The sequence below is a fragment of the Cherax quadricarinatus genome, chromosome 4, assembly GCF_038502225.1.
Source record: "Cherax quadricarinatus isolate ZL_2023a chromosome 4, ASM3850222v1, whole genome shotgun sequence".
Lineage (NCBI taxonomy): Eukaryota > Metazoa > Arthropoda > Malacostraca > Decapoda > Parastacidae > Cherax > Cherax quadricarinatus.
The window spans coordinates 41,816,077-41,888,165 of NC_091295.1; the positions used below are offsets into that span (position 1 = coordinate 41,816,077).

Genomic DNA, 72,089 nt, shown 5'->3' on the forward strand with positions numbered 1-72,089 from the left:
AGCTCCCGTCGAGCTAAACGTAGCGTGTTTGTATCACTTTTAGCGGATGGAGGATCGAACCTCCACCACTTCTTGCGCTAAATAACCCACTCAAATTTAGCTCCTCTCGTAAGGTGTAACATACAGTCTGTATGCAGTATGCAGTATGTATGTGGTGGGGACACATCTGTGCACTTGGGTGGCCTGGTGGCTACAGCTCTCGCTTCACACACTGAGACCCAGGTTCGATTCTCGGCGGGGTGGAAACATTACGGCGTGTTTCCTGTTTCCTTACACCTGTTGTCCTGTTCACCTAGCAGCAAATAGGTACCTGGGTGTTAGTCGATTGGTGTGGGTCGCATCGGGGGGGGGACAAGATTGAGGACCACAATGGAAATAAATTAGACAGTTCTCGATGACGCACTGACTTTCTTGGGTTATCCTGGGTGGCTAACCCTCCGGGGTTAAAAATCCGAACGAAATCTTATCTTATCTTGTCAAAGCTCACTCCTGTTCAATCCGCAGAGTATTATTTTTTTTAACACATCAGCTTTACAAGCTAAGAGTTATCCTACCTCAGCTCATAAAGAAAAGACACATGAGAAGCAAACTTTTATTGTGACATCGTTTCGCTCTGTGCCTGTCCCTTTCTTCACTGGTGTTGGTAGTACTCTGTCGTACACAGTAATGTGTATGTTGTTACTCAGACACCTTCACTGGGTAATCTGTTTCAAATGTTTATTACTTTCGGGGAGGAGACCAGTAATATTTCTTGTCTACAGAGTCAATGAACTTCCTTGTGACGGCTTAGGTATTATATCGATCACGGTATTCTCACACGGTGTTCTCACATGTTCTGCACTATATGTAGTATAGGCAGGCTTCCTGTTGTGTACTTATGTGTTTCTTAGGTATATGGGATTGCTTGCATGTTGCCTCTCTTTGCAAGTTTCACTGCAGATCCTACACTTGACTTTCCTTACTACTAGTTAATTCCTAGTTGATTTCTTTGAAGTCTACCCAAGTAATGGTACCAAGCAGAGTATTTCATCTATCTCTTTCTCCCTCTGAGTGCTTTGTACATTGTAACCATGTCTCTGGTTTTTCTCTCCTCTAAAGTGGTCAGTTTTAACTCCAAGAATCTCTCCTTTAGCCTGTATTTACTAACCTATATGTACTGACCTATATGTGGTTGCAGGGGTCGATTCACAGCTCCTGGCCCTGCCTCTTTGCTAGTCGCTACTAAGTCCACTCTCTCCCTGCTATAAGAATCTCATCGTACCTCTTAAAGCTATGTATGGATCCTGCCTCCACTACTTCACTCTCCAGATGATTCCACTTTCTGAAAATTCTAAGGCTGAAGAAATACTTCCTAACATCTATAGTTACTAGTTGTTAAAGGCACTTGTCGATAGACACTAGACTTGTTTTTTTTTTTTTTTTTTTTTTTTTTTTTTTTTTTTTTTTTTTTTGTGTGTGTGTGTGTGTGTGTGTGTGTGTGGTGTGGATATGTGTAGTGCGGTTTTGTATACTCACCTAATTGTACTCACCTGTTTGTGGTTGTAGGGGTCGATTCATAGCTCCTGGCCCCGCCTCTTCACTAATCGCTATGTATGAGTGTATGTATGTATGTGTGTGTACTCACCTAGTGTGTGTGTGTGTGTGTGTGTGTGTGTGTGTGTGTGTGTGTGTGTGATATTAGGGTAACATATAAACACTCGCCTGGCATTATACATATTAATGAGTCATGCGGGCCACGCTCTTCACTTACCTTTCCACTCTGAGGAACAACATTATCATTTCTTTCACTGATAAAGTGGATAATCTTCAACTAAAGGGTGACACAGCGATGTCTATGACGACCCATGTTCCAAGCCTCATAAAAAAGACAACCAAGAATCTCACAGCTGTAAGATCCATCTCGTACTTGTAAGACAGCAGAGGCTGTACAAGTTCACTCACACTATATATATGCTCTACACCGCTGTCTTGGATAACCTGCTAGCTATTCTGTCTCCATTATATTAATAATGCACAATACCGACAAGATGATGAATAAGACACACGTTAGTAAAGATACCCAGGTTCTCCACATGTGTCTTATTTATCCTACCTCTTTGTGGGTTCCGTACATGCCTCATCTTGATTGATCCTGGTGAACACTGTCGAGATGTACGTGGTCTTCCTGTCTTGTACATGGTCCCGCACCCAACATCGTGGACAGCCAGTAGACAGGTGTGATCCCAAAAGACTGGCAGCCAAACACACTTTCATTTGTGGTTGTAACTTTCTCAAGAACGTCACCCAAGATAACTTATTAGATGAAACTATTAGCTCACAGATGGCTTCACCTTTACCTTGTAGCAAATATGAATATTTAATATTAGTGTGAATATACTGTACACACACATACGCACACACACATACGCACACACACACATACAATTAGGTGAGTACACACACACACTCACACAGCTCCTGGCGGGGCCAGGAGCTATGAATCGTCCCCGCAACCACAAGTAGGTGAGTAAGGTGATTACACACACACACACACAAAGGAGAGATAGGGGGGATATGATAACGACATATAAAATACTGAGAGGAATTGACAAGGTGGACAGAGACAGGATGTTCCAGAGACTGGACACAGCAACATGGGGTCACAGTTGGAAGTTGAAGAGTCAGATGAATCAGAAGGATGTTAGGAAGTATTTCTTCAGAGTTGTTAAGAAGTGGAATAGTCTGGGAAGTGATGTAGTGGAGGCAGGATCCATACATAGCTTTAAGAAGAGGTATGATAAAGCTCATGGAGCATGAAGAGTGACCCAGTAGCGACCAGTGAAGAGGCGGGGCCAGGAGCTATGAATCAACTATTGCAACCACAACTAGGTGAGTACAACTAGGTGAGTACAGATCCTGTGAGTTCTGTGGAAAAAGAAAATGAGTGTGCCTCGTTTTATTCTCAGGCCGTTGAGTGAATAATGTTGTGCAAGGTCATAATTCGTTTGTGGGTTTGCGGTAATAATAATAATTATAATAATAATAATAATAATAATAATAATATCTTTATTTACTAGAAGTACATGTATAAGGCATACAGGCCTAGTCGACATCAATGACATACTACTGTATGGAAAGCAGCTTGTTATGCAGAGCATTTCGGGCAAATTAGGTCAATTTTGTCCCAGGATGCGACCCACACCAGTCGACTAACACCCAGGTACCCATTTTACTGATGGGTGAACATAGACAACCGGTGTAAGGAAACACGTCCGATGTTTCCACCTCTTCACCGGGAGTAGAACCCGGAAACCTATCATGTGAAGCGAGAGCTTCTGTCACTAGGCCACAGGGCCATTCTCGAATTTGTTTAATTAGGAGGTGGAAGGAAGATTATCGTCTTTCTTCAAGAGTGAAGGTTTGACTGATCATTGAACCCATTAGCATTCCACCTTCTGTCTATAGAAGGAATCGCTAAAGGAGAAGCAATTGAATTTATATAAAGCTTCGCAAGTTCTACAAAGTCCTGTCAGGGCTGTGGGAGGTTCATTTCAGGTCTCATCTTTTGGTGTAGTATTTTAAAGTCTTAAGACTGTGAGGAACTCTTGTGAATAGCGTAATGATTTCCAGGTTTCCCAGTTTGTTTTTAATGTTCAGGTCTTGCTGAGTAGCCTACATGGGAGTCACTGATGGGACTTGTTAATGTGGCTGTGGTTTGCTAGAACACCTGCTAGTGCATGCGGTGCGCTACAGTAACAGATGTGATGGGTCTCACGGGTACTTGTGGCTTGTGTATCATAGATAATCTATACATTTTGGCTGGTTTTGGGTTAGTAGGAAGGCGGTACAATTTCTTGTCCTTTTAGACAATTAGTGTTCTATAGGTTCTGGCGAGAAATAGTTTTGTACGTTTTTTATGAACAACTTGGGTAATCTGGTCATAGGTGATATTGTCTCCTTAAGATTTCAGTCATCTTAGTTTTGTATATAATGAAGTCTATGGCGACCACTTCACCTCCGTCGTCTTGTGCAATGAGTTCGTAAAGGCGGTATGTAGTGTTTAGAAAGTGTGGGTTTGATGTGTTCCATGAGACTGTCAGCATGCCCACCTAATATTATGCTGAATAAATATGCTTGTTGTCTATCATTTTGTATTGACTTTAAAAATCCTTGTACAGGCCAGACGTTCTTTCATTAAAGTTTTGCTTTGCATCTGTGTTTATTTCAGCCACTCTTAAGCTGTCGTGAAAACTAGTAAGTATCTGACTGATCATCTAAGGTTATTTTAATAAAGTTGAAATGTTTGTATGCATTGAGTGTTTGCAGGTACCAAATTCTGAGTGAATTGTGTATATGTATGCACGCATGTATATTATGTGATTACCTATCTGTATGTACCCATGAAATCGTAATAACATGACTGTGAACAAACCACGGGTTCAAACCCCACCTGTTCTGTGGTTTATCAGTATGCAAAGATGCACATGTATGTGCACTTAAATAACATAACCGTACATACACACACAAAAGACAAATGTTTCCATGTACGTATAAGCCCATAATACGAAAGCTCACAAGCAAAATGAGCAGTGACCAGTTACAATGATGCTTCTTCAAGACTCGCAGCAACCACCGGTTCGTTGATAAGGTTTGTTAAGAAACAGGACAAGTGTTTCCTGACGCGGGTCTTATTCATATGATGACCCACAATTGGAGCTTTTGGTTATCTGACGAAGGCCTTCCGCTGGCTTACCCGTCCACCCCTTTAAAACTGTGGTTATGATTATAACTATTTTTGATAATTCAGCCAACAACCACCTGTGACACAGCAGCTTAATTCCATTGACAACAATGTGAGGATGGGTATGTCACAATTTTTTCGCGCGCTCAAGAAAAAATCGGAAAATTATGGAAATTGAGTTATTCATACAGAAAAATAGCTTAACTCTTTGGCGATACAATGGTGCAAGAATCAATGTTCTACGACGTTTCTACAAGAAATTATAGTCATTCATCTATATCAGGTATGGTGACGGCAATGTGGGTAGCGCGTCTGCTCACAGCCCATATATTTTTTGGAATTTTTTCCTTGTTCTTTATCGCTTTTTTCTTGCATTATTCTTTCTAATATAATAATTGACTATTTGACATCATATAAGAGTAGGTGGAGCTTATCAATAGACTTCCAGCTAATCAGGAAGCACTTGGGAACACTCCACAGTATTTCCGCTCCAGAGAGTGCCAGGTGAAATCACGAATTATTACGCTTATATCAGCTTATATATCAACTCTACGGCTTATTTATCTGTCAGAATTGATCTAATATGATATAATAAACAGTATAAATAACATACAAACATGTTATATACTCTAGACTGAATAAAATAGGCCGTAATATGGCGAGTCCATCAGGAATATTTTGATATAAATGAGTTACTCCTCGTCTCCATGTTGTATTGTTTGGTCTGAGTGATAGAAAACAGTATTTTGAAGAGGATAACTGCACTAGAACATCAGTTTACTTTGAAAACCACTGAAACAAACGCGATTTTCGCGAATTTTTTTTTTTTTTTGAGACGGCGGGCCGGCCGGCGTTCCAGGCCTACATCTCGGAAGTAACATTTTCACTTATTTTGCTGTACTACACCATTATCAATGATTGTATTGAAATGATTTTCACAGACAATATAAAACAAATGTGTTTGACTAGTTGGTGCTTCTTTTTTTGGAATAGTATATCAAATATTTTTGATTTTGTGGGAGGTAAAAGGCAGATATTTTGGTGAATGCCAAAAAGTCTATCAAATGTATTTTTTTTTTACCATGAATAAGATATATTAGATGAAAGATGTGCATCCAAAAGCCGTGTTAGACGTATTCTAACGGTTGGGATTGTCGGAAGTGCCACTCGTAGTGCCAGTTTCTTATGTCATGCTGCCATATATGAAAAGTCATTAAATATTTTTTTTCCCTGTTGTTTGTTGGCCAATCATACTGAAACTTTGTCACATTCTTTTACATATGCACCTCTAAACGTACACCAAAAATAAAAAAAAAATCGGTTGAAAAATAAAAAAGTTGGCCGAAATTGCCAATTGGCTCCTTCAAGGTTGCTGTGAAGGGTGTAAATAATATCATTCCTTCCTTCCATCTTTCATTCCTTAATGGTTTTCTTCCACACACTCTTTTATCCTTCCGACTTGCCTTTTCTACTTATTTCATCTTTTTCATTTTTCAGTCGGTACTTCCTTACAATAGATTAGTTGACATATCCATCACGCAAGACAGCTTTCCTGTCATACTCCATCATGTAGAATGATTTTCCTATCATACTCCAAACACGATGGGTTTCAGGTCATACTCTATATACTGGCACAGGAATGACATGTGTAAACTACTTTACATAAAACCACTTGTTATGGAAAGCATTTCGGGAAGTCGTAAAATAAACTAATAATAATTGTACAGTAAGGATAGTTTACTAGAATGCTATGATTTACAATATGTGACAGTGTATATACTAACAATTTATTATCACCGACTCCTGATAACAAGTTGTTACAACATACCTGGAGTTTACCTGGAGAGAGTTCCGGGGGTCAACGCCCCCGCGGCCCGGTCTGTGACCAGGCCTCCTGGTGGATCAGAGCCTGATCAACCAGGCTGTTGCTGCTGGCTGCACGCAAACCAACGTACGAGCCACAGCCCGGCTGGTCAGGAACCGACTTTAGGTGCTTGTCCAGTGCCAGCTTGAAGACTGCCAGGGGTCTGTTGGTAATCCCCCTTATGTATGCTGGGAGGCAGTTGAACAGTCTCGGGCCCCTGACACTTACTGTATGGTCTCTTAACGTGCTAGTGACACCCCTGCTTTTCATTGGGGGGATGTTGCAACGTCTGCCAAGTCTTTTGCTCTCGTAGTGAGTGATTTTCGTGTGCAAGTTCGGTACTAGTCCCTCTAGGATTTTCCAGGTGTATATAATCATGTATCTCTCCCGCCTGCGTTCCAGGGAATACAGGTTTAGGAACCTCAAGCGCTCCCAGTAATTGAGGTGTTTTATCTCCGTTATGCGCGCCGTGAAGGTTCTCTGTACATTTTCTAGGTCAGCAATTTCACCTGCCTTGAAAGGTGCTGTTAGTGTGCAGCAATATTCCAGCCTAGATAGAACAAGTGACCTGAAGAGTGTCATCATGGGCTCGGCCTCCCTAGTTATGAAGGTTCTCATTATCCATCCTGTCATTTTTCTAGCAGATGCGATTGATACAATGTTATGGTCCTTGAAGGTGAGATCCTCTGACATGATCACTCCCAGGTCTTTGACGTTGGTGCTTCGTTCTATTTTGTGGCCAGAATTTGTTTTTGTACTCTGATGAAGATTTAATTTCCTCGTGTTTACCATATCTGAATAATTGAAATTTCTCATCGTTGAACTTCATATTGTTTTTTGCAGCCCACTGAAAGATTTGGTTGATGTCCGCCTGGAGCCTTGCAGTGTCTGCAATGGAAGACACTGTCATGCAGATTCGGGTGTCATCTGCAAAGGAAGACACGGTGCTGTGGCTGACATCCTTGTCTATGTCGGATATGAGGATGAGGAACAAGATGGGAGCGAGTACTGTGCCTTGTGGAACAGAGATTTCCACCGTAGCTGCCTCGGACTTTACTCTGTTGACGACTACTCTCTGTGTTCTGTTAGTGAGGAAATTATAGATCCATCGACCAACTTTTCCTGTTATTCCTTTAGCACGCATTTTGTGCGCTATTACGCCATGGTCACACTTGTCGAAGGCTTTTGCAAAGTCTGTATATATTACATCTGCATTCTTTTTGTCTTCTAGTGCATCTAGGACCTTGTCGTGTGATCCAATAGTTGAGACAGACAGGAGCGACCTGTTCTAAACCCATGTTGCCCTGGGTTGTGTAATTGATGGGTTTCTAGATGGGTGGTGATCTTGTTTCTTAGGACCCTTTCAAAGATTTTTATGATATGGGATGTTAGTGCTATCGGTCTGTAGTTCTTTGCTATTGCTTTACTGCCCCCTTTGTGGAGTGGGGCTATGTCTGTTGTTTTTAGTAGCTGTGGGACGACCCCCGTGTCCATGCTCCCTCTCCATAAGATGGTAAAAGCTCGTGATAGGGGCTTCTTGCAGTTCTTGATGAACACGGAGTTCCATGAGTCTGGCCCTGGGGCAGAGTGCATGGGCATGTCATTTATCGCCTGTTCGAAGTCATTTGGCGTCAGGATAACATCAGATAGGCTTGTGTTAACCAAATTCTGTGGCTCTCTCATAAAAAATTAATTTTGATCTTCGACTCTCAGTCTGGTTAGCGGCTTGCCAAAAACTGAGTCATATTGGAACTTGAGTAGCTCACTCATTTCCTTGCTGTCATCTGTGTAGGACCCATCTTGTTTAAGTAGGGGCCCAATACTGGACGGGAGAGATACATGATTATATACACCTGGAAAATCCTAGAGGGACTAGTACCGAACTTGCACACGAAAATCACTCACTACGAAAGCAAAAGACTTGGCAGACGATGCACCATCCCCCCAATGAAAAGCAGGGGTGTCACTAGCACGTTAAGAGATCATACAATAAGTGTCAGGGGCTCGAGACTGTTCAACTGCCTCCCAGCACACATAAGGGGGATTACCAACAGACCCCTGGCAGTCTTCAAGCTGGCACTGGACAAGCACCTAAAGTCAGTTCCTGATCAGCCGGGCTGTGGCTCGTACGTTGGTTTGCGTGCAGCCAGCAGCAACAGCCTGGTTGATCAGGCTCTGATCCACCAGGAGGCCTGGTCACAGACCGGGCCGCGGGGGCGTTGACCCCCGGAACTCTCTCCAGGTAAACTCCAGGTATAGGAGAAGAAGTACTTTGGGTTTCTTTCGATTTCATTTATGGCTTTTAGTTCTTCCCGCGATTCCTGACTCCTATAAGATTCCTTTAGCTTAAGTTCGATGCTTGCTATTTCTCTGACCAGTGACTCCCTACGCATTTCAGATATATTGACCTCTTTTAGCCGCTCTGTTATTTTTTTCCGTCGCCTGTAAAGGGAGCGCCTGGGACCCCACACTCTTCCTTACACCCACCCTGGGACCCCACACTCTCCCTTACACCCACCCTGGGACCCCACACTCTCCCTTACACCCACCCTGGGACCCCACACTCTCCCTTACACCCACCCTGGGACCCCACATTCTCCCTTACACCCACCCTGGGACCCCACACTCTCCCTTACACCCACCCTGGAATCCCACACTCTCCCTTACACCCACCCTGGGACCCCACACTCTCCCTTACACCCACCCTGGAACCCCACACTCTCCATTACACCCACCCTGGAACCCCACACTCTCCCTTACACCCACCCTGGGACCCCACACTCTCCATTACACCCACCCTGGAACCCCACACTCTCCCTTACACCCACCCTGGAACCCCACACTCTTCCTTACACCCACCCTGGGACCCCATACTCTCCCTTACACCCACCCTGGGACCCCACACTCTCCCTTACACCCACCCTGGAATCCCACACTCTCCCTTACACCCACCCTGGGACCCCACACTCTCCCTTACACCCACCCTGGAACCCCACACTCTCCCTTACACCCACCCTGGAATAAGTAAGTAAGTAAGTAAGTAAGTTTATTCAGGTATACACAAATACAGTTACATAAAATTATCATACATAGCAGCATATGTGTAGAGAACCTAGGATAACCCAAAAAATTCAGTCAGAGTGACTTACTTACTTACTTACTTACTTACTTATTTCCATTGGGGTCCTTTTACCTTATTATTATAATATAAAGGTTATAATATTTTCTTATTATTCTACAATGAAGATAACATCTTATTATCATACTAAAAAGACTATCTACTACACCAAGGTCATTAAGACTATCTACAATACGAGGGTCATTACTAGGAATAGGGTAAAATTTACACGTATGTTAGCTAAAAAATAGAAAATCATTCCCCTCCCTTTCTGTAGCTACATTCATCAGACACCTTTTGGCACTCTTCTTGAACTGGTTCATGCTATGACTGGCTTTGACATGTGCGGGCAGTCTGTTTCATTCCTTTATTGCTGTACAATAAAAGGTGTTTGAAGCCTGGCCACTGACTGTGGGTACTACAAAGTTGTGCTCTCTCCCCCTAGTACTATGATTGCTTTGGTTCCCAACATTGATAAAATTGACAGGAAGATATTCTGGACATTGTTTGTGAGCAATTTTATAAACATGATTTAGCTTCAGTTGTTTTACTCTGTCTTCAACATTCAGCATATCCCACACTCTCCCTTACACCCACCCTGGGACCCCACACTCTCCCTTACACCCACCCTGGGACCCCATACTCTCCCTTACACCCACCCTGGGACCCCATACTCTCCCTTACACCCACCCTGGGACCCCACACTCTCCCTTACACCCACCCTGGGACCCCATACTCTTCCTTACACCCACCCTGGGACCCCACATTTTCCCTTACACCCACCCTGGAACCCCACACTCTCCCTTACACCCACCCTGGGACCCCATACTCTCCCTTACACCCACCCTGGGACCCCATACTCTCCCTTACACCCACCCTGGGACCCCACACTCTCCCTTACACCCACCCTGGGCCCCCATAATCTCCCTTACACCCACCCTGGGACCCCACACTCTCCCTTACACCCACCCTGGAACCCCATACTCTCCCTTACACCCACCCTGGGACCCCATACTCTCCCTTACACCCACCCTGGGACCCCAAACTCTCCCTTACACCCACCCTGGAACCCCATACTCTCCCTTACACCCACCCTGGGACCCCATACTCTCCCTTACACCCACCCTGGGACCCCACACTCTCCCTTACACCCACCCTGGGACCCCACACTCTCTCTTACACCCACCCTGGAACCCCATACTCTCCCTTACACCCACCCTGGGACCCCATACTCTCCCTTACACCCACCCTGGAACCCCACACTCTCCCTTACACCCACCCTGGAACCCCACACTCTCCCTTACACCCACCCTGGAACCCCACACTCTCCCTTACACCCACCCTGGAACTCCACACTCTCCCTTACACCCACCCTGGAACTCCACACTCTCCCTTACACCCACCCTGGAACTCCACACTCTCCCTTACACCCACCCTGGAACTCCACACTCTCCCTTACACCCACCCTGGAACCCCACACTCTCCCTTACACCCACCCTGGAACTCCACACTCTCCCTTACACCCAACACAAACAACGGGAACGACTGTCCTCTAGGGGTGTGGTGGAGTATTTTGCTTTATTTCGCAAACCTGCGGAATAATTATGCCTATCACAAGTGACGATAGGTGAAGTGAGTATACTTTTGCAATTATCTGTTGCTGTTTTTCTGTGAATAAAATGTAATCCATGGTGTTCACGTGACTGTGGGCGAGGCTTAAAGGAAGATAACTCAAGGTGGACCATTAAATTTGTTTGCAGTTTATTTACGCGAGCCAAAGATATTACAGTAAATGGAAGTATTTTGTGTTCAGAATTGAATCCTATTTGCATATAGACATAACAATTGGAAAGTTACATATGTTACGGTGAAAGTAAGCATTATCAACAATTTTGAGGGAGTATGACCTAAATTTCATGCATGATAGTGTTATAAATAAGAAATAATATTTTATTTTCCAATAAGATATATTTGTGTCAAAGAGATTGATTTACATTAGTTATCTCTTATGTGAGAAAGCCCTTAGTTAGACAAGGCAGTTTTTATATATTGCATTCATAAATTTTTTTATAGTGGCCTTGAAGGCATAAATGGGCACTAAATAGTACATTCTGAGTAAGTTTATTTAGGTACGTGTACATATAAGTACAGTTGCAAAAAATTATTGACTATAGTTATCATACATAGTGACATATGTGTAAATTACTTATAATAATCCCCCCAAAAAAAAGTCAGATGAAATAAGAGAAATAATTTGGCTTGGGTTATCCTAACTTCAGTTTTATATGATTTAGTATTTTAAACCATTGTAAAAGTATAAATAAATATTAAGCCATTGTTGCACATTTTCAAAGGGGTTCTAGGAATTTTTGTCATAGCACTGCTAAATGTCATACTATAAATGAATGGTTATTATTGAATGTTGCTCCTTGATGTATTCAGTGATAAATAACAGCTTAAAATGTCCAGTATTAAGTGAGTTGTGCTTTGGAGATACAGTTTTGTGCAAATGGGGAAAATTTGATGTAACCTAACATAACAGAGCCTTGTATAACCGAATATAACATATCTTAACCTAATAAGAAATTATTCTATTGTTGGCACTCTATTACTACTTAGAGGAGTGATGAATGCACTGAAAGAGAGCTCAATAAGTGTTAAGTAACCATGACTCTTCAACACCTTCCTTTCATGCATAAAGGGGATTACCAGCAAACTCTTAATTGCCTTCAAGAGGGAAAGTGACAGATTCCTCAAAACAGTACCTGATTAACCAGCTTGTGGTGCATATGTTGGCAGCAGGCACCAACAGCTTCATCGATCAGGCCAGTAGCCAGGATGCCTGGTCTGGAACCAGGCCAAGGGGGCAGTGACCTCTGGGAGTGATTCCAGGTAAACTCCAGGAAAATTCATGGCCCAGACTTGAATTTGGTCTCAACAGTACTCTTGGTCACTAGGACAAGTCCAAACATATTTACTTAAAATTAACAGTTTAAAAATTAAAAAAAAAAAGTTCAGCTGAAGGTACTGGAGAGCTATAAAAAATGAAGGACCTAGAAACACTATGGGAAGTGGGCTAGTCTAGAAAAGTATCTGAGATATAAACAAGCCAGAAATGAATATGCAAAGGAAAGGATTGACGGAGAAAAAATACTGAAAAGTAAATATAGTAGACAAGATGGAACTAAATTTTTGTAACGTTTTTAAAAAATGTAAACTAAATGTTAAAGGTAAGATGCAAAGAATTAAGAATAATGGCAAAATCACTGAAAGAAGAAAGAAATGAAAGAGATAACAAAAAGTTTCAGAATGTTTACGAAAGAACACATTTTATGCAGCTGATGTAAAACCCAAACAATAATTGAGTTAGAAGATATTTAGATACATAACTAAAGAAATTTTTACCAGACATTGAGGGAAAAAAACAAGAGGGCCAGATAAGATAGCACATGGGCTTCAAAAGAATGTGCAGAGCTGATCTGTCCACTTGGGAAAATTTTTAAGGTTTCACTTCAGGCAGGAAAATTGGCAAAGAAATGGAAGATGGCACAGTGTCAATATTTAAAAAAGAAAAAGGTGACAAGGAAGACCCTTAAAACTGTTGGCCAGTTTTGTTGGCAAGTGTTGTAAAAATATTCTAAAAGGCCATTTGAGTAAAGTAGATAAAACACTTAGAGGAAAACAGTCTACTGACCAGTAAACAATTTGGAAATTCCTCTACATTAAATCTGTTAATCTGTTACAAGCCGCAGAAATTGTTCAAGGACAAAATGGATGGGAAGATTGTATTTATCTTAATTTTATGATAGCTGCTGATAAAAGTTCCACATGAGACTGATGTGGAAACCTCAAAACATCGGAGGAATAAAAGGTAAATTATTAAAATGAATGAAATATTTTGTATTTGACAAAAAATGTAAACATACATAAGAGGAAAAATGTCCTCATAGGGAGATTTCACAAGTTAGGTGCTACAAGGATCTGTAACTGTTCCAATCATGTTTTCACTTTATATAAATGATTTGCCAGAAGGAATAAACCATATGTTTTCAGAAATACTAGGTACAATTAATAAATGGCTAAATCTGTATGGGGTGACTCTGAAAAATTGGGCAAATGGAGTGATAAATGGATGATAGAATGAGAAACACCATCTAATAAAAATGGGAGAGCATGAAATTAGGCAACACAAAGAATACAGACTGAGTGATAACATATTGACAGTCAGACATAGGCGCCTTTGAATTAAAAAAGTGTCGCCAGAAGATCACACAAAAAAAGCAAGAAATTCGTAAGCTTCTCTGGTGAATTATAAAATACGCAGCTTTTAAATTCTGAGTCAGCTAGGCTGTGGCAGATATGTGGGCCAGCAAGCTACCAGCAGCAATAGCCTAGTTGGCTAAGCAAGTGCTAGACTAGACTGGCCCAGGGCCAGGCTAAGTAGGAATACTCTTGAAACCCATCATAGGTTTATCAAGGTAAAGGTCTATGGATAGAGAAGTGTTGAAAAAGCTGTTTCAGCATACAATATACAGTATTAGGCTGAAATTGCAGTATGCAACAGTGGTGTGATGTCCTTGCTTAAAAAACACATGGATAGTTATTAAAGGTTCAAAGAAGAGCTATAAATTGGTTGCTGTATGACCCTAATAGGTTTAGCACTTCTTTTTGATTATAAGAATAATAATAATATAAATTGGTTATCAGAGTTAAGAAAAATATGAGTTATGATGATTGGCTGAAAGCACTGAAGGTGGCCACCCTTGTTGATTGGAGGGAGAGAGGAGAGAAACACACACGGTTATAAAGGACTTGAAAAAATAGATAAAGAGGATTTTTTTTATTACCTGCAACAGGGATAACAAAAGCCCACAGTTGTAAATTGAGAAATAAGTGCAATCGAATGGATACTAGAAAATTTTTCTTCATAAATGGAGTGGAAGACTAATCAAAAGAATTATAGAGATGTAGTAAGTGCTATAACCATTGTTCATGATGAACAAGTTATTGAATTCTGAACACCAAAAATATAAAATAATGCTCGCGTTCCTTTGAGGAACAGCATCCGATATCCTTATCTACAATTTTTCCTCATATGTTCAGTTTTAATATATATTCTGTCTTTCTGAAGTGATCACATGAAGCACTATATTATTTTAGATATGTTAGCAACAGGTAGTAAGGATGTAATCTAGGATAACCAACAATACCTAATGGGATGGTTTATTTTCACAGGAATCCTTGTGTTTTATACAGTTTTATATTAAGGCACATAGTGTTCTCTATTCATGTCAGATAAGTTTGATTTTCCTCCTTTTTTTTATACTTGTCCTAAAGAAAATATGATCATGATTTTCATTACACAGGAGGAAATGGCAGGCCACGGACGACCTATTTTAGATGCAGAAGAAATGAATAGGACAGAAAGATCAGTGCTTCCAGTTGCCCTTACGAGCCGTCTGCAGACCAACACATGGCGCCAAGTGTTTACATCTCTGCGTCCTCTTGTAGCACAGACACGTCAGAGAACACTCAGTACTTACGCTCGCAGGTATATGTAACTGCTTTTTCCACATACTGTGCAGGTCAAAGATTAACACATGTCTCCATCCTCTTTAATTCATCTCATTTTCCATGTGCCCAACTGTACAAGCAGCATGTAGCACTCAATCCATCTGACAGCTGTCACTCCCTACCAACCAGTACCTATGATCAGCTGACAGTTGTTAGCTACAGTTGGGTGATGTCACCAACTGACAGCTGTTATCCCAAGCTGGTTCAAGGAGGGTAACAGTTGGTCACATAAACCAGCTGTCACCTGTGGCTGGTTCACTTAACCAGATGACAGCTCTGACTTTATGCAATAGATGTGTTTCAGGCCTATGATGGCTGTACCAAGCTCAATCAGACCATCATTTAATTCCATACAATAAGAATCTGTGGTACATTTTGTGAACCGCATCCATCGTATATAGCAAAGTGTATCACCCATGTGAAATTACTGAAAAAAGTGGGATGTATTGTAATAATAAATTCACATAAATTGCAATACTGTATGTGTAGGTCAGCTTGGTATGGTGTTTCACTTTCTGAATGATTTACATGTATTATTTTTCCAAATACTAGTTCATTTTTTGCATCTAATTATGTATTCCAGCAGGATGCATGTACTGCATTTCAAGCAGCTCTACAGCTACTACAGAGTTTGTATAATAATTATTTACAATAATAAAAATAAAAATATTGATTATAATTGTGCGGTATTTCAAGCACAGTTATAGTTAAGACTAACACAGGGGTCTGTATTAAAAAGCTTGGAATAATAGTGATTATTAAAATGGGAAGTAAACAAAATGGCAAAATAGTTATTTTTTTTTTCAAAACACAACAAAGTCTGAATTTGAGCATGTTTTAAGTCAAGATAATGTAATGTATGACATCAGATTGAGATGTAACTTGATACAAGCTAATGTGTAACATCCATTTGTAGAATTGTTGCTTGGCTTGAATTTTTATACAGATATGAAAATAACATGTACAAGTATTGTATATTTTGTTGTACAGTATGTCAAGATTCAATGGATAGCTTGGATTTTTCATAATACAGTGGAACCTCGGTTTTTGTTTGCCTTGGTTTTCGTCGAATTCGGTTTTTAACGACTTTTTTCATCAAAATTTTGTCTCAGTTTTCGTTCATTGCCTTGGTTTTCGTTGGACTGCCGTACCAAATGTGTCTGCCTGCCCGTGCCCACACAAAGCATCCCACTCATTCTGAGTCAGTCTGGCTTTGTTTCTCGTCGAGTGAGCATTACCCTGCACGTTCATCTGAAACATTTCATAATAATCCATTGTTTTTTGTGCTTGTTTATTGAGTGCGACTGCTAAATAAGCCACCATGGGGCTTTGGGGAAGTCCATGGAGTTGGATGTGAGTGACCAGGATGTAGAAGAGTTGGTGGACGACCATAGGGAAGAACTTACCACTGAAGAGCTGCAACACCTTCAACTGGAACAGCAACAGATCGTGGCTGAGGAAATTGCTTCAGAGGAGGAGGAAGAAAGAGGAGAGAATGTGCCTTCTTCAGTGATTAAGGACATGTGTGCAAAGAGGAGTGAATTGCAAAGTTTTGTGGAGAAATATCACCCTAATAAAGCTGTTGCAAGCCGTGTCTGCAACATGTTCAATGACAATGCCTCGTCTTATTTTAGGCAAATCTTAAAGAGATGCCAGAAACAGACCTCTCTGGACAGATTTTTTGTGTGACAGGGGTCCACTGCCAGTAAAAGACAAAGAAGGGAAGTAACGCCAGATAGGGACTTGATACCTGAATTCCTTATGGAGGGGGATTTCCCTTCCAACCAATAACCTCTCCTCCTCCCTCTTCCCTCCTCGCATCTTCCATATGCCAACAATAGTCTTCAATGAAGGTAAAAGTGATATTAACCCTTTCAGGCTCCGTGCCGTAGATCTACGGCTTTACGTTCAGGGTCCAAACCGTAGATCTACGCCATGAGCTCAGCTCACTCTGATAAGCTGTGAGCAGTAAATTTGGGCCTAGATATGAGAGAATACATCTATGTGGTATGTGTGCACCACATAAAACAAATCCTGCAGAACACAGTGCATAATGAGAAAAAAAACTGAGACCATAATTTTCGATTAAAACAGCAACTTTGCAGTGTTTTTTCGTATGTTTTTTATAGTTGTATTTGCAATTTCTTGGTCTCATTTGATAGGATGGAAGATATTTTACAGAAATAGAGATGATTTTGATTGGTTTTAGTACTGGAAATGGCTTGAAACTGAGCTCAAAGTAGCATAAGAACATAAGAAAGGAGGAACACTGCAGCAGGCCTGTTGGCCCATACTAGGCAGGTCCTTTACAATTCATCCCACTAACAAGCATTTGACCAACCCAATTTTCAATGCTACCCAAGAAATAAGCTCTGATGTGCAAGTCCCACTCAAATCCAACCCCTCCCACTCATGTACTTATCCAACCTAAATTTGAAGCTACCCAAAGTCCTTGCCTCAATAACCCAACTAGGTAGACTGTTCCACTCATCAACTACCCTATTTCCAAACCAAGCAGAAATGTTAAATTTTTGCTGATGTTCAAGAGTAAACAAATGACCTCATAAGTCTAATACATGACAGTTGGTGGGCCTAATATACAGTCACAAGTGTGGGGATATTATTTATACAATTATTACAGTATAGCATGACAAAAAATCTTTTATTTTGTGGTTTGAATAAAAATTCATTGCGATTAAAAAATCAAAATGGAATTCATTTGTAAAGCCTGAAAACGTAACTAATGAGCAGAGGAAATGTTAGTTTAGTGCCAGGAATTCCTGCATTGTTTATTCTGGACCCTATTTTGAAATTGGAATATTTTGAACTTTGAATTAAATTGGACAAATTACCAATTTCCAGTCACTTTATTTTGTTGTTGAAACAGTTGACTTGGAGATTTCTTGTGCTCAATCGATAGAATAGAAGTAATACTAGTGAAAGATAAGAATTTGGTTGACTGTAATACTGTAATTGGCCTAAAATGGGAGTCAAAGTCAGCAAAATCGCCGATGCGTAAATATCGCCGACACATCAAAATTTATGAGAGCATAATTTCTTCAATTTTCCATCAAATTTCGCACTTTTTGTTTTATTACCTTCATAAAAAGATTCTCTACCATTTCATAAGAAAAAATAACAAAATTATTTTTTTGAAAATTCTTGGACCATGGTGCACTTTGAAATTTGCCGTCTGGACCCTAAAAGGGTTAAATGTTCATTTATCCATTTCATTAGTCCTTTATATTTGTTTCTCACTTTTTTCTGTATGTAAAACTGTAGGTATTCTCTATAAAATGTATATTTTGTTAATACTTTTGGGTGTCTGGAACTGATTAATTAGATTTACATTATTTCTTATGGGAAATATTGCTTCAGTTTTCATCAGACTTTCTGGAATGAATTAATGATGAAAACCGAGGTTCCACTGTATTTTATGATTTTGTAATACTTACATTTTGTTCAGACAGTGTTCTTCGATATTTCTTTCATAGTTGATTATTGTTCTTCAGTATTTGTCTATTCAGATAGGCTGCTCCATATTTTTTAAGACTGTATTGAGTTTCTGCTCAGATTCATACATGTGGGATATCAAAGGTGTTTAGTTGTTGTGTTTTGCCAGTGTGTTCTGTTTCACTTCTTCAAGAAATGTTAACATAATGAAACTAATGTTTTTAGTTTGATGGGGAAATATCTATTTTTTAATGCTTTCAAAATTAATGGAGAATTAATATCTAGTTACATGTTCGTTTATTTCCAAAGGCTCCACCAGCGACAGCATAATGTTCAGCCAAGAAGATCTCGGCAGGAAGGAGGTGTACAGCAGTCACTTCTCCACACTCGTCCACCAGACTTGCATGCTGAAACTAATAGGGAAGGAAGATCAGCTGATAGCCAACACAATGTCATCATTGACATAGAATCTGGTGACACTCCAGTTAGACATTCCTCAAACATCCCAGGCATTCCAGTTCCTCCACAGTTGTCATTTGCTGAACATGTTTCTGACCATTCTGCTGAGACTGTGACTGCTTCTTCAGTTGCCTCCAGCACAGGTGAAGGTCCTGATTCTTTTGCCGTTTCTGCAGAAACAGATCTGTTGTTATCAAATGGAAATTCTGGTGTTGCAGCTCCTGCCAGTGAAATTGGGAGTGCTGCACATACTGCTGGTAGTGATGGCACTGGTGCCACTGCTAACAGGTAATGTAATACAGTTTTACCTTTTTTATGTATTTTAATACCAGAACAAAGACAATCCACATCTCAGTGGGGAGAATACAGATTTTGAAGCCATATGACACATAAACATTCAGTAAAACTGTAATAATAATTTAGGAAACTGCAGTAAGGGTATATTTTTGGGGGCAAAGTCCATATTATACAGTATTTTGGATAAGTCTAATGTTTATAGGAAATAAAGAATATATACAGTAGGGCCCCACTTATACGGCAGGTTAGGTTCCAGGCTGTCGCCGGAAAGCAGACATCGCCGGAAGGCAGTGGTAAACGAAGGGAGAAGTAATGAACAATTCATGCCGAAAATTGTAAACACAAGCGGAGTGGGGAAGTGGCTGGCCCAAATGCAGATTCATACATGTTTTCTCTTATGGCTGAGCAGAGAAAACATAATGTTGTCCCTCTGGCCGGCTACCACACAGGACCACAAGTATTATTATCAGAGCACATATATAATATGCAATAAATGCCAGACAACAAGTTTACACTAACTTATATTAAGTTAGCAATAGAAACAGACATTAAAAACACAATAAAAGGTAAGATGCACAGTACGTACACTTTTTTTTTTTTTTTTTTTTTTTTTTTTTAACAAGTCGGCTGTCTCCCACTGAGGCAGGGTGACCCAAAAAGAAAGAAAATCCCCAAAAAGAAAATACTTTCATAATCATTCAACTCTTTCACCTCACACACAATCACTGCTTTTGCAGAGGTGCCCAGAACACAACAGCTTAGAAGCATATACATATAAAGATACACAACATATCCCTCCAAACCGTCAATATCCCCAACCCCTCCTTTAGAGTGCAGGCATTGTACTTCCCATTTCCAGGACTCAAGTCCAGCTGATAAATTAGACACATGTGCAACTCTTGGGTATCTTTACTGAGGAAACGTTTCGCCACACAGTGGCTTCATCAGTCCATACGTAGGAGAATCTTGAAGAACAGGAGGAGAATGAGGTGAAGCCACTGTGTGGCGAAACGTTTCCTCAGTAAAGATACCCAAGAGTTGCACATGTGTCTAATTTATCAACATGTCGGTTCTCTGAACCATTCATCTACAAGTCCAGCTATATAAAAATAACCGGTTTCCCTGAATCCCTTTACTAAATATTACCCTGCTCACACTCCAACAGATCGTCAGGTCCCAAATACCATTCATCTCCATTCACTCCTATCGAACACGCTCTCACACGCCTGCTGGAAGTCCAAGCCCCTCGCCCACAAAACCTCCCTTACCCCTTCCTTCCAACCTTTTCGAGGATGACCCCTACCCTGCCTTCCTTCCCCTACAGATTCAAATGCTCTCCATGTCATTCTACTTTGATCCATTCTCTCTAAATGACCAAACCACCTCAACAACCCCTCTTCAGCCCTCTGACTGATACTTTTATTAACTCCACACCTTCTCCTAATTTCCACACTCCAAATTTTCTGCATAATATTTACACCACACATTGCCCTTAGACAGGACATCTCCACTGCCTCCAACCGCCTCCTCGCTGCTGCATTTACCACCCAAGCTTCACACCCATATAAGAGTGTTGCTACTACTATACTTTCATACATTCCCTTCTTTGCCTCCATAGATAATGTTTTTTGTCTCCACATATACCTCAACACACCACTCACCTTTTTTCCCTCATCAATTCTATGATTAACCTCATCTTTCATAAATCCATCCGCCAACACGTCAACTCCCAAGTATCTGAAAACATTCACTTCTTTCATACTCCTCCTCCCCAATTTGATATCCAATTTTTCTCTATCTAAATCATTTGATACCCACATCACCTTACTCTTTTCTATGTTTACTTTCAACTTTCTACCTTTACACACACTCCCAAACTCATCTACTAACCTTTGCAATTTTTCTTTAGAATCTCCCATAAGCACAGTATCATCAGCAAAAAGCAACTGTGTCAATTCCCATTTTGTATTTGATTCCCCACAATTTAATCCCACCCCTCTCCCGAACACCCAAGCATTTACTTCTTTTACAACCCCATCTATAAATATATTAAACAACCATGGTGACATTACACATCCCTGTCTAAGACCTACTTTTACTGGGAAGTAGTCTCCCTCTCCTCTACACACCCTAACCTGAGCCTCACTATCCTCATAAAAACTCTTTACAGCATTTAGTAACTTACCACCTATTCCATATACTTGCAACATCTGTAACATTGCTCCCCTATCCACTCTTATCATATGCCTTTTCTAAATCCATAAATGCAATAAAAACTTCCCTACCTTTATCTAAATACTGTTCACATATATGCTTCAATGTAAACACTTGATCTACACATCCCCTACCTACTCTAAAACCTCCTTGCTCATCTGCAATCCTACATTCTGTCTTACCTCTAATTCTTTCAATTATAACCCTACCGTACACTTTTCCTGGTATACTCAGTAAACTTATTCCTTTATAATTTTTACAATCTCTCTTGTCCCCCTTCCCTTAATATAAAGGGACTATACATGCTCTCCGCCAATCTCTAGGTACCTTCCCCTCTTTCAAACATTTATTAAACAAAAATACCAACCACTCCAACACTATATCCCCCCTGCTTTTAACATTTTTCTCATGATCCCATCAGTTCCAGCTGCTTTACCCCCTTTCATTCTACGTAATGCCTCACGCACCTCCCCCACATCGTGTTCTTCACTCCTAAACGATAGTATACTTCCCTGTCCAGTGCATGAAATTACCGCCTCCGTTTCTTCGTCAACATTTAAAAGTTCCTCAAAATATTCTCGCCATCTATCCAAAACCTCCCTCTCCCCATCTACTAACTCCCCTAATCTGTTTTTAACTGACAAATCCATTTATTCCCTAGGCTTTCTTAACTTTGTTTAACTCACTCCAAATTTTTTTCTTATTACTTGCCTTAAAATTTAATATTAATATGTGAGAGTTGAGTGGCAGGGTGTTTATTGAATAAAATCAGAATGGCACACCATCATCCTCTAACTTGGCACTTAAAGCAAGAGGCTTACGACTCCTCTTTTTATCACAGCTAAGCTTAGATGCCATCTTCAATGAGTGCCAACTAGTTAACGAAAGAGTAAACGAGAGAGAGAACGAGATACAGAGTTCAGACAATGTAAGAATATAAACTGAACAGGTAGTGGGTGATAACTTCGTCAGGCGAAATAAATGCGTATTAATATGTGTCTACTTTTAGTTCATTCACGTACATTTGTGAGAGTTTGTAAAACATTTACCTCAATATCTTTTTTATTATAATAATAATTACCTCACAATACAAATACAGTGGACCCTCGACTAACGCTATTAATCCGTTCCTGAGAGCTCATCGTTAGTCAAAATAATCGTTAGTCAAGTTAATTTTCCCGATAAGAAATAATGGAAATCAAATTAATCCGTGCAAGACACCCAAAAGTATTGAAAAAGAAAATTTTTAACACATGAAATATTAATTTTAATACACACAAACTGAAGAAGACATGCACAGTTACATGACACTTACCTTTATTGAAGATCTGGTGATGATTGATGGGATGGGAAGAGGGAGTGTGTTGATGGTCTTAGTGTTTAGAAGGGAAATCCCCTTCCATTAGGACTTGAGGTGGCAAGTCCTTTTTCGGGGTTACTTCCCTTCTTCTTTTAATGCCACTAGGACCAGCTTGAGAGTCACTGGACCTCTGTCGCACAACATATTTGCCCATAGAGGCCTGTACCTCCCGTTCCTTTATGACATTCCTAAAGTGTTTCACAACATTGTCAGTGTCACCATTAAACACTTGTTCAGGTTTCAGTCCTTCACTGTCTATGTACTCCTTGAATTCCTGCACATATTTTTCAGCTGCTTTTTGGTCCAAACTGGCAGCCTCACCATGCCTTATCACACTATGTATGCCACTACGATTCTTAAACCTCTCAAACCAACCTTTGCTGGCCTTAAATTCACTCACATCACCACTAGTTGCTGGCATTTTTCTAATTAAATCGTCATGCAACTTCCTAGCCTTTTCACATATGATCGCTTGAGAGATGCTATCTCCTGCTATCTGTTTTTCGTTTATCCATACCAATAACAGTCTCTCAACATCTTCTATCACTTGCGATCTCAGTTTCGAAAACATAGTTGCACCTTTGGCAAGAACAGCTTCCTTGATTGCCGTTTTCTTGGCCACAATAGTAGCGATGGTTGATTGGGGTTTTGTGTACAGCCTGGCCAGCTCGGAAACATGCACTCCACTTTCATACTTAGCAATGATCTCTTTCTTCATATCCATAGTAATTCTCACCCTTTTTGCTGTAGGGTTGGCACTAGAAGCTTTCTTGGGGCCCATGGTGACTTATTTTGCAGGTGCAATCACTAAAAAGGGTGTGATAATATGAAATGTTCCGATTGTATGCTTGGAAGCGACCGCGGTGGCTGGCTGGCTTGTAAACACTGGCCAGAAGTGGCCGCGTCTCAGACGGAAGGAATAGTGTTGGTCGAGTTTTTTAGCGCTAATCGAGGCAAAATTTTTGCGATAAAATGTATCGCTAGTCAGATTTATCGTTAATCGATGCCATCACTGGTCGAGGGTCCACTGTACTCTTACATTGTCTACAAGTTGTACAAGTTAGTACAGAATAAACAAACAGCAGCACACCATTTTTAGAGTGAATGAAGATATTATTATTATTATTATTATTATCATAATAAAAAGCACTAAACCCACATGGGTCGTGAATTGCTATATAGTATTATGTTTTTACCACTTAAGAATACAAACGCAACAGAAATAATAGTATTTCTTACCTTAAATTGTGGGTGCTGGTGTTTGTGGATGATTGTGGAGAGTGGAGAGTTATGCTGGGGTCCTACTGGGCTGAGGTGGATGATAGAGGTTCTGGTACTGAACTTGATGGTTGTACTGGAGTGTGCATAAATCAGTCAGGTCAGTAAGTCAAGTCAATCAGTAAATCAGTCAAGTCATTAAGTCAGTCAAGTCATTAAGTCAGTCAAGTCAATCAGTCAGTCAGTAAGTCTCACACACTCATATTTACTCAAACTGAATCGTGTTAAGTTAATTTTATGAAGTGTTATACAAAATTATGCCGCAATTCTTCAGTAGTGCTATAACCAAAACGTGCCAAACAAAACCGTGTTAAACAACGGTCTAGAAGAGAATATTTCATTTCTTTTTCAGGTCACCCTGGCTCTATGGGAGACAACTGATGGGTTAAAAAGAAAAAAATGACATTCATTGAATTTTAGATTTGATACTGTAGTGTAAAAATGTTTGCTGGGAAATATGAGAGAAACTTTTACACCTACCATCCGACTTACGACCTGCTCGACTTACGACCACTCGACTTACGACCGTGTTTTTTATGCCAAATTTCTGGGAAATAAACAACTATTTGTGTTGTACACAGTGTTTATCCTAAACCTTACAGTATAAAATACAGTACTAACAGCATAAAAAGTAAAGTAAAACATGAAATACCAAAATAAAACAATAAAATAAAGTCATTACAAAAATATTTTGTTGATATTCAGTAGTAAAATTCGACTTACGACCGGTTTCTCGGAACCGAACTCGGTCTTAAGTCGGATGGTAGGTGTACTACGTTCATCAAGATTAAATTTTTTTTATTACAGTAGCCAGCCACCTTTTGCGGCAGTTAAGCTCCATAAAAATGTACATGATATGTATACAAAAATGTGGTAGGTAGAGCAAACAATGTATGGGAACATTAGGTTTCATGCAATGAAATCTTTCTCAAGGTGTCATGGCACAAATAAATATCACTAATTTTTTTAACAGTTTGTTTCTTGTTGATCTAGAAATGTGTGGAGAGGGTTCATGTTGCACTGCTAGGTCTAGTTGCATGTAATGAAGTTTATACTTTGTTATGTGCAATATTTGATTAATGGATTGTTCAAGGTGAAATTTACATGCAGCCTCTCCTCACTTAGTGACGTACTCGTTTACCAGTGACTTGGGCTTACGACAGGCTCTCTGACTAGAATGCATACCTAAATACGTATAGAGTGAAGGCATACGAAAAGAATATTTTTCTACAGTTATCCCCCAGTTTGACTAGAGAAAACGTATTTCTTCTGACACTATACATAGCCGCTTTGTAAACAAATCTCATATTTACATAAATTTTTGTTCTGTGAGTGTATGTATCATGTTTATATGCTATGTAACGGGTTTCATATGTAATTTTGAGGAAAATATCATAGATGGATTAATGAAAATGCCTATATTAATGTAAAATAAGACATTTAGTGTGCCCAAGAGTGATTATTATTACATAGTATTGGCGTCATGAGTAGAGAGACTTAGCGATTTTAATGTGTACCTGCACACCAGCACAGTGTGTAAGTATATTTAGGTACAGGTACACATAAGTATAATTATCAGAGTACATATAAAATACGCAGTAACTTTAAAGCACTTGAAATTTTGGAAAGTTTCCTGACATAATAGATGTGGTCACGGAGAATGTAAACAAACCGGGTGGGGCGCACCGTATTTGAAAGACCGCTTGCATATAGCAAATTTTGGTCATAATTTGACATCGCCGTATTAACGGAACGCCGTAAGGCGAAATGCCGTAAAGCGGGGCCCTACTGTATTTTGAAATGATAAACAAAAGTAATAATAATAATTACAGGGAAAATGGGAGGTGGTGTGTTGAGGCAACTGTGGAAAGAGGGAAGTTTCTCTATAGAGACAAAAAAGGGAAATATACCAGAGTATAGTGATACCAGCACTTTTATATGGATGTGAGGCAATATTTAAACACTGCAGTGAGGAGGAGGCTGGAGGTAGTGGAGAAGTCATATTTGAGAGCAGTGTGTGGGATGAATATTATGCAGAGAATTTGGAGCATGGGAATTAGAAAATGGTGTAGTGTTACCAAAAGCATGATTGAGAGGGCTGAAGAGAAGTTCTTGAGGTGGTTTGGGCATATAGAGAAGATGGAATAGAATAGGATAGTAAATCTGGGGTGAGAGGAAGGAAGGGAAGGGGTCATCATGGAGATGGTGTGAGGGAGGAGGGTAAAAGTGTTGAGTGCTAAGGGCTTGAACATCAATCATCCTTGCATGAGCATGATAGTTTGATGTGCTGTTGGAGTGTGAACACAGTAACATTAATGAAGGAATTCAGGGAAAACTGGTAAGCCAACCTTAATCTTGGTTAAAAATTTGAGAGAAAAAAATTGAATATGATATAGTATTAGTGTATTACTTGACCATGATTTGCCATTTTCTTTGATAGGAGTGAGGGTGAATCCCTGACAGAGCTGCTTAATCAGTTCCCAGAGGTTCGTAGTGGACTCCTGGTTGCTTGGCAGTATTGCACCTTTTTCTTCATAATTCTTGCCAAAGCTGTCTTTGATCATGTAACAGGTAAACAATTTGCATGTTATTCTTGAACTTTATATTATTTTTTCTGTCTTTTTAATTTATATTCTATATTATAGCATTCTTGTGTCTTGTTGTTTATTGCAGCTTTACTCTACTTCTCTCTTTCCAAACAGAACTTAATCAGTAAATATGGAGGATGAAATCCCATTAGAACTAAATCAGATTTGTATGACACTTATTAATTTAGTGCTTAATCAAGTTCTTCAAGAGTAAATTATCAATAAAAATAATTGCGTATTTGAGGAAAAATTTAGCATTTATAAATATGAATGTATTCTTGTTCAGTATACATATTTATAGATGGAGTTGTAAGAGAAGTGAATGCTCAGGTGTTGGCAAGAGGTGTGGGGTTAAAAGATAAAGAATCTAACACAAAGTGGGAGTTGTCACAGTTGTCCTTTGCTGATGACATTGTGCTTTTGGGAGATTCTGAAGAGAAGTTGCAGAGGTTGGTTGATGAGTTTGATAAGGTATGTAAAAGAAGGAAATTAAAAGTGAATACATATATAGGAAAGATTAAGGTGATGAAGATAAAAAAAAATTAGGAAATGGAAGATTGGATATCAGATTGGAGGGAGAGAGTATGGAGGAGGTGAAAGTATTCAGATATTTAGGAGTGGATGTGTCAGCAGATGGGTCTGTGAAAGATGAGGTGAATCATAGAATTAATATGGGGAAAAAAGTGAGTGGTGCACTGAGGAGTCTGTGGAGACAAAGAACTTTATCCATGAAAGCAAAGAGGGGAATGTATGAGAGTATTTATTTATTTATTTATTTATTTATTTATTTATTTATTTACAATTTGAGCACACATACAGAGGTACAAAAAAATACAGATAAGAGCAGCATGCCAAAGCCACTTATACTATGCATAGCATTACAGGCTGGCTTAAAATTAACTTAAGATTAACTAAGCAATGATGAAATCAGTGATAAAACATTACTGTAAACAGATTACTATAAAGCACAAGTGAGTATTACAAAGACAGGTCATATGGTTGCATGCATTGTTGTACATTCAGTCGTATGGAGTATTCTGTTAGGTAGTGTATTTAAAAAATAATGAAGTTTGATTGGGTTTTAGGTTTAACATTTATGTGATATAATTGTGAGAAACATTTAAGATATACAATTTATAAGGTTCAGTTATTCAGTATTTATTTGGTTTTGGGTGAGTAAGTGATCTTTGAGAAGAGACTTGAATTTATGAACAGGTAGTGTTTCTTTTATATTATATATAAGTAATACATATTTTATGAAAAAGAGGATAAATAAATATACAAGGTATGATGTAGCACGTAATGAAAGTAGTTTGTTAGATTATGTATTGGTGGATAAAAGGTTGATGGGTAGGCTCCAGGATGTACATGTTTATAGAGGGGCAACTGATATATCGGATCATTATTTAGTTGTAGCTACAGTTAGAGTAAGAGGTAGATGGGAAAAGAGGAAGGTGGCAACAACAAGTAAGAGGGAGGTGAAAGTGTATAAACTAAGGGAGGAGGAAGTTCGGGCGAGATATAAGCGACTATTGGCAGAAAGGTGGGCTAGTGCAAAGATGAGTAGTGGGGGGGTTGAAGAGGGTTGGAATAGTTTTAAAAATGCAGTATTAGAATGTGGGGCAGAAGTTTGTGGTTATAGGAGGGTGGGGGCAGGAGGAAAGAGGAGTGATTGGTGGAATGATGAAGTAAAGGGTGTGATAAAAGAAAAAGGTAGCTTACGAGAGGTTTTTACAAAGCAGAAGTGTTATAAGAAGAGCAGAGTATATGGAGAGTAAAAGAAAGGTGAAGAGAGTGGTGAGAGAGTGCAAAAGGAGAGCAGATGAAAGAGTGGGAGAGGCACTGTCAAGAAATTTTAATGAAAATAAGAAAAAATTTTGGAGTGAGTTAAACAAGTTAAGAAAGCCTAGGGAAAGTATGGATTTTTCAGTTAAAAACAGAGTAAGGGAGTTAGTAGATGGGGAGAGGGAGGTATTAGGTAGATGGCGAGAATATTTTGAGGAACTTTTAAATGTTAAGGAAGAAAGGGAGGCGGTAATTTCATGCACTGGCCAGGGAAGTATACCATCTTTTAGGAGTGAAGAAGAGCAGAATGTAAGTGTGGTGGAGGTACGTGAGGCATTACGTAGAATGAAAGGGGGTAAAGCAGCTGGAACTGATGGGATCATGACAGAAATGTTAAAAGCAGGGGGGGATATAGTGTTGGAGTGGTTGGTACTTTTGTTTAATAAATGTATGAAAGAGGGGAAGGTACCTAGGGATTGGCGGAGAGCATGTATAGTCCCTTTATATAAAGGGAAAGGGGACAAAAGATATTGTAAAAATTATAGAGGAATAAGTTTACTGAGTATACCAGGAAAAGTATACGGTAGGGTTATAATTGAAAGAATTAGAGGTAAGACAGAATGTAGAATTGCGGACAAGCAAGGAGGCTTCAGAGTGGGTAGGGGATGTGTAGATCAAGTATTTACATTGAAGCATATATGTGAACAGTATTTAGATAAAGGTAGGGAAGTTTTTATTGCATTTATGGATTTAGAAAAGGCATATGATAGAGTGGATAGAGGAGCAATGTGGCAGATGTTGCAAGTGTATGGAATAGGTGGTAAGTTACTAAATGCTGTAAAGAGCTTTTATGAGGATAGTGAGGCTCAGGTTAGGGTGTGTAGAAGAGAGGGAGAATACTTCCCGGTAAAAGTAGGTCTTAGACAGGGATGTGTAATGTCACCATGGTTGTTTAATATATTTATAGATGGGGTTGTAAAAGAAGTAAATGCTAGGGTGTTCGGGAGAGGGGTGGGATTAAATTATGGGGAATCAAATTCAAAATGGGAATTGACACAGTTACATTTTGCTGATGATACTGTGCTTATGGGAGATTCTAAAGAAAAATTGCAAAGGTTAGTGGATGAGTTTGAGAATGTGTGTAAAGGTAGAAAGTTGAAAGTGAACATAGAAAAGAGTAAGGTGATGAGGGTATCAAATGATTTAGATAAAGAAAAATTGGATATCAAATTGGGGAGGAGGAGTATGGAAGAAGTGAATGTTTTCAGATACTTGGGAGTTGACGTGTCGGCGGATGGATTTATGAAGGATGAGGTTAATCATAGAATTGATGAGGGAAAAAAGGTGAGTGGTGCGTTGAGGTATATGTGGAGTCAAAAAACGTTATCTATGGAGACAAAGAAGGGAATGTATGAAAGTATAGTAGTACCAACACTCTTATATGGATGTGAAGCTTGGGTGGTAAATGCAGCAGCGAGGAGACGGTTGGAGGCAGTGGAGATGTCCTGTCTAAGGGCAATGTGTGGTGTAAATATTATGCAGAAAATTCGGAGTGTGGAAATTAGGAGAAGGTGTGGAGTTAATAAAAGCATTAGTCAGAGGGCAGAAGAGGGGTTGTTGAGGTGGTTTGGTCATTTAGAGAGAATGGATCAGAGTAGAATGACATGGAAAGCATATAAATCTATAGGGGAAGGAAAGAGGGGTAGGGGTCGTCCTCGAAAGGGTTGGAAAGAGGGGGTAAAGAAGGTTTTTTGGGCGAGGGGCTTGGACTTCCAGCAAGCGTGCATGAGCGTGTTAGATAGGAGTGAATGGAGACGAATGATACTTGGGACCTGACGATCTGTTGGAGTGTGAGCAGGGTAATATTTAGTGAAGGGATTCAAGGAAACTGGTTATTTTCATATAGTCGGACTTGAGTCCTGGAAATGGGAAGTACAATGCCTGCACTTTAAAGGAGGGGTTTGGGATATTGGCAGTTTGGAGGGATATGTTGTGTATCTTTATACGTATATGCTTCTAAGCTGTTGTATTCTGAGCACCTCTGCAAAAGCAGTGATAATGTGTGAGTGTGGTGAAAGTGTTGAATGATGATGAAAGTATTTTCTTTTTGGGGATTTTCTTTCTTTTTTGGGTCACCCTGCCTCGGTGGGAGACTACCGACTTGTTGAAAAAAAAAAAAAAATATATATATAGTTATACCAACACTCTTGTATGGGTGTGAGGCATGGGTGGTGAATGTTGCAACAAGGAGAAGGCTGGAGGCAGTGGAGATGTCATGTCTGAGGGCAATGTGTGAAGTGAATATAATGCAGAGAATCCGTAGTTTGGAGATTAGGAGGAGGTGCAGGATTACCAAAACTATTATCCAAAGGGCTGAGGAGGGGATATTGAGAATTTTTGATATGTAGAGAGGAGGGAATGAAATAGAATAACTTTGAGAGTGTATAAATCTGTAGTTGAGGGAAGGTGGAGTAGGGGTCGGCCTAGAAAATGTTGGAGGGAGGGGTAAAGGTGGTTTTGTGTGCTAGGGGCTTAGACTTTCAGCAAGCGTGTATGAGTGTGTTAGATAGGAGCAAACAGAGAGAATGAGTTTTTAGGACCTGTGCTGTTGGAGTGTGAGCAAGGTAACATTTATGAAAGGATTCAAGTAAACTGGCAGGCTGGACTTGATTCCTGGAGATTGGAAGTACAGTGCCATCACTCTGAAGGAGTTTTATAACTATAGTATAAGCATGCCTCTGGCAAGACAGTGGTGAAGTGAATGATGATGAAAGTGTTTCTTTTTTGGGCCACCCTGCTTTGGTGGGAAATGGCTGATGTGTTAATAAAAAAAAAATATACTACATGTTACAGTTTTCTCAACCTCCACATTTTTTTTGCATTGGCTTCTGTTTTACTGATCAGCTATTTTCAAGAAAAAGATATTTGCAGAGCAAACTTTAATTGTAATACAGCCTTTCTTCACTTAACGACGGAGTTCCATTCCTAAGACCATGTCATTAAACGAATTTGTCGCTAAATGAGGAGCATACTATAATGGTAGTGGGTTTGTGTCAGCCATCTTTGATATTGTTTTAATGTCACCTTTGTACTGTTTATAACATTTCTGGTATATTTTTAAATGTTTATACAGTAGTGTAGTGTATATTGAAATAAACAGAATAGAGGAAATCTGCTCTAATATACATTATTTAGGTATAAATACTGGTCAGAGAGCTCGCTGTAGTCCGAGGCCTCGGTAAATGAGTATATCGCTAATTGAGGAGAGGGTGTATAGCATTACCCTGTGTACAGCTTTATCAAGTTAGTGGCTTTATAAAATCAATTGATTTGATAAAACTCTATATACAGCAAAACATTATCACAAAAGCTTGCTCTGCACCTCTCTCTCTCTTCATTACTATCTGTAGCATGCCTTGCTTTTTTTTCTGTTTTCATTTTCTTATCAGATTTTGCTCTTTGCCTTTCTGTGCAATTAACACAAATACCACTCTCGGGACATGTTATTAGGAAATGTTTCATTCAGTTAGAACATTTTCATTCATAAGAAAGAACATTCAGAAGTGTAAAATGACTTGGATGCTTGAAATCCAGCATATTTTCAGTGAAATCTTTAGGTAGGTTTTTAATTTAGGAGTCGTTAGGAAAACCAAAACAAAATGGGAACCTCAGAATTTTGAAGTTATTCATGGAAGACCTTTCAATAAAAATGTTAGATAATCGATAACTGCTAATTAAAGTGAATTGTATTAAAGTACTGTGAATATGGAGGGCTGATTATGAATTTATAAGAGGAAAAGAGATAGACCTCAGTGGTGAGGCAGATATCTCGGTTGTCATTGAAATAAAAGGGGTAAAGGAGGTTTTGAGTGCTAGAGGCTTAAGTGAGTGCTATTAGATAGGAGTGAATGGAGGTGTAAGTGTTTTTTGTGACTTGATGTGCTATTAGAGTGCATGCAGTGTAATATGAAGGGATCCAGGGAAACCAGTTAGCTGGACTTGAGTCCTGAAGGTGGGTAGTGGTACCTTGCACTCTGAAGTTTGAAAGGTCATCTCGATTGTGATGTCAGCACACTAAATGATGGCAGCTGAATGAGTGATGGTGAAAGCGTTTTTCTTTTTTGGGTCGCCCTACTTCAGTGGGAGATGGGCTATCATGTTAAAAAGAATTAGTTTGCATACAATCTTTAAATTAAAATCATAAATAATATAAGGGAAAGGCAGAAAATTACATAGTTCTTAGTTTTAAATTTTTTTCCCTTCTAATGGAAGTATTCAGTCTACATAAATTAATCATATAACATATCAATTTTTACAGGACTGATGGTCATCTTAACATTAATTATTGGATTTATGTGGAGCAACAACATTGTGAAGAAGGCAGTAGCACAACAGGGCAGGCGGCCTATCAAACCACTTCTAGCTATGCTAGTAAATCTACCAGCTGGTGTCTTCTTTCTATACTACTCATACCGAAATGACAAGTTGTTCTACAGGTAAAGTAGCCACTAAAAGTAAATGTTCTTGTCACAGAAAACAAAATGGAATTAAGTTACACTTAGGTTCAGCATAAGTCATTATGGCAAAAATGACTTGCTTTTTTTTTTATTCATTGCATTATTAAAATATTTGTTGTTGCATTTGAAATCTGCAGTTGTAGTAGACTCTTGGTAGGCATAGCAATGTGTCAACCATAAAAAACTTGAAATTTGGAAGGGGGAGTAAAGGAAGGAAGGTGAAATTAGTTTTCCAAATTGCCAGGCTATGAGAATAAGGAAACAGTGATACAGTAATGAAGGTATTTTATCCAAGTGAATGGATGATTAGGATCTTCATGCTTTAAAATTGACTTTTGTGGCAATTGCTATATTGGTAGGTTTCATATTAATAGCTAATTGGATAGACCATATATTACAAAAAAGTAATTTTTAAAAGGAGAGAGAGATGTTAAGATTTACTTCTTTTGTAATAAAGAGTTCGGGATACATAAATACACACATTAATATAAATTAATCTTTAATATATAAAAATCAACTATCTTTGGTCTAGAGGTATTTGAACTATGATATTTGTACATGTTACTATAATAAATTATAATCAGCATTTTACTAAAATATAATTAATAACCCTACACAGGGTACAACTCTTGACACTACTGTCACTATATATATATATATCTCTATGCTAAAACAATAAATTATAAATAACATTTTTATAATAATAAATTACAATCAACTGCCTCTCACGACACGAAGTCAGTCACACGACACTGTTCAGTGTACACTACAACCAGGCCATCTTCAGTGTCCCACGACACCCTTTTCATCTCAGTGTTCCACTACGGTCCTGTGCATATCTCAGTGTTCCACTCCATCGCGTCCCTCAGTGTCACACTACGGTCCTGGCCCAGTTCAGTGTAACACTCCAACCTTTTCTTCATGTAATGTCCCACTAAACAGCATCTGACGACTACAGTGACGGTGAGTCCACAGACATCACCGGTAGTCCAGTAAATCCTCTCCAAAGGCGGTTGACAAGCCGAACACCATGCTGCAAGCTCACTGAATGCGGCCGTCATGAGGCCAACAGACTCAGTGAGCTGCGGTGAGCGGTTCTTCTAACGCCAGTAGCTTTGGTCAGGTACCTACTGCATTGTACCCTTTTACTTAATGTTGAAGCCAGTAGACGTTACCCTTCGGTGGTCATACTGCTTAGGTGTGTACAGCGAGGCGCTCAGGTACATAATATTTCATTACCCTTCGGTGGTCAGGTACCTACTGCTTAAACATACTGTTACTAAAGCCAGTAGACGTGTACCCTTCGGTGGTCAGGTACCTACTGCTTAGGTGTGTACCGTGAGACACTCAGGCTCTTACTGCTCTAAAGCAGTCCCCACATTGGGTTTGATGACAGTGGTACTGTTAACTATTTAACCGCTAGTTTGGCAGGGGGCCGCAACACCCCCACCACAAAAGGACCGACACACAAAGATCAATCCCGAACCGTCATGGATAGATCATCCAGAAATCATATAATCATTATCATCCCGCAGGCCCCCATATATTACAAAAAAGTAATTTTTAAAAGTGTTAAGATTTACTGTAATAAAGAGTTCGGGATACATAAAACACACTTAATATAAATTAATCTTTAATATATAAAAATCAACTATCTTTGAGAGGTATTTGAACTATGTTTGTACATGTTACTATAATAAATTATAATCAGCATTTGGGTACAACTCTTGACACTACTGTCACTATATATATATATATCTCTATGGCCTCTCACGACACGAAGTAGTCAAGGTTCAGTGTACACTACAACCAGGCCAAGTGTCCCACGAACCCTTTTCATCTCAGTGTTCCACTACGGTCAATCTCAGTGTTCCACTCCATCGTACGTCCCTCAGTGTCTACGGTCCTGAGTTCAGTGTAACACTCCAATGTAATGTCCCACTAACAGCATCTGACGACTCCGGCCCACAGTTGATCATAGACGGTGAGTCCACAGACATCACCGGTAGTTAAATCCTCTCCAAAGGCGGTCCAAGCCGAACACCATGCTGCAAGCTCACTGAATGCGGCCGTCAAGTAACTGAGGCCAACAGACTCAGTAGCTGCGGTGAGCGGTCTTCTATAGCGATTCGGTGGTCAGGTACCTACTGCATAGACGTGTACCCTGAGGAGTTCAGGTACTTAATGTTGAAGCCAGTAGACGTGTACCCTTCGGTGGTCTACCTACTGCTTAGGTACAGCGAGGCGCTCAGGTACATAATATTTCAAAGCCAGTAGACGTGTACCCTTCGGTGGTCAGGTACCTACTGCTTAGGTGTGTACAGCGAGGCGCTCTGGTACATACTGTTACTAAAGCCAGTAGACGTGTACCCTTCGGTGGTCAGGTACCTACTGCTTAGGTGTGTACCGTGAGGCACTCAGGCTCTTACTGCTCTAAGAGCAGTCCCCACATTTGTGGTTATTTTTATGCCAGTTTTTATGCTAAATCAATAAGAGAAAGCGAAAAAGTTTATGAAATATGCAGTTCAAAGAACAGAAGAGAAGTTGTAAGATAGCAGGTATGTACTATATTGCTGATAAGTATGGTAGGAAAACACTTGATGCAGAGCATACCTTTATTATACACTACTTTGCTTTGGGTATACCTGATATGATTTGGTAAAACTTCATTTTTTTTTATTATCACACTGGCCGATTCCCACCAAGGCAGGGTGGCCCGAAAAAGAAAAACTTTCACCATCATTCACTCCATCACTGTCTTGCCAGAAGGGTGCTTTACACTACAGTTTTTAAACTGCAACATTAACACCCCTCCTTCAGAGTGCAGGCACTGTACTTCCCATCTCCAGGACTCAAGTCCGGCCTGCCGGTTTCCCTGAACCCCTTCATAAATGTTACTTTGCTCACACTCCAACAGCACGTCAAGTATTAAAAACCATTTGTCTCCATTCACTCCTATCAAACATGCTCATGCATGCCTGCTGGAAGTCCAAGCCCCTCGCACACAAAACCTCCTTTACCCCCTCCCCCCAACCTTTCTTAGGCCGACCCCTACCCCGCCTTCCTTCCACTACAGACTGATACACTCTTGAAGTCATTCTGTTTTGCTCCATTCTCTCTACATGTCTGAACCACCTCAACAACCCTTCCTCAGCCCTCTGGACAACAGTTTTGGTAATCCTGCACCTCCTCCTAACTTCCAAACTACGAATTCTCTGCATTATATTCACACCACACATTGCCCTCAGACATGACATCTCCACTGCCTCCAGCCTTCTCCTCGCTGCAACATTCATCACCCATGCTTCACACCCATATAAGAGCGTTGGTAAAACTATACTCTCATACATTCCCCTCTTTGCCTCCAAGGACAAAGTTCTTTGTCTCCATAGACTCCTAAGTGCACCACTCACCCTTTTCCACTCATCTTTCATAGACCCATCCGCTGACACGTCCACTCCCAAATATCTGAATACGTTCACCTCCTCCATACTCTCTCCCTCCAATCTGATATCCAATCTTTCATCACCTAATCTTTTTGTTATCCTCATAACCTTACTCTTTCCTGTATTCACCTTTAATTTTCTTCTTTTGCACACCCTACCAAATTCATCCACCAATCTCTGCAACGTCTCTTCAGAATCTCCCAAGAGCACAGTGTCATCAGCAAAGAGCAACTGTGACAACTCCCACTTTGTGTGTGATTCTTTATCTTTTAACTCCACGCCTCTTTCCAAGACCCTCGCATTTACTTCTCTTACAACCCCATCTATAAATATATTAAACAACCACGGTGACATCACACATCCTTGTCTAAGGCCTACTTTTACTGGGAAAAAATTTCCCTCTTTCCTACGTACTCTAACTTGAGCCTCACTATCCTCATAAAAACTCTTCACTGCTTTCAGTAACCTACCTCCTACACCATACACTTGCAACATCTGCCACATTGCCCCCCTATCCACCCTGTCATACGCCTTTTCCAAATCCATAAATGCCACAAAGACCTCTTTAGCCTTATCTAAATACTGTTCACTTATATGTTTCACTGTAAACACCTGGTCCACACACCCCCTACCTTTCCTAAAGCCTCCTTGTTCATCTGCTATCCTATTCTCCGTCTTACTCTTAATTCTTTCAATTATAACTCTACCATACACTTTACCAGGTATACTCAACAGACTTATCCCCCTATAATTTTTGCACTCTCTTTTATCCCCTTTGCCTTTATACAAACGAACTATGCATGCTCTCTGCCAATCCCTAGGTACCTTACCCTCTTCCATACATTTATTAAATAATTGCACCAACCACTCCAAAACTATATCCCCACCTGCTTTTAACATTTCTATCTTTATCCCATCAATCCCGGCTGCCTTACCCCCTTTCATTTTACCTACTGCCTCACGAACTTCCCCCACACTCACAACTGGCTCTTCCTCACTCCTACAAGATGTTATTCCTCCTTGCCCTATACACGAAATCACAGCTTCCCTATCTTCATCAACATTTAACAATTCCTCAAAATATTCCCTCCATCTTCCCAATACCTCTACCTCTCCATTTAATAACTCTCCTCTCCTATTTTTAACTGACAAATCCATTTGTTCTCTAGGCTTTCTTAACTTGTTAATCTCACTCCAAAACTTTTTCTTATTTTCAACAAAATTTGTTGATAACATCTCACCCACTCTCTCATTTGCTCTCTTTTTACATTGCTTCACCACTCTCTTAACCTCTCTCTCTTTCTCCATATACTCTTCCCTCTTTGCATCACTTCTACTTTGTAAGAACTTCTCATATGCTAACTTTTTCTCCCTTACTACTCTCTTTACATCATCATTCCACCAATCGCTCCTCTTCCCTCCTGCACCCACTTTCCTGTAACCACAAACTCTGCTGAACACTCTAACACTACATTTTTAAACCTACCCCATACCTCTTCGACGACCCCATTGCCTATGCTCTCATTAGCCCATCTATCCTCCAATAGCTGTTTATATCTTACCCTAACTGCCTCCTCTTGTAGTTTATAAACCTTCACCTCTCTCTTCCCTGATGCTTCTATTCTCCTTGTATCCCATCTACCTTTTACTCTCAGTGTAGCTACAACTAGAAAGTGATCTGATATATCTGTGGCCCCTCTATAAACATGTACATCCTGAAGTGTACTCAACAGTCTTTTATCTACCAATACATAATCCAACAAACTACTGTCATTTCGCCCTACATCATATCTTGTATACTTATTTATCCTCTTTTTCTTAAAATATGTATTACCTATAACTAAACCCCTTTCTATACAAAGTTCAATCAAAGGGCTCCCATTATCATTTACACCTGGCACCCCAAACTTACCTTCCACACCCTCTCTAAAAGTTTCTCCTACTTTAGCATTCAGGTCCCCTACCACAATTACTCTCTCACTTGGTTCAAAGGCTCCTATACATTCACTTAACATCTCCCAAAATCTCTTTCTCTCCTCTGCATTCCTCTCTTCTCCAGGTGCATACACGCTTATTATGACCCACTTCTCGCATCCAGCCTTTACTTTAATCCACATAATTCTTGAATTTACACATTCATATTCTCTTTTCTCCTTCCATAACTGATCATTTAACATTACTGCTACCCCTTCCTTTGCTCTAACTCTCTCAGATACTCCAGATTTAATCCCATTTATTTCCCCCCACTGAAACTCTCCTACCCCCTTCAGCTTTGTTTCGCTTAGGGCCAAGACATCCAACTTCTTTTCATTCATAACATCAGCAATCATCTGTTTCTTGTCATCCGCACTACATCCACGCACATTTAAGCATCCCAGTTTTATAAAGTTTTTCTTCTTCTCTTTTTTAGTAAATGTCTACAGGAGAAGGGGTTACTAGCCCATTGCTCCCGGCATTTTAGTCGCCTCATACGACACGCATGGCTTACAGAGGAAAGATTCTTTTCCACTTCCCCATGGACAATAGAAGAAATAAAGAAGAACAAGAGCTATTTAGAAAAAGGAGAAAAACCTAGATGTATGTATATATATATGCATGTGCGTGTCTGTGAAGTGTGACCAAAGTGTGAGTAGGAGTAGCAAGATATCCCTGTTATCTAGCGTGTTTATGAGACAGAAAAAGAAACCAGCAATCCTACCATCATGCAAAACAGTTACAGGTTTTTGTTTCACAGTCATCTGGCAGGACGGTAGGTCTCCCCTCATTATTCGTCTAACAAGTGAATGTAACTTGAGAGTCTTCAATCTTTCTTCATAAGGAAGATTTCTAATGCTATGTATTAATTTGGTCATCCTACGCTGAATGTTTTCTAACGAATTTATGTCCATTCTGTAATATGGAGACCAGAACTGAGCTGCATAATCTAGGTGAGGCCTTACTAATGATGTATAAAGCTGCAGTATGACCTCTGGACTTCTGTTGCTTACACTTCTTGATATAAATCCCAGTAATCTATTTGCCTTATTACGTACGCTTAGGCATTGCTGTCTTGGTTTAAAGTTGCTGCTCACCATAACCCCCAAGTCCTTTTTGCAATCTGTATGGCTAAGTTCTACATCATTTAACTTACAAGTACAGTGGACCCCCGGTTAACGATATTTTTTCACTCCAGAAGTATGTTCAGGTGCCAGTACTGACCGAATTTGTTCCCATAAGAAATATTGTGAAGTAGATTAGTCCATTTCAGACCCCCAAACATACACGTACAAACACACTTACATAAATACACTTACATAATTGGTCGCATTCGGAGGTAATCGTCATGCGGGGGTCCACTGTACTAGGGTTATGGGCACTCCCAAGCTTCAGAACCTTGCATTTATCTACATTGAACTGCATCTGCCACTTTTCTGACCAAGAATAGAGTTTGTTTAAATCCTCCTGAAGTTCCATAACATCTACGTTTGAATCAATTATCCTACCTATCTTTGTGTCATCGGCGAATTTGCTCATATCACTAGTAATTCCCTCATCGTTCTCAGGGTCGGCCAAATTTAAAAAAAAAAAAAAAATTCTTATGAAAAGATAGAGAATCTTTTCCCGATCATAATGACACCAAAAATATGAAATTTGATGGAAAACTTACGGAATTATGCTCTTGCGAAGTTAGCGGTCTCGGCGATGTTTACGGATCGGCGATTTTGCCCACTTTGAGCCCCATTTTCGGCCATTTCCACTGTACTAGTCGACAAAAAACATGAATATTTCGCTAGAACTCCATTTTTTCTATTGAATGAGTGCAAGAAACCACCCATTTACCAATTTCAGCTATCCAGTACAGTGGTCAGAATTTAGCAATTTTGAAAATTTCACACAAATTTCAAAAGATGCCAATTTCCGAATAGGGTCCAGAACAAACAAGAAATACATTCCTGGCACTAAAATGACATTTCCTCTGTTCATTAGCCACGTCTCAAGGCCCCTCTTACATTCTTTTGCTTTCCACTTTGAATTTTTATTCTCACAAAAAATAGAAGATTTACTGTTATGCAGACTACTGCATTAGTGTAAAAAATGGTATGAATCATATTGGCGCACTTGCAAAAGAATATTAGACTTACCAGTTGACGTGTATTGGACGCTTGGCATGATTTGTTTACTTTTGAACTTTGGTAAAAATCGAACATTTCTGCTACTTTGAGCTCAATTTCAAGGTACTTTTCATTGTAAAACCAGTCAAAATCATCTCAATTTCTATGATATGCCTTCCATTCTATAAAATGAGACCAAGAAAACTAGAATACAACAATAAATACCATACGAAAATACAGTGCAAAGTCTGTTTTATTCCAAAAAAAACGGTCAAAGTTTTTTTTTCTCATTATGCACTGTGTGCTGCAGGATTTTTTTTATACCATGCCTCAACCGCTGCCTCTACCTCTGCCTCTACCACTGCTTCTACCACTGCCTCAACCACTGCCTCAACCACTGCCTCAACCACTGCCTCAACCACTGCCTCAACCACTGCCTCAACCACTGCCTCAACCACTGCCTCAACCGCTGCCTCAACCGCTGCCTCAACCGCTGCCTCAACCGCTGCCTCTACCGCTGCCTCTACCGCTGCCTCTACCGCTGCCTCTACCGCTGCCTCTACCGCTGCCTCTACCGCTGCCTCTACCGCTGCCTCTACCACTGCCTCAACCACTGTCTCTACCATTGCCTCAACCACTGTCTCAACCACTGTCTCTACCACTGCCTCTACCACTGCCTCTACCAATGCCTCTACCACTCCAGTCGCACTCAATCTACAAGCACCAAACACAATGAATTATTGTGAAATGTTTGGAAGAGTGTGGAGACTAATGCTCACTCCAGCATAAACAAAGCCACACTGACGATGCCTCAACCACTTCTTCCACCACTGCTTCAACCCTCGTATTTTTGTACTATTTCTTTCTTCAATTCTATTGTATTAATAATAATAATAATATGATAGAATTGAAGACGGAAATTGTACAAAAATACAAGGGTTGAAGCAGTGGTGGAGGAAGTGGTTGAGGCATCGTCAGTCAGTGTGTCTTTTATGATGATAAATTAGACACATGTGGCTTTGTTTATGCTGGAGTGAGCATTAGTCTCCACGCTCTTCCAAACATTTCACAATAATTCATTGTTTGGTGCTTATAGATTAAGTACGACTGCCACATAATTAACCATGGGCCCAAAGAAACTTGCTAGTGCCAGTCCTTTGGTAAAGAAATTGAGAAACACGATAGAATTGAAGAAAGAAATTGTACCAAAATATGAGCAGTGCGCCGCAGTGGTTGAGGCACTGGTGGGGGCAGTGGTTGAGGCAGTGGTTGAGGCACTGGTGGAGGCAGTGGTTGAGGCACTGATATTTAATAACATACATGTTATTAAACCATAACTTGTATGTATTTAGCACAATATTTTACGACATTTTCATGTATTTTATGATTGTTCATGGTTCAACAAGTTAAGGAAGCAGTATTGTATTATATTTCCCTACAATATATTGGGACACCAAACATTCGAGATTTTTCAACATTCACGAGGCTCTTGATCCCCTAACCCTCGCAAATGTTGAGGAGACCTGTATAGTGTAATATAGTGCTACCAGCACTTTCATATGGGTGTGAGGCATGACTTTTTAATATTTCAGCAAAAGGGACGCTGAGGCTGTGAAGATGTCACGTTTGAGGGTGATTTGGTGTGAATATTGGGCAGAGAATTCAGAGACTGGAGACTAGAAGGTGTGGGGTAACCGTAAATATAATTCAAAGGGCTGAGTAAGGGTTGCTGAGATGGTTTGGGCACTTTAGAGCAAAATAAGATGACTAGGTGGTCTATAAATATGGGATGGAAGGAAGGAGGGGCAAGGGTCATCTGAGGGAGGGTTGGAACAAGGGGGGGTAGAGGAGGCTTTTGAGTGCTAAGGCTTGAACATTGGCAGCTTATGCTAGTGCGTTAGATTAGAGTTAGTGTAGGCAAGTGGTTTTTGTGACCTGACATGCTGTTTGTGTGAGCAAGGTAACATTTATGAAGCGATTCAAGGAAACCGATTAGCCAGGCTTAAATCCTGGAGGTGGGAAGTACAGTGGACCCCCGCGAGTTTGCGGTTCCGAATTTGCTGCTTCAGTAATTCGCAGATTTTTCCTTAGAACCTAACTAATAATTGTTCATGGAATTCCCTGCAAATTTGCAGATTATTTCATGACAGTATATAATTTTTTGTGTTTTAACACTAAATGCTATTAAGAAAAATACAATTTAATAATTTTGTAACATAAATATTAATGTAAATTCAGCTAAATTAAATTATTACCATATGTTTACCATACATATACCAAAGAAAATTAGGTTGCATGAGTTATGGTATACCAAAGAAAATGGACTTTCATGAATTACAGTACATGTGGGGGTAACATCGGTATTTTACATTCTAGCACTGTGGGAGACATAGCAGTACTGTGGTACCTTGACTTACGAGTTTAATTCGTTCCGTGATCTAGCTCGTAACTCAATTTGCTCGTATATCAAATCAATTTTCCTCATTGAAATTAATTGAAATCTCATTAATCTGTTCCAGCCCCAAGAAACCACCTCAATTGTTTTGTTACAGGTTTTTAAAGAAGAAAAATGCATAAATAAGAAATGATTTTTGCCTTTTTTGCCAGGTCCCAGCGGTGTTTTAGAAATGCTGGAGTATATATGAAACTCCATGAAGCATGGTGTAAGATGAGTGTCACTCCACTGCTGACAGTGCAGCAGTGGAGTGACATTTGATGATCATGCACTGCCTTGGCTTTATTTTTCACTGTTACACATAAACATGTCTGTCTTTGTTTATCTCTGTCTCTGCTTATCTGTCTTTCTGTCTTCCTGTCTCTCTTCTTGTCTCTCTGTCTCAGAGAGAGAGCTGCTCATGAATCAACAGTTATTACACACGATGCAGAGTCGTCACGTCTGATTCCTGAACAAGTGAAAATGTGTATTACTTGCCAGTTATGCTTATTATGCCTTATATCTACAAGCATAGTACAGTGGACCCCCGCATAACGATTACCTCTGAATGCGACCAATTATGTAAGTGTAATTATGTAAGTGCGTTTGTACGTGTATGTTTGGGGGTCTGAAATGGACTAATCTACTTCACAATATTCCTTATGGGAACAAATTCGGTCAGTACTGGCACCTGAACATACTTCTGGAGTGAAAAAATATCGTTAACCGGGGGTCCACTGTATAGCACTTTGTCTGGATTTTTTTTGGAGTTATCCTAGGTAATTTACAATATGTATAACTGTATTTATGTGTACCTGTGAGATAGAGAGACAGAGACAGAGATAGATACAGACAGAATGAGATACAGACAACCAAAGCAAATCAGCCAGCTAGCCAGTCGCCAGCCGGCCAACCAGCCAGCTAGCCAGCTGGCCACCCAACCAGCCGGCCTGCTGAACATGTACGTTACATGTTCCAGAATTGTTTCTCTTTACTTAGGGCATACATTATAGAACATTCTGGCAGGATGACACTACCATTGGTATCAAAATTGAAATGATGTTATACATTGGTTATTATCAAGGTTTTTGATATTTCCTCGGTATCTTCTGCGAGTGGCAGCGTATCTGAAACTCACTCATAACTTGGATTTTGGCTCTCAACCCAAAGCAAAAAATAGACTGAACGACGGCTCGTAACTTGGAAAACTCGTAAGCTGGGGCACTTGTAAATCAAGGTACTTCTATACAGTACAGCCTCTCTTCACTTAGCGACATACTCGTTTACCAATGCCTCAGACTTGCAACAGGCTCTCTGACCAGTATTCATACCTAAATAATGTATATTAGAGCCAATTTTCTCTATTTTGTTTATTTCGATATACAGTACACTACTGCATAAACATTTAAAAATTTACCAGAAATGTTACAAATGGTGCAAAGGTGACATTAAAACAATATCATAGATGGTTGACACAAACTCACTACCACTATAGTATGCTCCTCACTTAGTGACGAATTCGTCTAACAACATGGTCTCAGGAACAGAACTGTCATTAAGAGAGGAGAGGCTGTACTGTATACAGGTTTATCTTTACATTCTTTGTTTTTTTTTTTTTTTAAGGGTGATGTATGAAGCTGAGTTTGAAATTAAATTAAAATGTTTTGGGGGTATTTTTAGGGCTTAAACTATAAAAATAGGCATTTATAGGCTTTTTTTTTTAACAATGTCCAGAATTTGAGGTTTTTTTCAAATTCACAGGTGGTCTTGGAACGTAACCCCCACAAATTTGGGAGGACTACTGTACAGTGCCTGCACTCTAAAGGAGGTATGAGGATATTGCAGCTCAGAGAGCCATCTGAACTGTAGTGTCAGCATCCTTCTGGCAAGACAGCAATTGAATGAATGATGATGAGTGCTGTTTTTTTTATGGGAGATGGCTGGTGTGTTCAAAAAAATTACTGAACAATAATTTGATGTCTGATGAAATCACTAATAATTTTTATGTAAGCAATATTAACAAAGTATTGTATAAATTGCTTTTCATGAGAAAATAATGACTCTCTCAGTTAGTATTACTAGTCATTAATTTCAACAGCATTAAAATTTGGTTATGACACACAGTGTAATATTAAACCATACCCCCGGCCGGGATTGAACCCGCGGTCATAGAGTCTCAAAACTCCAGCCCGTCGCGCTAGCCACTAGACCAGCTAGCCACAATAAGATTCATCCAACTAGGTATATTTCTACACCATAGGAAAGTTAGCACAGGCACCTCTGTGACCAGAAATGCAAGTTTTTACAGACGAATCTCCAGCTAGCGTGGCCGTGACGAACTCTAGCTCAAGTCCCTTCACTGCCGTCAACATGACTTAAGAAATCGTAATGACACGATTGCAAATAAACCATACCCCCGGCCGGGATTGAACCCGCGGTCATAGAGTCTCAAAACTCCAGCCCGTCGCGCTAGCCACTAGACCAGCTAGCCACAATAAGATTCATCCAACTAGGTATATTTCTACACCATAGGAAAGTTAGCACAGGCACCTCTGTGACCACAAATGCAAGTTTTTACAGACGAATCTCCAGCTAGCGTGGCCGTGACGAACTCTAGCTCAAGTCCCTTCACTGCCGTCAACATGACTTAAGAAATCGTAATGACACGATTGCAAATAAACCATACCCCAGGCCGGGATTGAACCCGCGGTCATAGAGTCTCAAAACTCCAGCCCGTCGCGCTAGCCACTAGACCAGCTAGCCACAATAAGATTCATCCAACTAGGTATATTTCTACACCATAGGAAAGTTAGCACAGGCACCTTTGTGACCACAAATGCAAGTTTTTACAGACGAATCTCCAGCTAGCGTGGCCGTGACGAACTCTAGCTCAAGTCCCTTCACTGCCGTCAACATGACTTAAGAAATCGTAATGACACGATTGCAAATAAACCATACCCCCGGCCGGGATTGAACCCGCGGTCATAGAGTCTCAAAACTCCAGCCCGTCGCGCTAGCCACTAGACCAGCTAGCCACAATAAGATTCATCCAACTAGGTATATTTCTACACCATAGGAAAGTTAGCACAGGCACCTCTGTCTAGTGGTCTAGTGGCTAGCGCGACGGGCTGGAGTTTTGAGACTCTATGACCGCGGGTTCAATCCCGGCCGGGGGTATGGTTTATTTGCAATCGTGTCATTACGATTTCTTAAGTCATGTTGACGGCAGTGAAGGGACTTGAGCTAGAGTTCGTCACGGCCACGCTAGCTGGAGATTCGTCTGTAAAAACTTGCATTTGTGGTCACAGAGGTGCCTGTGCTAACTTTCCTATGGTGTAGAAATATACCTAGTTGGATGAATCTTATTGTGGCTAGCTGGTCTAGTGGCTAGCGCGACGGGCTGGAGTTTTGAGACTCTATGACCGCGGGTTCAATCCCGGCCGGGGGTATGGTTTATTTGCAATCGTGTCATTACGATTTCTTAAGTCATGTTGACGGCAGTGAAGGGACTTGAGCTAGAGTTCGTCACGGCCACGCTAGCTGGAGATTCGTCTGTAAAAACTTGCATTTGTGGTCACAGAGGTGCCTGTGCTAACTTTCCTATGGTGTAGAAATATACCTAGTTGGATGAATCTTATTGTGGCTAGCTGGTCTAGTGGCTAGCGCGACGGGCTGGAGTTTTGAGACTCTATGACCGCGGGTTCAATCCCGGCCGGGGGTATGGTTTATTTGCAATCGTGTCATTACGATTTCTTAAGTCATGTTGACAGTGTAATATTACCTGAAGTTTACCTGGAGAGGATTTCAGGGGTCAACACTCCCATGGCCCAGTCTGAGACTAGCTCATGGTGGATCAGGGTCTGATCATCCAGGCTGTTACTGTTATGTGAAGTAAATAGCAACACATTGGTAGTTGTTGTTGCAACATAACTACCAGTGAAACTTTTATGAAGTTAGTACTACATGTTGTGACTGATTTTGAACTTTAAACACTGTGCAAGACAGTAGAATGGATACCAGTTAAAACTTTATATTAGATGTTCATTGGTTTCTCAGTTATTTATGAAATTTTGTTGCTTATCTGTTTTTCTGTGGGCAGTGTTAATAGCAAATGTTAGTTTCCGGGCTTCAAAATTTAGTGTATTTTAGGGTACAAGGTGGATTAGTGGTAAATTGCATTTTGCATAAATTTGCACTGTGCTATACAGAAAGCCTACTACTGTACTCTGACAGCTGTTGATGTTTGCTTTCATATTATTTTATAAATTACACATGCCAGCCATTTTCCACCAGGGTAAGGTGACAAAAAAGGGTAAACATTTTCATCTAAGCTGAAAAGCTTATTATACTTAAATTTTTATCTACCATAATATAATTCTAATAAACTGTATTTACCATTTTTAAAGTGTCCTGCTAATCCCTCCTGACCATGAGGGATATGGAGTAATGGACCTTATGTGGATTGTAATTGTGTCTGACTATGTACTGAAGCTGGTTACAGTATTGGTGAAGACAATCATCACTCTCATGCCTCACTCAATCATGCACTACCAGAATAGGGTACAGTATGACTTTTATGCTGTAATGTTAGACTACAATTATAACTTTTATCATCAGTGGAAGTGAAGATTGAAAAAGATATTTGTTATCCATTAGTTCATGAGCTGTTAGTCTGAGAATAACTGCACTTAACACTTTATACTTTATTAAGTAGACTGGCTTTTCTGTTTCTTGAAGTGTTGTCATGGAAAAGACTAAAAATTTAGGAAGAACAAAAAGGCACAATACCATGACTGGAGCAATACACAGATAACCCACACATAAGAAAGAGAAGCTTGTGACAATGTTTTGGTCCAATTTGGGCCATTTACATGTCACCTTCGTGCATTAGTATGACTTGTAAATGATCTAAGTCGGACCAAAACGTCATCATAAGCTGCTCTCTCTCCTGTGTGCAGGTTACTTGTGTATTGTTAGAAAAAATTTTCTATCAGTTTTCTTATACTCACCTAGTGGTTTACATATTGTCTTTTAACTAACATACTCCCTTCAGTACCTACTGGTTTACAGTCTCTTAATTTTGTCGTTACATGTGCTTCTCTGTTATTAAGGTTAGGTTAGATGATCTTATTTTTTTCACTTATCACAAGTGTTTCTTTTTGTGATAGCCAAACAGTGTGGAGCTGTATATATATATATATATAGTAAATATATAAGTGTTCTTTTAAAAAGTTTGTGACAGTTGAAAGCAGGTGAAATATTTTTACAATATTTGGACAGGTCAAATTCGGTAGAAGCTTCATAAGTAAATCTTTCAAAGATGGAAGTAAATGTTTCATTGTTTGGGTATATTTTACCAATTACAAAAGTTTGTAGACTGAACAGATGTTAAATTTTTGCACATGCACACTTACCTACATCAGTGAAGTATGTACATAGACAAATTAGCATTATCAAATAGTAGAGGTGTGACTTTTCATAAAATTTGTTTTGGGCATTTATATTGTCAAAATGATTTTGCAGATGTGGCAATACAACATTGCCACAAATGCCTTGTATTTTTTATTATTAGCTTTTTGTGGTCTTTATAATTTGTTGAAGTATTTAACTGTGTGTGTACACTGCATTTGGTCCTACATTTTGTGACTCCTTTTAAAATTCAGTCTTGTCTGTCACTTAAAAATTACAACTATATAAGAATATTCATATTACTAAGGCATTGCTCTTCGCTAATTTTTTGTTTGCTTAATGAGTCTTGTCATTTCTTCTCAGAAATGTGGTGTATTATTAAATATTACTATAGTTTTAAATTGATCTATTACACTAATAACATTTACCATATATTTTATCTTTACTCATATTGCACTGTATCATCTAATATGTATGATCTCTTTTTCAGGGTAAATACTTCTTGGTAGTAGAGATGGGATCACAGTTATATCGATCCTTAGCTCCCATACAGCCTTGGCTATCATACCTACTTGATGGATATGCTGGACCACGAAAAGTACTTGGAGTTTTCCTATCAGCTACATATATGGTTTGCAAGGGTCCTGACATTGTAACCAAAATGAAATGCTTTCAGTCTGCTATTGTCAAGTTTATTCATAGTGTGGTAAGTGTACTCACCTAGTTGTACTCACCTAGTTAAGGTTGTGGGGGTCGAGTCCGAGCTCCTGGCCCCGCCTCTTCACTGATCGCTACTAGGTCACTCTCCCTGAACCGTGAGCTTTATCATACCTCTGCTTAAAGCTATGTATGGATCCTGCCTCCACTACATCGCTTCCCAAACTATTCCACTTACTGACTACTCTGTGGCTGAAGAAATACTTCCTAACATCCCTGTGATTCATCTGTGTCTTCAACTTCCAACTGTGTCCCCTTGTTACTGTGTCCAATCTCTGGAACATCCTGTCTTTGTCCACCTTGTCAATTCCTCTCAGTATTTTGTATGTCGTTATCATGTCCCCCTATCTCTCCTGTCCTCCAGTGTCGTCAGGTTGATTTCCCTTAACCTCTCCTCTGCATGATAATTATAGCATTATTAGTTGTAACAAAGTAAATGGTGAGTGTGTAATTTTTTTTAACTTGGAAGCTTATCTAAAAGTAACTGCTGCAATTTTCTTATAATTTCTAGTCATTTACAGTATTGCTTCAGAATACTTACCTTAGATGAAGAAAGTTTTTTTTATCCTTCTGTAGTTTTTATGATTTCCTGAATTTACTTAGGCTTCTGCAAGCATAATATAACCTTAAAGTGGCACATGTCTTTCTTTCCACTCACTAACCAGTGGTTACCCCATTAGCCTAGCTACTGGATACATGACAACATAGAAAACCCTTTCCTTTGTCAAAGTAAATATTCTGTGCTTTGTTGATCTCTTCAAACTTTGATTTCTAAAGAGCTTAGAGAAACGTCTTGGCATTCTCTGTGATTTAAACACACTTCCCTGTGACCTTCCTGCATTATCCAAAGTATTGTACACATTCTCAAAATGCCAGTGTGTAACCACATTTATTTGTACCCCTCTGCAACCTTGCATTTGAATCTGGCTCTTTTCTCACAAGACGCGTGTACTGTAAAATAGCCAGGTAACTGCATTTCACTGGATTGTTCTACATTAAAGACTGATTTTATAAAAGAAGAACTTTAAAAACTTCTCCACATGCTGCATGGTTCCAACAGTCTTGATGCTCAGACCTGACACCTTAAAATCTTGCTGTGTGCTGTTCAAAATAATTGATCATCATCAATTATTGAATAATTTTTTGGACTATAGATCACCAAGTTATGAATTGGGTTGCACCGACCTACTCAGGTTATAATTCCTAACTGAAAGGCAGTATACAATGTCAAAATGCCATACTTATAATAAAAGTGGCTGGTACAATTTACAATTTCAAAAATTGGAAATGAGAACTTGACAACAGTTCAGCTCATTCTGGCCATTGATAAGGGTACAGGATGGATCAAAATATCCAGTTTTTATTTTCAGTTTGTTGTGAGTTAGGCATAAACTTATCCAAGATTTCAGTAGAAAAACTGAGAGCACCACCCACTAGTGCATCCTAGACAGAACTGAAGGAGACAAGAGGCCAACAATTGTTGTTAATTTTCTTTTAAACTTCATACAATGAAAAGACAGTATAAAACCTATAACCAAAGTTCAGGAACCATGCTAGGCAAAGTTTCCCCAGAAGACTGTTATTAAGAGTCTAACAAACGTTTAACAGCACAAGAAAAATAAAAAAGGAACTTGCAGTGTAGAGGAACTACAGGATCAGCTTGTGGCCTAATAGAGCTCTCCAAAATGACATGGGTTGGGCACCACATTACATTGTATTATTGAACCACACTAGCAACCACTTTCACAAATATGTTATTGTTATGTTCATCAAAGCGCTAAATCTCTCAATCTCTGAGGGTTATTCAGCATTGTTTCTAATTAGAAACCAGGCAAATGACTAGTGAACAGAGGATCAAAACTACAACATTCCTTGAGCTGATTGGCCCCTACTGGTTTAGAGCATCATGAAATACACTGCAATTGCAGGCTTTGTCAGTTTGAAAATAAATCATGAATAAAGCACTAGGGTTAATCTGATGTCTGAAGAGAAGCAAGCAAAATGACAGACTAAAACTTTTACCAGTTAGGGAAGGCTTCAGTTAGCAGGATCCTGTCTGTGTACATGGATTTATGGCCATTTATTTTTTGCCAATGATAGGCTAGGCTGGTTAATGAGTAGAAAGGAGGACTTGTAGCATTTTTAGACTGTGTTATATGGCCAGGAAGGTAAATGCTTTCTGAGGAGCCATTGGACCTCTCAAGGTATACAAAACATCATACATTAATTTTAATTTTCTTTCACAGAATTATGGTTCCACTCCAAGCAAGTCTCAGCTTGAAGATGCAGGTGGTTTGTGTCCAATATGTCATGATGACTTCCTTCTACCAACAATGCTAAGTTGTAAGCATATATTTTGTGAACAGTGTGTTGTCACTTGGTTTGACCGGGAACGAACATGCCCAATGTGCAGAACGCAGGTTGCTGATGATCCAGCTTGGAGAGATGGCAGCACTACCCATTTTATGCAACTCTATTGATGCAAGAGCTTGAAATGGCATAAATGATGGTATAATTGGACAGTATAGAATGCCTTGAAGTCTACCAGGCATTAACTACAGAGAAGTGATACTGTTCTTAAACTGCTATAAATGAATTCCAGTGATTATAATAACACGAAGAATGTATTTTCACCCTTAATAATGGCATTGAGATGTTTTTGTTCTTAATATAACACACTGTTAAGAACATTAACTACTACACATCTCATTTAATTTTTAAATAGTGAGCATATGTTAGCATTATTCAGTTCTATGTTGTAATTAAGTTTGGTCATTTAAACTAAGAGTTTCATCCTCATTTGTTAAAATTGTAACTAGATAATATTTCCACTAAGCTGTACCTAAGACTTTTAATAGGTACTTTTCATACTAGTAAGCTGTTTTTGTCCAGAGGGGCTGTTGGTTAAAATAATAAATTGTTTACTCATGCTCGATGTATGGTGTAGAACCCTCAGTATAATGAACTAATAGAGGAGAGAGGTGGTGTTCATTGAACTAAAGTTCATTACATCAAAGTTATGAAATTGTTTACATAACTGACAGCTACTCGATATAGCGGATTTGGTCTGTTGAATAGGGAGCCTTCATGACACATTACAGTACCACAAATGGGCAAGTGCCCCATGCAGCAGACTTAGTCCTTTATATCAAGCCATTGTATCTGAATTTCATTACATAGGGGTCTGTTACATCAGGGGTTTACTGTATTATAGGTATGCTTAGATTACTGAATAATTTTATTTTAACCATCTTCTAAATGGTGCACCAGTTTGTTCAGTTACAGGGTAGTGTGGGTTAATTAATATATAGTAGTTATTATTTTTGCATATTTTTGTGTTTTACTCTTAAGTTAAATTTTATCACAGTAAAACCTTAATTTATTGGATCTCAAATTTAAAATACAAAATCTGAGGTCGGATAATGTTCAGAAACAACAGAGTCCATTAAATCTAGAATTTTCCATTCTTACCATCATGAGAGAACACTTGTCATTCAGATTTAACCGACAGCTTGACTTTATGGACACTCCTGCTTCTTCCTATCGGTCACTTAAATTGAGGTTTCACTGTACCAAAATTTTTACCAAGTGCACCACTATTATAGGTCAAGTTTTACAGATTTCTTCAAAGTAAATGTTTTCTTTTTATTGATATTATACAGTACAGTATATATATTTTTTTAACACTGGCCGTCTCCCATTGAGGCAGTGACTCAAAAAAAAAAAAAAAAGAAAATACCTTCACCACCATTCACACTATTGCTGTCTTTGCAGAGGCACATAGATACAACAGTTTAGATGTCATTCTAAACAGCAGATATCCCAAACCCCTCCTTTAAAGTGTAGGCATTGTACTTCCCACCTCCAGGACTCAAATCTGGCTAACTGGTTTCCCTGAATCCCTTCACAAAATATTATTCTGCTTACACTCCAATAGCTCATCAAGTCCCAAAAACCATTTATAAGCACTCACTCCTATTCAACATGCTCACACATATCTGAAGTACCAGTGATGACCATTCATTATCTAAAGCCATAATAAAATAGTGAGTGTAGTTATATAATAGAAAAGGATACTGTACTGGTGTTGTATTGCTGTAACTGGCTAGTCAGTAGCCAATTCCTGATAATATTACAAATAATTTCTCTAAAAATATTATTGTTTCATTGTCCCCAGTTAAATTATTATTATTATTAAAGATTAGCCGGTATTCTCCCGGCCCGGGCCTTTTCCAAGTGGTGGCCCGGCCTTGGCTCCCTCTTTAGGGAGTGTCTGAGACCTAAGTCTCCCATGGGAGGAGGCACAAGTACCTCCTCATCTTTGGGACCAACTGTCCCCAGGCCTAGCCACAAGCTAGGCCTCTCTGGTCTGCCATCCCCGCCCCAAGGGGGCAAATGGGAATGACAGTCTTATGAGCTAAAGGCTCGGGCTCAGGCACCTACCCTACCCTAGAAGGGTTAGGCATGGTATCGATCCCCCAGTTAAAGAAAACACTCTTTATAATAATAATTTTGTGTTATTTAATTAGAGTGAACTTTTTTCTCTGTAAATGATGAGGAGAAAGAAATAAAGTTAAATCAACAAACTGTGTATGTGTATGTATGTGGGGAGGGAGTATGAGGGGGGTAAAGTTTGCAAAATTCATCACATATTGTGTATTAATTTCACATAGATACATTATTTTAAAACAAGGTTAAGGCTGCTATTTTAATTTTGCCATCTGAAAAATTTATTGTTTTTCACTTTAAAAGCAAAACATAAAGTTTTAATCTTAAACAATATTACCTTTTCATAAAATAATCCAGATGGATGAACATTATTTTGATTTTTTGACAGCTTTTCTGTCATGCATATATACACTATATAGTGTGATGTGCCCAACTTTCAAAAATGTACTTTTGTCAGTGAATATGAAAATCTGTATAAATGTTAGTCTCATTCTTTCTTGTTTTCTCTCTCATTCTCGCATTTTCCCATTCTCTTTCTCCTCTCATACTCTCTTGCTTACTACACACACAAATGACACAACAGAAGGGATAAAGTCAGAGGTATCTCAGTTCTCACATGATGTTAAACTAATGAGGAGAATACAAGCAGACAAGGACCAGGTTATAAGCCTGGTGTGGCAAAGGCTTCTAGTGCAAAGTTATGAAGCTTAGGGAAGGACAAAGAAGACTGCAGATGGGTCTAGGCTTGGGGGGGGGTAAAGGCTTGGAATGCCATTGGAAGTTAAAGGCACAGATGAATCACAAGAATGTTAGGAAATATTTCTTCAGTCTTAAAGTGGTTAGGAAGTGAAATGATCTTGGTGAGGAAGTGGTGGAGGCAGGCTCCATACATAATTTTAAGAGCAGGTACAATAGGGCCTTATGGGCCCTATCATACCTGCTGAATCTGAAGAGTGGCAAGTTAGAGGCAGGGCCAGGATCTGAGAACTGACCCTTGCAACTGCACAGGCAAGTATATGCATGCACACGTATGTATAGAGAGACAAGGGGTGCTGAATTATATATAGGCCAGTATCTGTAATGTGCAAATCTTATGGGTTTAGCACTTCCCCCTTGATTATAATAATAATAATGTAACGTGCATGGCATCAGAAGTTCTAGAGGAGATAGTATGGAAAAGAATATTGGGACACTTGGAGATGAAATTCTTTACAAAAAAACAACTTGGATTTAGGGATGGAAAATCCTGTCTTGAAAGTTTGTCAGAATTTTACAAGTTGCACATTAATAAAACAAGACACTATGACCCTTATGGGTTTAGTGCTTAGTTATGATTATAATAATAAAACAAGACATAGTTGGGTGGATTGCATTTTCTTGTACACTAGCAAAGCGTCTGACATTACCATGCCAGAGATTAGTCTAGAAAGCAGAAGAGCAAGCAGGGTTAAAAAGCAGTGTGCTCTAGTGAATCAAGGAGTACTTAAATGACAAAAGGTATTAAGTAACAGTAAGGGATGAGACGTCCAATTGGGAGTGAGTAACGAGTGGGATTCCACTCGCTACCACCAGAGTCATGTCACTGTTTGCTGATGATGTAAATAAAGCTAATGAGATAAATAAGAACAGGAGAGGACAGTGACATACTCCAGAGAAACTTCGATGGACTGGGGATGTGGTCAAACAAAGTGCCTTCTCAAGTTCAACCAAAATACAGCATCATGTGCTTTGGATGAGAGGGAAGACCAGACACACTACAGCTGGAAATATCAGGGGGTGAAAAGGACCTGGTGGTAAATATAATTTCAAGCATAACACTAGAATTGCACATAAACCATATAACGGTAGTGGCATATGCAAGATTAGCTAACTTCAGAATATCATTCAGGAACTTTAATAATCCTTCAGAACCATATACACGACATACCTGGAGTTTACCTGGAGAGAGTTCCGGGGGTCAACGTCCCCGCGACCCGGTCTGTGACCAGGCCTCCTGGTGGATCAGAGCCTGATCAACCAGGCTGTTGATGCTGGCTGCACGCAAACCAACGTACGAGCCACAGCCCGGCTGGTCAGGAACCGACTTTAGGTGCTTGTCCAGTGCCAGCTTGAAGACTGCCAGGGGTCTGTTGGTAATCACCCTTATGTATGCTGGGAGGCAGTTGAACAGTCTCGGGCCCCTGACACTAATTGTATGGTCTCTTAACGTGCTAGTGACACCCCTGCTTTTCATTGGGGGGATGTTGCATCGTCTGCCAAGTCTTTTGTTTTCGTAGTGAGTGATTTTCGTGTGCAAGTTCGGTACTAGTCCCTCTAGGATTTTCCAGGTGTATATAATCATGTATCTCTCCCGCCTGCGTTCCAGGGAATACAGGTTCAGGAACCTCAAGCGCTCCCAGTAATTGAGGTGTTTTATCTCCGTTATGCGCGACGTGATGGTTCTCTGTACATTTTCTAGGTCAGCAATTTCACCTGCCTTGAAAGGTGCTGTTAGTGTGCAGCAATATTCCAGCCTAGATAGAACAAGTGACCTGAAGAGTGTCATCATGGGCTTGGCCTCCCTAGTTTTGAAGGTTCTCATTATCCATCCTGTCATTTTTCTAGCAGATGCGACTGATACAATGTTATGGTCCTTGAAGGTGACATCCTCCGACATGATCACTCCCAGGTCTTTGACGTTGGTGTTTCGCTCTATTTTGTGGCCAGAATTTGTTTTGTACTCTGATGAAGATTTAATTTCCTCGTGTTTACCATATCTGAGTAATTGAAATTTCTCATCGTTGAACTTCATATTGTTTTCTGCAGCCCACTGAAAGATTCGGTTGATGTCCGCCTGGAGCCTTGCAGTGTCTGCAATGGAAGACACTGTCATGCAGATTCGGGTGTCATCTGCAAAGGAAGACACGGTGCTGTGGCTGACATCCTTGTCTATGTCGGATATGAGGATGAGGAACAAGATGGGAGCGAGTACTGTGCCTTGTGGAACAGAGCTTTTCACCATAGCTGCCTCGGACTTTACTCTGTTGACGACTACTCTCTGTGTTCTGTTAGTGAGGAAATTATAGATCCATCGACCGACTTTTCCTGTTATCCCTTTAGCATGCATTTTGTGCGCTATTACGCCATGGTCACACTTGTCGAAGGCTTTTGCAAAGTCTGTATATATTACATCTGCATTCTTTTTATCTTCTAGTGCATTTAGGACCATGTCGTAGTGATCCAATAGTTGAGACAGACAGGAGCGACCTGTTCTAAACCCATGTTGCCCTGGGTTGTGTAACTGATGGGTTTCTAGATGGGTGGTGATCTTGCTTCTTAGGACCCTTTCAAAGATTTTTATGATATGGGATGTTAGTGCTATCGGTCTGTAGTTCTTTGCTGTTGCTTTACTGCCCCCTTTGTGGAGTGGGGCTATGTCTGTTGTTTTTAGTAACTGTGGGACGACCCCCGTGTCCATGCTCCCTCTCCATACCTGGAGTTTACCTGGAGAGAGTTTTGGGGGTCAACGCCCCCGCGGCCCGGTCTGTGACCAGGCCTCCTGGTGGATCAGCGCCTGATCAACCAGGCTGTTGCTGCTTGCTGCACGCAAACCAACGTACGAGCCACAGCCCGGCTGATCAGGAACTGACTTTAGGTGCTTGTCCAGTGCCAGCTTGAAGACTGCCAGGGGTCTGTTGGTAATCCCCCTTATGTGTGCTGGGAGGCAGTTGAACAGTCTCGGGCCCCTGACACTTATTGTATGGTCTCTTAACGTGCTAGTGACACCCCTGCTTTTCATTGGGGGGATGGTGCATCGTCTGCCAAGTCTTTTGCTTTCGTAGTGAGTGATTTTCGTGTGCAAGTTCGGTACTAGTCCCTCTAGGATTTTCCAGGTGTATATAATCATGTATCTCTCCCTCCTGCGTTCCAGGAAATACAGGTTTAGAAACCTCAAGCGCTCCCAGTAATTGAGGTGTTTTATCTCCGTTATGCGCGCCGTGAAAGTTCTCTGTACATTTTCTAGGTCGGCAATTTCACCTGCCTTGAAAGGTGCTGTTAGAGTGCAGCAATATTCCAGCCCAGATAGAACAAGTGACCTGAAGAGTGTCATCATGGGCTTGGCCTCCCTAGTTTTGAAGGTTCTCATTATCCATCCTGTCATTTTTCTAGCAGATGCGATTGATACAATGTTATGGTCCTTGAAGGTGAGATCCTCCGACATAATCACTCCCAGGTCTTTGACGTTGGTGTTTCGCTCTATTTCGTTGCCAGAATTTGTTTTGTACTCTGATGAAGATTTAATTTCCTCATGTTTACCATATCTGAGTAATTGAAATTTCTCATCGTTGAACTTCATATTGTTTTCTGCAGCCCACTGAAAGATTTGGTTGATGTCCGCCTGGAGCCTTGCAGTGTCTGCAATGGAAGACACTGTCATGCAGATTCGGGTGTCATCTGCAAAGGAAGACACGGTGCTGTGGCTGACATCCTTGTCTATGTCGGATATGAGGATGAGGAACAAGATGGGAGCTAGTACTGTGCCTTGTGGAACAGAGCTTTTCACCGTAGCTGCCTCGGACTTTACTCTGTTGACGACTACTCTCTGTGTTCTGTTAGTGAGGAAATTATAGATCCATCGACCGACTTTTCCTGTTATTCCTTTAGCGCGCATTTTGTGCGCTATTACGCCATGGTCACACTTGTCGAAGGCTTTTGCAAAGTCTGTATATATTACATCTGCATTCTTTTTGTCTTCTAGTGCATTTAGGACCTTGTCGTAGTGATCCAGTAGTTGAGACAGACAGGAGCGACCTGTTCTAAACCCATGTTGCCCTGGGTTGTGTAACTGATGGGTTTCTAGATGGGTGGTGATCTTGCTTCTTAGGACCCTTTCAAAGATTTTTATGATATGGGATGTTAGTGCTATTGGTCTGTAGTTCTTTGCTGTTGCTTTACTGCCCCCTTTGTGGAGTGGGGCTATGTCTGTTGTTTTTAGTAACTGAGGGACGACCCCCGTGTCCATGCTCCCTCTCCATAGGATGGAAAAGGCTCGTGATAGGGGCTTCTTGCAGTTCTTGATGAACACGGAGTTCCACGAGTCTGGCCCTGGGGCAGAGTGCATGGGCATGTCATTTATCGCCTGTTCGAAGTCATTTGGCGTCAGGATAACATCGGTTAGGCTTGTGTTAACCAAATTTTGTGGCTCTCTCATAAAAAATTCGTTTTGATCTTCGACTCTCAGTCTGGTTAGCGGCTTGCTAAAAACTGAGTCATATTGGGACTTGAGTAGCTCACTCATTTCCTTGCTGTCATCTGTGTAGGACCCATCTTGTTTAAGTAGGGGCCCAATACTGGACGTTGTTCTCGACTTTGATTTGGCATAGGAGAAGAAATACTTTGGGTTTCTTTCGATTTCATTTATGACTTTTAGTTCTTCCCGCGATTTCTGACTCCTATAAGATTCCTTTAGCTTGAGTTCGATGCTTGCTATTTCTCTGACCAGTGTCTCCCTACGCATTTCAGATATATTGACCTCTTTTAGCCGCTCTGTTATTCTTTTCCGTCGCCTGTAAAGGGAGCGCCTGTCTCTTTCTATTTTACATCTACTCCTCCTTTTTCTTAGAGGAATAAGCCTTGTGCATACATCGAGTGCCACCAAGTTAATCTGTTCTAGGCATACGTTGGGGTCTGTGTTGCTTATTATATCTTCCCAGCTTATATCGGTTAGGACTTGGTTTACTTGGTCCCACTTTATGTTTTTGTTATTGAAGTTGAATTTGGTGAATGCTCCCTCGTGACTAGTCTCATTATGTCGGTCTGGGGCTCCACGCATACATGTCTGAACCTCAATTATGTTGTGATCTGAGTATATTGTTTTTGATATGGTGACATTTCTTATCAGATCATCATTGTTAGTGAAGATGAGGTCTAGTGTATTCTCCAGTCTAGTAGGCTCTATTATTTGCTGGTTTAAATTGAATTTTGTGCAGAGATTTAAAAGCTCGTGTGAGTGTGAGTTTTCATCAGAGCTGCCTCCTGGTGTTATTACTGCAACAATATTATTTGCTATATTCCTCCATTTTAGGTGCCTTAAGTTGAAATCCCCCAGGAGCAAGATGTTGGGTGCAGGAGCTGGAAGATTTTCCAGACAGTGGTCAATTTTTAACAGCTGAGTATGCAGCTCCAGCATGAGCCCACACCTGGTCATGAATATGAAACTGGAAAAAGTCCAAAGATTTGCAACTAGGCTAGTACCAGAACTGAGAGAAATGTACTATGAGGAGAGAAAGAGAGAATTGAACTTGACCTTAGAGGAGAAGACAAGGAGGAACATGATTACTATGTACAAAATCTTAAGAGAAATGGATAAGAACAGATTAAATTAAAAGGACCAGGTTCAAGGGGACACAGATGGAACCTGAAATCAGATCAACTCTAGGGATGTAAGGAAGTATTTCTTTAGTTTCAGGATGGTTGACAGGTTGAATGACTTGGGTGCAGCAGCGGTAGAGGCAAACTCAAGAATAGATCCTGTGGGTTTAGCACTTAGCTATGATTATAATAAAATTCAAGAATAGATATAATAAATAACAAAAGGCCATAAGTCATCAATGCTGATCAAGGTGGTCTAGGAGGTGGGGCCAGAAGAAATGTCGACCCCCACAAACACAAATCGGTAAGTACATAGTCATCACCTCGGTAACTTTGAGTCTTTTCTCATATTATAATCCTTTCATTTTCAATAAATGCTCCGTGCATATGCTTTGACATTGTTATCTTTAGTTGGCAAAATGATCAGCAATATAAATCCGGTGGAAGGTAGGAGTCAGCTCAAGAGCATAAGCCACCCTGTTTCCCTACACTACCCTATTGTTCCCAATGCTGTTTCCCGACATTACTCTAGTGTTCCCGATGCTGTTTCAAAACACTGCCCTAGTGTTCCCAATGCTGTTTCCCAACACTACCCTAGTGTTCCCAAAGCTGTTTCCCGACATTACTCTCAGTGTCTCCTACATTCTAGAAGGTAGTTGAATATGGCTGAAGAGAATGGGACACCCGGACCCGGTATCTAACAATTTTCGTACCTTGGTGTATTCCAAGCTTTTTTTCCCTACATCCCTCTAGCTTATTCTGTGATGTTTTCCATAGATCCGAGTAGTGACTGAAATGCAAATGGCATGCAACTGATCCTCATGACATAGGATGATCTGCGTACTTGTAGAAATGAGGTCAGTGCAGGCATGAAGGAGTCTCACATGAACCCGGATACAGAGGGACGAGTCTCTGTCCTTGTCGGCAAAGCTTTTGTACTTGCACACTGCATCCAGGTTCACCTGAACGAATGCAGCACATGTCGCTCTGCAGCTTCTAAAACTGTAGCCGAGGGAGACCCTTAAGTGTAGAGGTCAGGGTGAAGCTACAGGTAGAGATGAGAATATTTGCATGTGTGACTGGAGTAGCAAAGGTGGTAGTGTGTATCCGTGGCAGGGATCCTTTCCCAACATGTAGTCACCACTGACCTTAGGGTATGACCAGTTGAAGTAAGTGGTGGAGTTGAGATGATCAGTGCATCCTGCAAGCTCATCATGTGCCGTGCAGGGTGAGATTGATATCCATGACCCTCTCCTGACAAATTGCTGACATGTCGAGCAACCAGTAGATGGTTGGAACTACTCTGACCAAATTATGATGCAAATGCCGAAGGAAAGAAAAGTGGGGATGCATAATAGTTATAATATCCCTCAAAGAAGGTTCCTTGATGCTTATGATTGACCATTGATCCAAGGAATTTATTTTTTCTCCCCATGGATTGAACCTGATTGCTTCCCATTTCCCAGGTGTTGTATGACCCTTTTACAGTTAAATGAAGTGCTGAATGACACGGGTTTGGTACTTTCCCTAAATATGTTAATAATCTATAACCAATACTACTTTAGCGTTATTTTTAAATACAAAAATGTGTTTTCCTTACATTACTCTGTCCCATGTTGTTACAGTCTCGCATGCATTGCATGGTCATGCCGTTGAGGTTCGACGGCATTTTTTGATGTGTCATTACTATGTGCTTTTTGTGTAACAAGGGAATTGATGAGTGTAAATTATTCATCAGGAATTTGTTCCAGCAAGGCAACCGCTAACCAAAATTTTCACATCAAGGTTCTGAGACGTTTGATGGATGACGTGGGGAAGAAATGTCCGATGTTGTGGGTGTCAGGTTGATTCATTTTGTTGAGCATTTTCTGGTAAAAAACAATGTGGAGGCCGTCCTCCACCCCCCTACTCCCCAGATCTACCCTCTCTAACAGCAATCTCTTCCCAAAAATAAAAATGACATTCAGATGGTGGTGCTGAAACACTGGAGATTCAGGCAAACTCGCAAACGCCGCTATACATTGTTAGGAAAGTATATACACAAATAACCCGCACATAGAAGAGAAGAGCTTACTACGACGTTTCGGTCCGACTTGGACCATTTACAAAGTCACATTTATTTAAGAAAGTATTTCCAGAAATTTTTCGAGAATTGGCAGAGGCGCTGGGATCAGTGTATATTATTATTATAATCAAAAAGAAGCGCTAAGCCACAAGGACTATACAGCGGATCAGTGTATAGCCTCCCAAGGAAAGTGCTTCAAGGGAGAAAACTAAGGAGCCGAATTGGCCAATTAGGCCAAACTGCCTGAAGAATTGAACTTTTCTCAAATTTTCTATTATGAATTAAGGAAAATATTTTTTGGTTGAAAATGGTGTAAAATTACTTATTTTTGTATCACACTTAACTTAAAGACCTCACCTAAACTATTTCATTTTAGCCTAATTCTGTTAAAAATATTATACAGCAGTTTAAATTCATATATTTATGAAAATTAGACACCATTCATGTACAAATTCATTAAATACATTTTAAAATCAATAATATATATATATATATATATATATATATATATATATATATATATATATATATATATATATATATATATATATATATATATATATATATATATATATATATGGTTTTAAGTTGGAAAAATTCAGATTCAGGAAGGATATAGGAAAGTACTGGTTTGGTAATAGAGTTGTGGATGAGTGGAACAAACTCCCAAGTACAGTTATAGAGGCCAGAACGCTGTGTAGCTTTAAAAATAGGTTGGATAAATACATGAGTGGGTGTGGGTGGGTGTGAGTTGGACCTGATTAGCTTGTGCTACCAGATCGGTTGCCGTGTTCCTCCCTGAAGTCAATGTGACCTGACCTGACTAGGTTGGGTGCATTGGCTTAAGCCGGTAGGAGACTTGGACCTGCCTCGCATGGGCCAGTAGGCCTGCTGCAGTGTTCCTTCGTTCTTATGTTCTTATATATATAATATAGTATATATATATATATATATATATATGTATATATATATATATATATATATATATATATATATATATCGTGTGGAATTGGCGATATTGGCCTATAATACAAGGGTCATTTCTGCCGAATAAGCAGAACATAACGAAATACATATATATATATATATATATATATATATATATATATATATATATATATATATATATATATATATATATATATATATATATATATATATTATATATATATAATAGCTTTCATCAATAGTAAGGAGGTCTGGCTGCCAGAAGTTGTTTCTCTCTTGTGATTAGAGAACGGACGGTCGAGCCTCCAGTGATCTTTGTGCTGAATGACACCCACGGGTTTAGCGCTTTATATAAATACTTTTTCATTAATGACCATCTTAGAATATGCATTAACTGCTTGTTATGCCTGTGTATATGCGTGGCGGTCATGTGCTCACAACTTACTTTTCACCACTCCTGGTGTGGAGGCTGGGTGTGTATTTATATGCTGAAGTGTTCTGAAGTCATGTGCTCGACTCGTTGTTATGCTAGTTAGTGTTCTGCTTCCTCCCATGTACACGATGAGCTCATGTTTTTTTTTTCAAAGGGCTTCTACGTTTTTATTTAACACGCTGAGAGTTGTTTAGTTTATTTCAAAGCCTAGCCCTTGCATATTTTTTATTTTTTTATATTTTGTAATATACCTCTGATGCGAATCACTTTAGCCGACTTACACTCAGGTACCTGTTTGTTGCTAGGTGAACATGGCTAGGTGTTAGACACTTGTTACATGCATCTACCTCTGCGGGGAATTCGAAATCAGGATCTTTTGGTCGAGTTAATATCTTTTTTTTGTATGTAGGAAAGATTGGTTGTCCGGCCTGACCTCCAACAGATAAAGCTTGACTCACTCAACATTCGAGACTCGTAAATTTATACCCCGAGTTGCAGTGTGTCACTGAGACATGACAGTGTTGCCTCTCACTTCAATGGCAGCCCTGAGTGCCTATATATACAGATTCAGAGATTTAGTATGATGACTTTAAGTCATAAGTGACATAACTTATAAAAGTGTTGTTACATTGTTTCTGTGTTTATATGACTATCAAAATATCACTGGGAGAAATGTATTTTGGTGAGTCTAGAGTTGGTATTGAGGGAGGAATATTACGAAAGGAAATCACAATGCATTAAAAATATATAACTTATAATTTTCCATATATCGCAGAATGACAGGTTAAGCGTTATCTGTGAATATAACATTTAATAACCACAGAGTATGTCTCATTCATATTTTATATTCTTCCACATTAATTTTCTCGCATGAACTGTTTCACTTGTATCATTACCCACCGGCATTTCCTTATAGTTCAGCGGATAATGAAAAAAACCGTTCACATATTATGTAAGCACCGGATTTGTTGGAAATGTGATTGACAATGTAACTTTTCAAATAAGAGTATTTTATTGATTTCATTCGTATGGTAAGAGCTAGAACCATAGGGATTATACTGACAGCGCTTAGAACATTGAACCTGAAAGTATCAGTCCAAGATATCTAATCTTGTTATACCCAAGGAAGCATTTCTTCGGCTTGGCAGTGAGGCCATGTGAGCGTAACCTACGCAAAACTGATGTTAATGTTTGGATATGTTCGCCCCACGTGGATGTCATTACGTAAATGTTATCAAAATAAACTGAAACATTTGGCATATTACCCAAGACCTTTCTCATCAGTCTCACGTAGGTAGCACAGGCAGTTACCAAACCGAAGGGCATAGTTCTATATTGCATCAGTCCTTGGTGTGTAGGAAAAGCAGTGTACTGCTTAGAAGAAGGATCTAACATTACTTGATGAAATGTCTGCGCAATATCAATCTCTGAAAAGAAGGAAGAGTCATAAAATTTGTGTAGATCGCTATCTATTAAGGGCATAGGCTCAGCATCCCACCGAGTTATAGCATTAAGGCCTCTGAAGTCAATAGCAAGTCTATATGAATTATCCTCCTTCTTAACCATGACTACTGGTGAACAATATGAAGATACTGAAGGTTCAATGATCTTTAGTTTTAATAATTTGTCTACCTCTCGGTCAAATGCATCCCTAAGGTGAACTGGAACTGGGTATAATTTTCGTTTGATAGGATTGTCCGTCACTAAGTCAGTCTTATGGACTACCGTGGAGGTAACACCTGGAATATCAGTAAAGACGTCTGAAAAGTTACTCACACATGGAAGTAGTTCATGTCTCTTATGGTCATCCAAAGATTCATTAATATTAATGTTGGTTGCGTCCGAGTGGTCAAAAGTCACCAAGTCATGTAGTTCTTCATCATAGTCTAAGTTAGAGGTGTCAATTATGCACACCTTACATTCTTCAGTTGTCGTATCAAGTTCGTGTGGAAAAACTAAGTCAAAGTTATTAAGAAATATTACCGAATTTCTTCGGTAATATTTCTTAAGGATGTTGATATGATAAAGTTTAGGTTTCCCCTTGACTTCTATGAGGTAGTCAACTTTCCACAAATTTTTAATACTTTATATGGACCTTTCCATGCTACTAATAATTTATTTGACTTGATAGGCAAAAGTACAAGAACTTCATCTCCTACTTTAAAACTTCTCCTCTGACTTTTGGAATCAAAATAGGTTTTGTACTGGTCCATTGACAAGCTTAAGTTTTTCGAAACTATGTCAGAGGTCTCCTCAAGTTTGGATTTAAGGTCAAGGAGAAACTGGTAAGAAGACTGAACCTCAGCACTCATCTCCTCATTAGTCCATAAATCATGAAGGATGGACAATGGGCCTCTGGCCTGTCTACCATAGAGAAGTTCAAAAGGTGAAAACCCCAAAGAGTCACTGGGAACTTCCCTCATGGCAAACAAAGCACAGGGTAGGTAACGATGCCACTCCTTAGGTTTAAGGGAGCAAAGTTTCCTTAAAATGGACTTGAGAATCGAATGCTGGCGCTCAATCCTCCCATTACAGCTGGGATGATAGGGTGTGGTGAAGAGAGGCTTCACTCCCAGAAGTTGGTATAGATGTTGCATTAAGTCAGATGTGAATTGTGTCCCACGGTCAGACAAAATTTCTCTAGGGATGCCCACTCTGGAGAAGATGGACAAAAGGGCTTCAGCCACCTCTGTAGTAGTTATGGTCTTTAAGGGTATGGCTTCAGGGAAACTCGAAGCATAATCAACTAATGTTAATATATATCTATGTCCCCCAGATGACAGTGGAGATAAAGGACCAACGATGTCAATACCTACTCTTTCAAAAGGTACCGTAAAGACTGGCATTTTGACCATAGGTACTCGCCTGGTACCTCGGGAGGATGACAGTTGGCAAACTTTACACGATCTACAATAGGTAGTGATATCTGAGGACATTTTTGGCCAAAAATAGGTTTCCCTAATTTTATTTAAGGTTTTACGATGCGAGAAATGTCCGGCCACTGGCAGGTCATGAGCCATTTTAAGAACAGTCTCTGCACTGACTTGGAACAACTAAGATGGAATAGTCTATCTCATCTGAATTTAATTTGAATACTGACTTGTACAAGATACCTTTTATATATTCAAATTTATATGAAAAGTTTTTCCTTTGGATAACTTGATTTTGTTTAGCGGCATTATGGCAATTCTGAAGAGAAGGGCAATTACGTTGGAAATTGACAAAGGAGTCCTTCGATATATCTAAAGGCTTAAAGTCAGGGAAAATCAAAGGATGGACAGTAGGAGAAACCTGGGCTTTGGTCTGAGCCCTAGTCAAGACATTTATGGTATCGGAGGTGATATCTTCACTTTCATCTAACAAGTGAACCGGTGATCCTACTACCTCGCTTTCGAGTAGCATCACTGGTTTTTAATCCCACATGAATCTCACGAGACATTGTCTCATCTGAACTTTCGAGGGGCTTCTCTGACTCTACAGGAAGAGGATCTGAAACACTTATGTCCACCTTTGGTGATGAAAGGTCAACCTCAGAAGGAAGAATGGCACCTTTTACATTACCTATTAGTACGGAGCAAGAAGTGATGGGAGCTAGTACGGCTTCAGACCAACCTGTAAACCATTTAGACCTAATGTAACAACGGATGGTAGGAAAAGTGTCCGTACGGCCCAAGTAGTCTGAAAGTATAGCAGAGGAATGAGTTTCTTTAAGGTTAGGGAACAGCTTATCAGAAATGACTATACATGTGCATCCAGTGTCACGTAAAATGGTAGATACATTAAGTCCATTAACTGTTCCTGAACAGAAGGGTGCTTGGTCATTACAGTCTTTAAAACATCTTCCAACTTTTTGGACCTTCTTAGAAGGACAATCTGGACGTTTATGTCCCTTAACACCACACAAATGACAAACAGGAATAAAAGAAGTCACTTTACTTTCCACTAGAGGCTTTGATTTCTTAAGGTCTGATGAACCCTTGCCCATAGGGTTCGATCCCTTTAGGTTTTTATAGGAATTGTGAGCCTCAGCATACAGGTCAGCAGCCTCAGCAACTTCCTCAGCTTTAATCAGGTTACGTTCTCTAATGAATGTTCGTATCTGGTGAGGAAGAGCTGTCAGGAACTGGTCAGCAACCATGAAGTCTCTAAGAGATTCATAACTGTGATCAATTCCTGAACTCTCTATCCAAAAGTCGAACAAACGAAAGAGTGTTACCTGTAACTGCTGAAAGTTCTGGCCCGGCTGTAAGGTGGCATACCTGAAATCTTTCCTGTAAGAATTAGTGTTTTTTTTGTATGCTTTAAGGATTGCCTTCTTCAGTAGGTTATAATTACATATAATATCCTGCGACAAAGTTGCATAGATATTCAAAGCTGTACCGGAAATTAACATTCCTAACCTGGTAGCCCAGGTGTCAGCAGGCCATCCACAGAGGGTAGCGGTATTTTCAAACCTGATAATGTATGAAGTTATGTCTTCCTCCTCTGTGAAGGGAGGTAAATTAGGTGTTGGAATATGTGCACTAGCTGCATGATGTTCAATTACTACTTCCTCTAATTGTTGTTGTGTAAGAGTTAACTTTCTATTCTCTAATTCAAGGCGAGATTTTTCGAGCTCGGGATCCTTTTCTCTCTCTATTAACTCAAGTTCTCTAGCTTTTTCCTCAACTTCTCTATCCTTTGCTCTTTCCTCAAGTTCTCTTAATTTAACTTGTTCTTCACGTACTCTAGCTCTCTCCTCACGATCAAGTCTATCATGCTCCTTTTTGTCTTCTCTCTCTCCTTCTGTCTTTCTTGGATTTCTCTCTCAATTCTCTCTCTCTCCTTTTTCTCTTCTCTTTCGATTCTCTCTCTCTCCTTTTCTTCTTCTCTTTCCCTTTCTGTCTTTCTTCTCTCTCAATTTTCTCTCTTTCAAGTCTTTCCTGGATCTTAGCACTAATGAAAGATTCTAAATTTTTCCCTGTTATTCCTAACTTACTTCCAGCATTCATCCAAAACTGGTATTCATCCATACTTGCAAGAATAACTTAAACTATCAGGGGAAATGAAACGGGTATTAAAGAAAATGGAGGGTTCAATTCCTGCTCCACTCAAACTGTAAATAAACCAGAGGGCTCGATCCCTACTTCAATTAAACAATATGTATTAATTAAAACGAAGGGTTCTATGCCAGCTCCGAGCAAACAGTAAGTAGAATGGGGTCACTTGACCATCCAATCTTCTCACCAACAAATCAAGAGTGTCCTATGACAGTTCCCTTGATATAATAAAGAGCTCAATGAAACAAATTGTCACTGGAAAATCTCGGGTCCCTAGAGTCTAATCCTCCAAAGTGTTTCAAGCTCACACAAAAATAGATGGCAGAATTAACTAGTATTCCTGCCTTGACTTGACTTACAATAAATTGAGACTATAACAATCACCAAATCTTTTAAATACCTGTACTGTAGTCCTACCATAGAGAATGATTACTCATGGCTGGTGGTAACTGTCTGTAGTATGCGGCGTTGAAGTTCCAATGGTAGATTCGAGATGGAGTTGAATCTTAATTCAGTAATATTGATCCTGGCAAGGTCGCCACTTGTGAAGGGAGGTAAATTAGTGAATAGAAAAAGAAATAATAACAGACAAACATAAACACTTTATTATATAGAAAATATAAAACACTTAAATATGAAATATTAATCCTACATCAAAGAAAATGAAAAATGAAAAATATAAATGATAATTGAATTCAACGCTAATTTAAAACTTGGGTGTCTGGTGTTGGTGACACTGTGTTGTTGAAATCGTAGCCGTTGCTGATGATGGGGGGGGGTGTCGCAGGTGTTGGTTACAACCCACCGGTTCGTTCTTCACAGTATAGCCTTGAGTATTATATCCCGATGACAGGAAAGCAGGTTCTTTACCACTGCAATGATGAGGGGTTATGTCCTGCAATTTCATACAAGTGCACAGGTAATTAAATCCAAAAAGGGGAAGTCTCAGGACGTTAGTCCATCTCCATCAGTTCTGCTCGTTGATTGGCAGGTGACCCTCTCTGTCATCCAAGCTGGAAAGATACACAGGTTACCCACTGCTTAAGAAATCACTCTCCATGATAAGTACAATACCTAAAAGATGTGGTGATTATTACAACAGTCAACCTAGAGCAAGACTGAAAGGACTAAGTTTATTATTGGTCAAAAGTGAAGCTTTCAACCAATAAATCCACTAGAATACAAGGCAGGCATGTACTTACAGTAGTGCTGGGAGCTGTGAGTCTAGTGATTACTGTTTGGACCAGAGCCCCACACGTCACCTTTCGGGGGGGGGGGGAGAAGGAGGGGAAGGGATAGCGGGAGCTAGACTGACCCTACGTTAACAAGCAGCCGTTAACAAGCAGCCGGCAGTCAAACTATCACTTTCGGGGTGGGGGAAAAAAGGCGGGAATAGCGGGAGCTTGACTTACCCTACCTTAACAAGTAGCCGGCAATGAAACTATTATTACTATATACTCCCTCTCTACTCCTATCTATTGAACTTTTCCCTCACAACCTTGTATTCCCCATGGACACACTACTCCCCATAGGTCTAATAACAGTGAGAGTGAGTGTTGGGGCTGTTTAGACGTCGGAAGTGAATCCTGTATGCACTGATAGGCAGGACATTCTATTAAGATATGTTAAACGTTCCCTTCTGTTTGAACAACCCACAACACAGCGGGTCTCAATCATCTCAAAATTCTTCACGACCTGCAAAACGTAAACACAGTATCACCATCGAGACACTTGACCGGCAATATGCCGGACACTCATCCTGTGATGCCACGTGCAAACACTATATTCTGAAAATATACAATATCTCTCTAGATGTATATACAATTAGAGGAATGTATATCTCAGTATGTATACCCGTCAAGCAAGGTTCTTTGATACTGGTGAGAGGGCTCTTGAGGCAAGGAATTGGTCTTATCCTCCACTTCCGTGGATCGAACTCGATTGCCTCTCATTCCCTAGGCGCTGTATAGCCTCTAAGGGTTTAGCGCCCCTTTCCTAGGGAGTTTACCGCGTAACATAAATATAATATTAATCAGTATTAATGCCAGGCATTACAGTAACCTCGATTGTGTATACAGTAGGTGACTTGTGCTCAACAACAATATAATGATGAATTCGTAAATCTATCAACTTAGATGACAACTAACAAATTCACACTTAGTATTGGTAAGTCCTACATAGTGTTTGGGAATAAAGCTAGAAGTATGCAATCAAACATGAAGGTAAATAATACACACACTCAAAGACAATATAAACTTGCTGTCAAAAAAACAATAACAAACCAAATTAAAAGTCAACATTTAAATCGAACGTACATAAAGGAAAATTTCTAAAACAGTTGACATTCTTTCAAAAATATGTTACTGTGCACCTCAAACAACATTATTTACTGTGTAAAACTTTCTAGTCTACCGTTATCTAACTATGGTACGTGCAGGGGGATCAACGAGATCATATCACCTAAAATCTTCCGTAACTCATTAAAAATTTGCTATTAGAATGGCCATTAAATCAGCTTTCAAATAACTTCCCCCCCTTCCTTTCTTCCGCTATTTAAAAGTGTTAATTTACCCGATATCTAAAACATCCACACCTGCTACTATGCATACACTATATACAGAATACTCAATGCAATATTAACCCAGTGTTAAAACTTTCCTTGGAGAACTGCAACAGAAAGTGTCGACACAATGCAAGAAACTATGATGTACCGTGATCGACAAACTGGATATAAACTCCGTGCAGATAAATGACCAAAAATGTGTATCTTCTTAATAGAACATTCTAAAAGTTCTCTATCTGCCGCTTTAAAAGTATTGTTACAAGCACATTCTGACCTTGATATAAATTTAGGTAGATCTAAAAAAAAGTTATAAATCTAACGTAACCTGCTTATTCAAATTCCAGTTAGCATCAGGCTTCGAATAATGTCATTTCAAATATACAACTGTATAAATGTTATATATAATTTTATGTTCTAGTCTTATTCTTCCCAAAATGCTCTAGATAGACCCCTGGCTGTCTTCATGAAGGCAGTGGACAGGCACCTAAAGTCAGTACCTGACCAACCGGGCTGTAGTTCGTACGTCATTTTGCGTGCGGCCAGCAGTAACAGCCTGGTTGATCAGATCCTGATCCACCACGAGGCCTAGTCTCAGACCAAGCCTCGGGGGCGTCCACCCCCGAAACCCTTTCCAGGTAATAACCTGTGGCTATGCAGAATGAGTGAAATAAATTTTACATAATTATGTAACCATTATGCTAAGTTTTAAAATAAAAATGTTTGTTTTAATAATACCAGCATCGTCGATCATCTTTAAAATTAATGACATTATTGCTGCACACTAACAGCACCTTTCAAGGCAGGTGAAATTGCCGACCTAGAAAATGTACAGAGAACTTTCATGGCGCGCATAACGGAGATAAAACACCTCAATTACTGGGAGCGCTTGAGGTTCCTAAACCTGTATTCCCTGGAAC

The 72,089-nt window shown here is 39.8% G+C and overlaps 1 protein-coding gene across 3 annotated transcripts; it reads left to right on the forward strand.

Moving 5' to 3' along the window:
* Positions 1–11,196: 11,196 nt before the first annotated feature.
* Positions 11,197–53,075, forward strand: LOC128684574 (RING finger and transmembrane domain-containing protein 2). 3 transcript variants are annotated; one of them, XM_053770864.2, is made up of 8 exons: positions 11,197–11,334; positions 15,069–15,253; positions 19,039–19,476; positions 26,778–26,908; positions 33,029–33,206; positions 47,605–47,758; positions 49,098–49,313; positions 51,571–53,075. In XM_053770864.2, the coding sequence occupies exons 2-8, from the start codon at positions 15,075–15,077 to the stop codon at positions 51,802–51,804; spliced, it is 1,530 nt and encodes a 509-aa protein (XP_053626839.1). In that variant the 5' UTR covers positions 11,197–11,334; positions 15,069–15,074; the 3' UTR covers positions 51,805–53,075. The 3 variants fall into 3 exon arrangements, with proteins under 3 accessions (XP_053626839.1, XP_053626841.1, XP_053626840.1); XM_053770866.2 differs by lacking the exon at positions 11,197–11,334 and adding an exon at positions 11,420–11,438 and having other exon boundaries at positions 51,571–51,952; XM_053770865.2 differs by lacking the exon at positions 11,197–11,334 and adding an exon at positions 13,463–13,573 and having other exon boundaries at positions 51,571–51,952.
* Positions 53,076–72,089: the final 19,014 nt, after the last annotated feature.

Coding starts and splice junctions, on each gene's coding strand:
- LOC128684574 (XM_053770864.2), top strand. CDS start 15,075: ATGGCAGGCCACGGACGACCTATTTTAGATGCAGAAGAAATGAATAGG. Junction 19,477..26,777: donor ACTGGTGCCACTGCTAACAG/GTAATGTAATAC, acceptor TTTCTTTGATAG/GAGTGAGGGTGAATCCCTGA. Junction 47,759..49,097: donor TCATGCACTACCAGAATAGG/GTACAGTATGAC, acceptor TCTCTTTTTCAG/GGTAAATACTTCTTGGTAGT.